Consider the following 72,089-nt stretch of genomic DNA (forward strand, 5'->3'; position numbering starts at 1 on the left):
GGAAAGAAAGAAAGAAAGAAAGAAAGAAAGAAAGAAAGAAAGAAAGAAAAAGAAGGAAGGAAGGAAGGAAGGAAGGAAGGAAGGAAGGAAGGAAGGAAGAAAGAAAGAAAGAAAGAAAGAAAGAAAGAAAGAAAGAAAGAAAGAAAGAAAAAAGAAAGAAAGAAAGAAAGAAAGAAAATAAAGAAGGAAGAGAAAGAGGGAGGAAGGAAAGAAAGAAGGCAGGCAGGCAAGCAGAAGGTAGGAGGAGAGGAAAGAAGGGAGGGAGGGAGAAAGAAAATAAAAGAAAGGAAAAGGAAAGCAAAAAGAAAATAAGAGAAAAGAAAACAAGGCAAGACAAGCCTTTCTTCTTCCTGCACAAGCTTATAGCCTTACTCCTTTCTGGAGGTGATTGACAGATGAAATTCCTTCATAGAACCCAATGAAAGCCCTCATCAGTTCCACCTAATCATCATAAAACACTCTCAAACCCTGGATTATCCAAACTTAAATAACATCTGTGGTGGACAATGAGCACTAGCAATCTAGTCAAAATCTAAAATGATTTTAAATAACTATTAGGAAATCACAGTATGAAAAGTACATGTGAAGTAAAATGAATGTGACATGTGTCCATATATATAGATACAGATACATAGGAAAAGAGCTAGAAGTATGTTTTGTTTTTTTTTTTAAGATTTTATTTATTTATTCATGAGAGACACGGAAAGAGAGGCAGAAACACTGGCAGAGGGAGAAGGAGCCCAGTGTGGGACTCGACCCTGGGAACCTATCAGGGATCAGGCGCTGAGCTAAAGGCAGATGCTCAACTGCTGAGCCACCCAGGTGTCCCTAGAAGTATGTTTCTAATGATTATTTTTAGGTCATAGAATTAAAAATTATATTTTCTTTATTTTTTATTTTCTCTAATGTTACTTTCATAATGGAAAAAAGAACTTGGACTTAAAAGAGGAATTAGTGAGTAAGAAACACAGAAGATAAAGCCATAATTATATTCTGATTTAGGATTTTTTTTATCAGTGTAGTTTTGCCTAAGAAAGCTTTTTTTTTTTTAATTTTTATTTATTTATGATAGTCACACAGAGAGAGAGAGAGAGAGAGGCAGAGACATAGGCAGAGGGAGAAGCAGGCTCCATGCACCGGGAGCCTGACGTGGGATTCGATCCCGGGTCTCCAGGATCGCACCCTGGGCCAAAGGCAGGCACCAAACCGCTGTGCCACCCAGGGATCCCTAAGAAAGCTTTTAAACTATGATCAATTTCTTTATCTTCCATGATATAAAATGAGGTGAAATATTAGTCAGCAAGACTGAAGAGTCCATTTCTTCTCCAAAAGGAAATATGACTGTCCCATCTAGATGGTTCTAGAATCAAGAATGTATACTATCTTGGAGTCTATTTAGGATTATGATGTTTTTACAGTCTAGAATTTCCCTTTTACTATATTTTCTAAATGGCCATTATAACGATTATAGAAATTTCTACTGGATAGATACCTGTTACCCATCTTAGTCATTGTTTGGACGATGTTATTTTTCTTAGCAAAGAATTATGAAAATAAGAAGGCAGTGTTATGTCTTCACTTTGAAGATTACTTGCTGAATGAAGAATTCATGCTTTTAACTACACAGCTGTCATAGCTATTTATGAAAATGCACTCTCTTTGTAGCTTCAATTGTTAACAAAATTAACAAGACAAATACATTTTGTGCTTCACCAATCTTTCTAAATTATCTGTTCAGATTAACAATGAGAATTGAATGAAAAGGTGAATGACGACAAGCTAAAAATAAAATTTTAAACCACAAAAAACCATGGGTTTCTGTAGCAAGGAGCTACACATTTATGTACACTTATAAATGCTTTTATACAAATATTTCTACAATAAACTTATTTTCTTCAAAATAGTTTGCCATCAATATGGTAAGTGACACCTGCTTTATTTTTCTTGGTCAAAATATGTGTTGATGCTTTGAGAATGGAATTAATTCATATAAGTATCTGTGCTTGCCTTGCTGATATATAGAGAAACATACTGCATTTTGCTTTTTAATAACACTTGCCTTAATGACACTTTATAGTAATATGAAGCAACTTAGTTATTTTTGAAAAATGAAGAAGAATTTCAAAGAATTTAAATTCAAAGTTATGATAAAGATTTATTTTTAGAACAATGGTCAGTAACATAAATGAGGCTGAAAGAGCCATGCAACATACATAAAGTTGCCAGATTTAGCAAATGAAAATACAGGACACCCAGTGAAATCTGAATTTCAGATAAAGAGTGAATACTGCTATGACCTAAATGGGCCATACTTATATTAAGAAAATATTCACTGTTTATCTGAAATTCAAATACCTTCATGAACTGAATTTTTTCTGACAACCCTGAGTGCACAAGGATTCTTCAGTCCCTATTGCCAATCTACAGAACTCCATATTCTTGGGCTATATTTCAGTTTTGGTTCTAGAAAATTATTATACTAGAAATTTAGAGCAACTCAACTGTGTTCATTAACATACATATGAAAGGAATCATCACTAAGATGTATCAGGCTCATTTTAATTTACTTTAAAAAATAAGTTGCTTTATGCATTAATCTCCTTTTCAAAATTTATTGTTGCTCCCCATCACAAAATAAAACTTCTAATCACTATAGCATAGATTTTATTCAGTAGGGTTTAACATCAAAAGGGATGAAATGTGTTGATAACAATGATTTATTTCTTTTAATGAAACAAGCAAAATCATGTATCTATTATTGCACCATGCATTAAAAAAATAAAGCTTCTCATATTCCAAGATGTAGGTTATGTCAAAAACAAAAATGTTTTCAAATAGTTATGTATTCATTTACCAATATATGAATAAAACATTTTACAGAGCCCATGAATTCTTTATATCTCACCCAGTGTTCTGTTGTTAAGCAGACATTGCTTCATCCTTGAGTATAAGGATTTAATTTGATAACTTGGATGTTTTATCTTCTGATATTTACAAACTTCACAAAAGTATAGTTCTTTTATTGTTTTTCTTTAGGTTATTTTAGAGATGTGTAAATCTGTAACTGTGATAATGAAAAGGGAAAGGCAATTCACTTTGTTTAACTCACTTATATTCAATTTCATGAGAAATAATATTTCACATGAGGTAAATTCAAGATATTCAAGTAAAAACATAGATGTTTAATGTTGTTATATTTTTACAAGCAGATGTGTTATATTGTCAGGAATATGGTGCTAGAATTGTTTGCCTGGGTTCAGATCCCTGAGTTCAGTCTAGATGCGTGAATTTGGGGAAGTTACATAAATTTTCTATGCTATACTTTCTTAATCTGTATATGGGAATAGTAATACTTCTATGAGGGAGAATGGAGATGAGATTTAAAAGAATTAATTCTTGGAAAATGCTTAAAACAGTAAATGCATCCTAGTTAAACAACTAGTTTTTATGTCATTACCATATTTTTATATTCTAGTTTATATATGTTTATATCCTAGTTAAACCACTAGTTTTTAAGTTATTACCATATTTTCAATTATTTTGCAGCTAATTGCAATGAATTATTGTAAACACATTAATTATTTTACTTATACATAGGTTTGGCATGATAACATCAAACGTGTGAAACAAAACTACCATACTTCTTGATTTTGAAACTCAGAAGTATTCAAATATCCAATCATCTGAACAAAATACTTTAGGGACTTGTCAGTGTAAGAGGTTAAAGTTAAAACTGTTATGGAGTGTTATCATTTGGTGGAACATAGTCAATTGTTGTTTAACAAGTGTCTACTACATTTCTTTGGGGTTTTTTTTGTTTTTTTTTTTTTTAATTTTTTTTTTTTCATTTCTTTGAACTTAAACATTAAGCAGAAATGATGTTAGCACTCTAGATTCAAGAAATGTAATTGTTCTGGACTAAATCCAAATTGGGATAGTAAAACAGTTCTTAGATGTTTTTGAGTAATGATCCCACAATAAAACTTCACATCATAACATAAAAAGATGTTACATAGTTAACTTTTTATGCTATCATAAAAGTCCCATATTTCTTAAACCACATCAAAATTATATCAGTACAGGTTTTAGATTACATGACATCTAATCACTCTGTTGGAACGATTTTAAAACTTTTGATGTTTTTTAAATGTACTGATTTTTTGAGGTGTGTGTGTGTCTTTCATAAACATAAGTGAGAATATGAGCAAAATTGAGGTATTTCTATATAGATATTAATAAACAGATACTCATATTAAGTATTTCCTCTACATAATCTTGGCTTATTGTTGTTGCTCCTGTCATTGTTATTTGATTTCCTATCATGAGATTGCATGGTGGGTAAATATGATGCCCAATGAAGCTTCTGAAGCATCCACCATGACAAGGACATTACTAGTATCTCATCTTCTCACAAATAACTGTATGGTCACTTCCTGGCATTAGAAGAAAATTAGTAAAAGGCGATTCATTATACTATTGACAGCTACTGCTCCTGCCCCAGACCAAACATCATCAGGAACTTCAGAAATGATCACAGGTAGTGTCAAGTAGGAATGACGCATGAACACCCTCCCCTAAGAGACTCAAGATAGTTCATTTCTCCTCATATCAGCCTTACTGAACCACAGTCAGAAGCTCAGGTCTCTAGGATAATCCTTCTCTATCCATAGTTTCTAAATCCCCTTGTTTGACCCAGTCCTTCTCCTTACCTTTCCTGAATATCACAAAAACTATTTTACTTTCTTATACTCCAGATCTATGATTGGCAAAGTTCTTTATGTCCCTAATACCCTTTAAAGTTCTTTTCTTTCTCTTCTTGGTAGTAATTAATCTTCTGAAGACATCACCTCCTTCTAGACCTCTCAAATGGAGGATGCTCTTTAAATTATAATTATTATTCTCTTTATGGTCCCGCAATGTGTAAAGGTCCACTGCCTCTTCCAATCCATATATCTTCCACTTTCAAAAGCTTCAGATTTCCTGAGTATATTTCATCAGATGCAGTATCACCCATCTAGTCTGTCAATGCTATTGCCTTCAGGTTTCCTGCTTATTTTTGCACGGTTATTGCCAATCACTGAGCCCTGCTTTCCTCTTCATTTCTACCCCCACAATTCTTGCAAATCTGTCATCCATGGACATGACTCATTAAGTAACTAGTTATCTCAGGTCCTTGATTTCGCTTCCCACTTTCCTTCAGCTACTCTCATAGACACACCCAGAGACCTGCTATCGTAAAAACTCCACCTCTTTCAAAACTTTGCTTTCTATAGCCTCAAAATCCAACTATCTCTTCCACCATTCTAGTTCATTTATCCTAGGAATCATATTTTACCATTTTTCACCAGATTATATACCCTAGGCTTCTAACATAAGGTCTTTTTTCTTCCATTAGTGATCATTATTCTTTTGCTTTTCATTTCCATTCCTTCTATGAATTTCAACAATCACTGAATTCAAATATTCACTCTCCTAAAGTTTCTGGAAATAATCATACGTTTAACTAACTGGTTTCATTTTAAATTCAAGAAAATAAACCTCAAGTGGGTAACTTTACCAAGCAATCCAACTGTGTCTCAATTAAATGTGTTTTGTTTTGAATTCAGATAACTCTTTTGTATCTTCAGGTTTCTCCTCAAACCATGTGAGTCTCTTCCATTCTTCATTAATAGGTGATAAACTTGCTTCAAAATTCGTTTGAAAATGGATCCCATCAGATAAGACTTCCATCATCATGTGATCATGTTATTTTTATTTACATGTGGCTCCATATTCTTCATCTAATTTTACTGTGTAAAATTGTTTGGTTAACAGCTGTCAAAGCCTATTTCTTTCATACTTGCTCTGGAACTCATTTTTTCTCTATTACTCATAAACTGTACTCTAGCAGTTACTGGAAGTGTGCAAATGTGTATATTTGATCACATATCTCTCTTGATTTTCTGTGTCATTTCTTTTCTTCTATTTACTGAAAAAAACATTTCACATGAAAAAGTGCTGAAACTGCCTTTCCTTCCAATGACATTTTAACTTACCTAATCCAGTTTCCACCATACTGTTTAGAATTCTTGTGAAGGTCAGATATGATTTTCAATGCCCAAACCAATGGAAGTTGCTTTGTTTGATTGATTGATTGATTGATTGATTGATTTAGCTTTGTCTTCCTTTTAAGCTACTGCTCAATAGTGTTTTATACAATTGATCTTGAAACAATTCCTGATATTCTTCACTGGATGCTACTTTTCCATATTCTATAATTCTAAAAATTCTTTTAAAAATAAATATTTAAAAAATAGCTTTTGAATAGATTGAATATACTAGGAAACATCCCTGGGTCCCTTTTTATGTATTTTCTTTTTCTTTTCTATCTGCATTCTTTCCCTAGATCATTTTACCTACATTTAACTTCAACCGACATACTTGTGACTCTCAAATATATATTTTACCTCCAATGTTTCTTAATGATCTAATTATATATGCAAAACTTACTGCATAATTGTTAGAGTTTGATGTCTAAGTCATCACAAAATAAATGTCAACAATTTTTGAATTTATGTACCAAATTTTATCCTCCATCATTTTTTTTGCCATTTTATGTATATGACCTAGCTAAGTTCTAGGATCCTTCTCTCTTCCTCTCCAATGATATCACCCTAATGCAAAGGACTTTGTCTTGTGGATAAGCATATCTAATGTCAGACGCAATAGATGGTACGTGATAGTTACTACATAAATATTCTCAACTAAAAGAAAGAAATTCTACAGGGTTTTTTTTAGAGCTGTTATTTCCTTAAAAATAAGAAAAATTAAAGAGTTGAGAGGTTTTAGTTTTTTGTTGATATTCATTAAGTTGCAAGAAATAAACTTGGATAAATCTTTAAGAACGCTTTTGATAACAGTAGGTCAAAAAGTACATACTGCAAGGTTTTGTATAACAACCCAGTTTTGATATAAAAAAATCCAGGTTTTCCTTTTCCTTTAGCAATTTTCAGTGTGTTCTTTTTATCATTGTTACAACTGTCATAATTCCCAATATCACATCCTTATGTAATAATTATCCAAACAAGAAGCAAAGAGTGATGCAATGTTCTTTCTCCTTGCACTATTATAATATGAAGAGCCCGCTGGTCTGTGATATTCAACAGATAACACAACACCTTCGCATAAGTACCTTTGACCCAGATCCTCCTACTTGCCTCCCTTCAGTTCCCTCCCTCCTTAACTGATATGCTAGACACCCCACATGTGTTATTTGATTAAATGACTCTTTCAACATACTGTGACAAATTTAATGAAACAATTTTTGGGGCGATATCTATGACTGTCAATTAGATTTCATATGCAATCAATTAGTTGAACTCCTACAGTTATGTAGCCTCTTTCTAACAAACAAATCCTTTTACTTCTATAATTCTGCTGCTTCTCCCATTACTTTACAAGCACCAAACTTTAGTTGGTGAAGCACTCTTCCCCAATGGTGTGAGCATTAATAAAGTATGATATATCTTTTTTTTTTAAGATTTATTTATATTTATTTAAGAATGAGAGAGTGAGTAGGGGGAGGTAAAGAGGGAGAGGGAGAAAGAATTTGTAAAAGACTCCCCCCTGAGCATGGAGCCCCATGCAGGGCTCCATCTCAAAACCCTAAGAACATGACCTGACTGGAAATCAAGACTTGGATGCTCAACCAACTGAGCCTACCCAGGCAGTCCTAACCTATGATCTCTTATGCTTGCTGCTGGTCATAGCATTAGTGAAGCCATCCCTCTTTGTGTAAGGAACAGTGGAGCTGGATTTGATTCCTTTAGGGTCAAAAAATACAGCTACTCTCAGTTTTTCCTTCCATAATCAAGAAGAAAAAAATTATTTCAAGGGTCCTCAGTAGCTTCTCCTTATTTTTCATCAGCTATATCAAATCATCACTCTTTGTCAATAATTAGCAAGGGGAATGAGATTGCTGGAACTGAGTTTGGTCATGATTAACCTTTTAGGGCTTACCAACTGGAAGGAAAAAGAATTCTGCTAAGTAATCAGCAATGTCTGATACAATTACCATCGAATAGGGATTCCGAAATTTAACAAATAAAAATACAGGATAACCAGTTAAATTTGAATGTCAAATCAGCAACAAACATTTTTTTTTTTTTAGTAATAGGTTTAAATGAAATTATTTAAGACAATTATGTTTACATATAATTGTACAAAAATTTATTCATTGTTGATCTGAAATTCAAATTTAACTAGATTTTCTGTATTTTTCCTAATAATCCTACATTTAGCCAAACTGTGAAAAAGCAATTTTTTTTTCTTATATCCCAAATGATTTTTAAAATCCCTTTCATTCTATAAAATATTTGTCTCCCAGATAAGCCAAAGACTTCATACTGACACTAGTCAGGACTTCCTCTTTTGCCCCCTTTACAAGCATTTCCTCTGCTCTTATTATTTTGTATACAGGTTTGTTTTTATTTTTTTCTATCAAAAGCAGTGTGATGTTGAGAAAATCATTTAGGAACTAATTTCAGAGCTAGAACTAATTTCAAACTTAGTTGAACTGTTATCTATGTAACCAGGGCTATGCCACTGTTAAAAAGTATTTAAGTTGATATGAGATTAAAGTCATCTAAGATACCTTTTAGAGGATACCATAGGAATATATTGTATCATTATTATACAATAAATACATACCAAGGAACCATTCATTCTGAAGCTTGAGAATCAAGAGTTCATTTTGCACAGTATTAATTTCTCCACTCACAAGATGTATGTAAGAGCTTCATGAAAAACAATATTGTTAATATTGTAACAGAAGGAGTTTCAGACTTCATGGTAGCTTCCAAGTGGCAATGCCATCAGCCATTTCATCAGCTCTTAAAACACACAAAGTTCAGAGAATTGTCTGCTCTGCTTATACAATATATTTTCTACCACCTGCTTTCCAAGAAATAATACAACCATTTAACCATTATAAGGAGAATCAATGTAACCAAATTCACATTGCTATAGAATTTCCAACAAAAACAAAAGGAGCAGTGACATCAAAATTTTCAGATGTTTCTAACTCCACTCTGCAATATTTTGTAACAAGGACGGCTTTGCAGGGCTGATTAACATTCCAGCTAATATTAGCAAACCTATCCTCTCAGGATATGATATTATCTAAGTTTATCCCCAACAAAAGTGTAATGAGCATGCTGTTAAATCAAGGAGCTCTCACAGATGGCCACCAAGGGCACTAGTATTTTTGCTAAGTTTATGTTATTATAGCCCTGCTGCAGGAAGGCATGATGAGCCTCTATGATTCACCTCATCAGGAGGCAGACTACCTCTAATTTTTACAATTTTTAAAGAAAAAAGAAAAGTTAAGAGAGAGGGGACACAGGGGAGATAGTTTCCTTTCTGAACCACAAAGAAATTTGATCTAAGAGTCAGATGATTTAGGTACAAAAATAACATTGTGGAAAAGCAATAAACATTTGACAAAAGGGAAATATAGTCATCTAGAAAATGTTAGTTTACATTTGTAGTTTTATGTACCTTGAGATTTTCTACTTTCTAGTTTTTTTTAATTTATGTGGTTAAAGGCCATATTAAACTTTTACATACTTTTATCTTACACACACAGCTAAGGGCAAAACTATATTAGCCATTAAAAGAAGATAATAGGCCAACCAGAGAAGATGTTATGGAAGGGAAACTACTTAGTATGATATTATGATGCTGGATTTATGTCACTGTAAGTTTGTCAAAACCTATGGAATATATACCACCAAGATTGAACTTTGGGAGCTAATGACGTGTCAGTGTAGGTTCATCGACTATAACAAATGTACCATTCTGGTGAAGGACATTGGTACTTGGGGAGGTTATACATGTATGAGGCAGGAGATATATGAGAATCTCTGTAGCTTCTACCTTATTTTTTGCTATGAACCTAAAACTGCTCAAAGTCTATTAGAAAATCTATTAGTGTAAGAAGTCTAAAAAACATCTAGTCTATAACTATAGTCTTAACTTTGGCATATTTGATAAATATGACCTTAATAACCCAAACTGTCATACTGATATTAAATGTGAAATTTTTTCTCAAAATTTTAAGTTGAATATATATGTATATTAACTCATAATATATTAAAAAATAAAGTGCATGCTTCAACTTTGAAACAGAAGATCTTTGAAAAAATAAGTTAGCAGTAGTGGGTAGGGGCAGCATACAATCTTTATAGAATATCATAAAATAAGTTCATTTTTAGAAGTTATACAAAATGTCACTTATAGTTTGCTTCTAAATATTATTTCCAAGGATAATGCTTGAAAATTGAATTTTAATTTGGGTAAATGTTCACAAGGCATGTTTTTCCATGGATATAAACACCATTTAAATTTAGTGCCAGTTTGCCATTACTTTCTATTCAGAACCAATAAAATGAGTTGGGGTCAGTCCCTTTCAAAAAGAATGAAAACTCAAAACATTAATTTACTTTCTTATTTATTCTTCAAATTCAAGATTAATAAAAAATGACCCTTTGCCTTCATTAAAGTTGGCTTATTTAAATAAGTATTGCAATTAAATTCTAACCAGCGAATATCAATTACTTGCAGATTAGGAATGAATTTATTTAAATCACTAGGGAAATTGATCTTATATGTCTTCTCAAACACGATAAGATTTTCAGCGTTTATTTCATTTGGATCAGATGAAGATCTGGCCAGCCACATTCCCTTTACTAATTTTCTTTCCTAGCCTTGAAAATTACGTTATATTTTTGGCCAGGTGTTTTAATATATTTTAATATATATGTACTGCTTTAGTAGTCTAAGCATAAATTAAAGCATAATCACATTTCTTGACACTTCTTTACAACAACTTCCTGATAATGCTTTATCCTTAGAGAGTACAATGATATTAGAGTTGGTTCATTTATGGTTTAATAGAATTTTTTGAAAATGGCTTTAAAATTATCTTTAATGAGTTGATATTTTCATGAGGCAGTTACAAATAGAATATTTTCTTTAATGTAAGTAAAAAAAATCAAAATCCGATTTCTTAAAGCTAATTATTTTCAGAAAATGCCTTAGTATGTGTCATGAAAGTTGTATTAAATAGTGAACAAAACACAATCCCTTTTTGCTGCTATAAATTGCTTACTTTATAAAAGATTAATATTCAGGGAGTTCTAGGCAAGTAAAAGAAACAGAAAATAAGAAAGAGTGGGATGGAAAATGAGAGTCAAAAAAACAGAAAAAAATAAACTAGTTCACTTGAGGAATGGTATTTCAATTGAGAAAATATTTTCTGTGATAATTTGGTATTTTTAAATTCTGTATATCAGTACATATTTATTATAATATTTTTAGTTGTCTCTGTAGATATGATTTGTTATATAATGTGTGTTTCCTACAAATAACTAAAAATCTAAAGTCAAAATACCTAAATAATAAAGGTGTTTATTATCTCACATAATAAGCTCTGCTGGCAAGTTCACATCCCAATCACATTACTAAGAATCCATGTTCTCTCCATCTTCCAGTCCTCTCAGCCTTAGTAGGCTTTTACTTTCCTCCTGGTCCCTCAATTGCTACAGCAGCTCTGAGGATCACAACCATGTGCACTATTCCTTTCAGGCAGAAACAAACAAAACAGTCCTTCCACCTTCTTGTTAAAAATCAAAATATATTTCCTATTTGCCCAGAATATTTTTCTCCAATGCCTCATTGATAGAAATTTTGTTGCATTAGCTACCTAATTTAATAATTGGAAAGGGAGATTAAAATTACCATCATTGCTTTAGATTAGTTAGGATTCACTCCAGTGGCTAGGGCTATAGATGACATTTTTGTGAGGCATGCAAAAAAACATGGGCACATAAAACAAATCAAGGGGCAATTATTGAGAGAGAAGAAAAAATTGCCATTAGATAATCAACATCAGAGTCTACTGCCGTGCAAGTGTAACTCATGCCATTTAAAAACACTAAGAAATAAGTTGAAAGTATAAATGAAAAAAAAATACAGGTGTTACATAATGTAATTATTTTCATCAGGGCATATCTTAATAATCAAATCTCATTTTTTAACTTTAATTTATGTTATATAATTGAAGCATGACGATTTAAGCTATGATCAAATAAGAATACTTTTCTTTCTCATCACAGCTTATCTAAAGTAGTCGATTATTTGAGATGTGTGGACCAAAATGACTTTGACTCTTTAGAATTCAAATCTTAATAAGCAAGAAAAAAGAGGGAAGGAAGGAAGGAAGGAAGGAAGGAAGGGAAAACTAGAATCCTTCTCTTTCTACAGCATAGCACTTATTTCTTCCTTAGTTTGTGTTCTATGCCACAATCTCTTTATTTATTTTTAATTTAATTTTATTCTATTCTATTCCTTCTGTTTCCATGTCCTCTTTTACTCTCTTTTCTTCCTCTCTTCTTCCTTTTCTAAGGTATTTTTTGCCTATGAATGTACAAGCCAGTCTTTTTATGTATAACACTGGAGCAGTACTTAGTTAATCAAAATGATAATAATTATAATGATGGCAACCTGATAGGAAGAGGAGAATTATTATAATAATTTATGTGCCAGAGATTATACATGCATTATCTCATTTAATCCTACAAGTGTTTGGATAAGTTGATATTTCTCATATTTACTGGAAAGGAAAATTATAGGTAAGGGGATGTGACATCCTGCCAAGAATTACAAGGTTAGTATTTCAGGGAGGTATCCCAAAGCTAATATTCTGGTCTACTATACTTTTGTGACTTCCATGGTAGGTGGTCAGTTGAGGATACACAATTCAAATTAACTATGAACTTTTTGGTAGGCAAAAAGTATAGGATTGGAAGAAAACTGGAATGGAAACATTTTGCCCACTTCTGTTCCCACATAGATACTCCTTCTTAGTTAAGTCTTTTGGGATCCACTGTATTAACTGACACACAAAAGAACTACTTCCATCAACATGGTAGTTGTTTTTCTTCCCAATTGCCAGATAGGGAATATTCCTCTTTAGTAATTTCCTACTGCAATAAAGTCTACTGACTTCTCAGTAATTTCCTACTGCAATAAAGTCTACTGACTTCTCATTGTTAAAGGCCACTGTCATGAAGCAAACATGTCTTCTATTTAAAGGAAGAAATCTAAGACTGATGAAATTCTGGAAGCAACTAAACATCAAACATAGTTCCCAGTATTATTCATATCAGTAAAAGTGAAGACCTTTTTAACTTGAAAGCAGGATTTACATATTTTAACAATTAGTTTACTCTGTGTGTCTTGAAAGCATATATGTTCCATTCATATTTGAGACACCTGGGGCTTACATAAAAATTAAAATGGACACTAAAAATTGTTAATGGAAGTAGTGACAACAATAAAGCAGTTTCCAGTAGTAAGTGTCAAAAAATGTGGACCAGTCTATCATTAAAGGCCAAGGTTTAAAGCATAGTTTTTGAGTGTGTTTTGAAAGTGAATTTGCTCATCTCAGACCATAGACCTTTCTCGGTTAAGACTTGGTATGGAAATTATTCTGGTGAAATAATAATCATTATGATAATTAATTGATTGCTTAATATGGGGAAGAGACCTAGTGAAGTATCATGTATCATTATTACACTTCTTTCTCACAATAATCCTGTAGGATGAGTAGGGATATTTCCCTTATTTTAGAGGATAAAACAGGAAAAAGTTTAGATAGAATGGTTTTTGGCAAGAATCACAGAGGTAAATTGTGTAGCAGGAGTCAGAGCCCAAGTCTGAAGTACCTAAGATCTCAGTATCTTCAGGTTTTTGTTTTACAAAAATAGGATTTCTCACATTCTCATCAGATTTAGCCAGAAATTCTTGGTTTTTATGAGAAAAGAAAAGTCAGATTATCAGCAGCTCTGGCTTCACCTCTGCTTATCTCCATGTCTGTTTTTCTCCAACAACTATAAGTGATTACCTAAAGCTTGCCAACGCCTAATATCCTTCTCAGCAAAGTGTTTATCCTGTATTTAGAAGTAATATTTCAAATACAAACACAAATGATTCAATTTACCAAGTGCCAGCTATTTGACATATGTGTAAGGTGTAATTTTATCTTTTAAATAGGTGAGTATCAGTACCCCTTTTTGATAGAAAAGTAAAAAACAAGACTCATTAGAATTAGGTTGCTCAAGATTACATGGCCTCATTCAACATTTAAAAATAGTTTTGAGGGTCTACCTAACTCCGGACTAGTTTGTGAGATTTCATTTACTGCACAAGGGGCTTTGTTTCCTTTCACTTTGAAAGGGTGTAGGCAATCAGGCTTATTCTACCTCTTTCCACTCAGCCATTTTCTTCCCCTACACTAATAGTCCTTGAAATTTCACACACAGGCATAACTGAAGTATGTGAGATGTTTTTCTTGATATAAAAATACGCCTAGTGGTAGGTGAAGAGTTTGTGCATCTAGAAAATGCAAGTTGGTTCAAGAAAGAAAAGTAATAGCGAATTTTTCTGAGTATTAGTTGAACAACCATCCTGTATCTTCCTTGGGGATACACAGTAGCAAAAGCACTGCTGTGTTTTGTTTTGCTTTTAAACAATTTCAAAGACATTGAAATTGAAAACAAATTTAAACTCACATAATAACAAGTGAGGTTGTTTCATATCATTGAGTTTTAATGTTATTAAAATAACTGTTTAGGTTGACAATGACCTTGGCAAAGTGCAAGAGTAATTTTGACATAAGGACACATTGATAATGTGTCATTCTATCAGTTAAGTCCGTAATTTCTCTTGATCACCAATGGGCAGTTCATTAAATTAAATGATGCTGCAGTAGAATGAAGCTGTTGAAAAGATGAAATGTTCTAAAATTGTATCTTGGTCTAATATTGTGAATACAAAGTTCATATTTTTGCATGTAAATAATCCAAGAACTCCAAGAGGGAGAATAAAAAAAAATACCTCCATTATTTGAATAATTTATATAAGACCAATCCATTCAGCAATTGAAATTTAAAATTGCATATAGATATTGAGTGGTATTGTCAAAGAAATATTTATTTTCTGTGTAATTAAATACCTGCATATCCAAATTAGCTTTTTTTGTTGTTGTTTTAATTTTTGAGACCAGATGCTTAGTACAAAATATTTCCTATTCTATTAAACAAAGTGTGAGTGTGATTCTTTTTTTTTTCTTCCTTGTCTTTTTATTTTCATTATATTGGACCACACAAAAATGTCTTAGAAAAACTTGTGTCTTTTGGTATTTGGAAGTGCTTTCTCTCTACGCCTCATGGATGTGCCGTAAATGACTCTCAGTGATGAAGGAAATACTCTCTGTGTGCCATTCAATTGGATAGCTGCTAGCCACATGTAGTATTTCAGCACCTGAAAGAAAACTAGTATAACTAAGGAAGACATAGTCACATGTGGCTAGTGGCTATTGTATTACAAAATGTGAGTATAGATGACGATAAATATCCCCTTGAGACATATACATACCCTTTATTTACTTCCTTTATGCCCTGAATTGTGTGTGTATGCATGTGTGTGTATATATAACTTTGTTTTCTCACTACTTTCTTTGTATCCTTTAGTATGTCCAACAATGATTCCAAGCTCCTAGTATTGACACTTATGTGCCATATTATGCCAGGGTTGATCTGTATGATTAATGGTATATGATAGAACCTATGGTATGTCAATTCTGAGATTGATTTGGACTGTGACTTCCATCTTGGGCTATTTGCCTCTCTATTTTTCTCTCAAATAGCTTGTAAAGAACTGAGACTGACCAACAACCACATTAGTGAGCTTAGAAATGTCTACTTCAACCCTAGTGTGATCCAGAGTTGGCCATGGACCAGGCTGACAGCTTGATGGCAACCTTCTGTGAGACACGAGGCTGGAATCACCAGCTAAGCAGCTTCCATATTTCTGGCTCTCAAAAACTATGAGACAATAAATGTTTATTGTTTTAAACTGTTATGTTTGGGCACATTTGTTATGAAGCATAGATAAATACAGCAAGCCACCTGTTAATCTATGTATGTTTGTATACTGTGCTTAATGAATTACTTTATTATTAATTCTAATATCTTTCACAAGTAATTGCTTTGTATTTCCTAGATAGGCAAATATTTGGTCTTTCAAAAGTGGCATCTACTCCGCACAATGCTTATTATTTTTATTTCATCTTCTTATTATATGTTCAAGTAAGTATCAATGAATACAGTGAAATAATAGGGATGACCCTAGCAATGTGATTATGCAAAATATAATATCCAGTGCAATAAGAAATAATCAAAAATGAATTTGAGATATTATCAAATGTATTTTGGTATTCATTGAAATAATAGTTATTTTTAATCCTTACATTTGGTACATTGAAAGACCTATGAGTTATCTTATATTTTTGGAAAAAAAAAAACTAGGTTTATTTTTGGCAACACAAATATCTGAATATTTTCTGTTTAAGCAAATGAAAGTCTTTTAATTTAGAAGTTATTATTGCATCATTAAATAATATCAATATTATTACTTCTAAAATTTCTTGAACAAGTATGCTTAGCAGGTGTTTTTTTTTTTTTTTTTTTTTTGTCTTTATGGTTGACACAAATGAATCCATTCTACCTGGAATTAAGGACTATATTTTCCATTCTTTCATGCACATACTTTTGTTATAGCATCAACAACAATGTTATATTTACAAAAAATTTTAACAAATGCTTGGACAAGGAGCAGGTTTTTGAAGGACTGGATTGTTATTTGAAGATATCATTTTTGTTTATTTATTTTTTTAAGATTTATTTATTTATTCATGAGAGACAGAGAGAGAGAGAGAGAGAGAGAGGCAGAGACACAGGCAGAGGAAGAAGCAGGCTCCCCACAGGAGCCAGATATGGGACTCAATCCCGGATCCCGGGATCATTACTTGAGCCAAAGGCCACTGCCCAACTGCTAAGCCACTCAGATATCCCAATATCTCATTTTTAGATCATTCAATTTTACTATATATTGGAGACTATCTTCCAGATTGAACATTTAGTTATCTTTTGAAGATCCTTTTATGATTCAGAATCATAAATCAACATTGGAAAACTTTCTTAAACATTGTTCCCTTGGGAAATAAGATAATCTATTCATTCATTCATTTATTAATTTATTTATATTTGAGTATAGTTGACACATAATTTTACATTAACTTTAGGCATACAACATAGAAGTCTGACAATTGCAATGCCAAATTATGGAATATCTGTCTAAACAGTTTCACAGGTAAATTTAATAAGACTGAGGTCAATAAAAGAAGTAAAAATGTCACCATTTTACTATCACAGAAAAGAAAAATCAAGTTCCAATCAACTAGTAAATGAATTTCTTTCTCCAAAGTACGCGGTATTGAATTAATAAAGGCAGTGTTTTTACAGAATGGGGTAAGAATTAAATCTGCCCACTATCTCGTACATTTTAGGGAAAAAAATTTCCATTTTCCCTGTTCCTTAATTTCCTTATTATATATTCTTTCTATACTTCCACCAGATACTCATTTGTTCTCAGCCTTTGGCAGTGACTGGAGTGCTTGTGTTCATAGGCCATGGATTGTATTTCTCCATTTCCACTTTGTTACATGACTCAGGTAGAAAAAACTATGTAGGCATTGGAGATTAGAAATGATAGTTCCCCAAATCCTATGTACTCCATAGTCAAAGTTCATCGTGTAGGTGGTGATTCCCACAGAAACAACAGATAATAAACATATCTGTGTCAATGAACTTGAAGTGAGCAGAATCAGCTGTTTGGAGTGGCTACTTCCTCAGAAGCATGATAGCCATGCAAAAAAAGTTCATATAACTGAGGATGCAAGAGTTTCCTCCAAATATTAGTAAATTGATACTATTTCTTGAGAAAGACTAAATTTTAATGTGATTTTTAATGCACTACTTTGATATTTTATGCTATTCAGGATAGACTCCCTTCACAAACAGAGACATTTTTAAACTTCCAAGTAGGGAGTGAACTCTAAATATAGTTACTATTTCCTGGTGAGTTCCAAACTAACATCTTTGATGTTATGGTCAGCTCAAAAATATCACATTCCATGACATTTTAGCCAATTTAGAAGGCAGTTAAGGGCAGCCCGGGTGGTTCAGCGGTTAGCGCCACCTTCAGCCCAGGGCGTGATCCTGGAGACCCGGAATCGAGTCCAGCTCGGGTTCCCTGCATGGAGCCTGCTTCTCCCTCTGCCTCTCTCTCTCATTCTCTCTCTCTCTCTCTCTCTCTGTGTCTCTCATGAATAAATAAATAATTTTTTTTTAAAAAGAAGCCAGTTAATATGTTTTTGCTTCTTTTCTAATTAACACAAAGGTACTTTATTTTTATTATTTGATGATTTCATATTTTACCTATTCACAATACAAATACAAGACTTAATCATCTAAAATTTCGACTCTTTCTATTAAACTGTTGAAGTGTGTTCTTTTTAATTTCCATGCAAGGCATAATTTAATGAGTTAGAATTAGTTCACAATTATTTCGGATCTAAGGAATAAATAAAAATTTCATTTAATCACCAATACAGGGACGCCTGGGTGGCCCAGTGGTTAAGCGCTTGCCTTCAGCCAAGGGCATGATCCTGGAGTCCTAAGTCCCAGGATCGAGTCCCACATCAGGCTCTCTGCATGGAGCCTGCTTCTTCCTCTGCCTGTGTCTCTCCTTCTCTCTCTCTGTGTGTCTCTCATGAATAAATAAATAAAATCCTTAAAAAAAAAAAAATCCTTAAAAAAAATAATAATAATAATAAATAAAATAATAATAATAATCACCAATACAGCAATTCTTATAAAAAATGTATAAAGAGAAAAAGGGGGAGGGAGAGAGAAAGAAAAAGAGAGAGAGAGGGAGAGACTCTGCATTCATATGTAGAATATAATAAACCTATGTGATAGAAACTTTATCTGCCAACTTAGCTGGGCCACTGGGCAGCTAGTTGCCCAGACATGTGCACAAACACTATTCCAAATGTTTATCTGTGAGGGATTTTATGGATGAGATTAAACTTTGAATCAGTATACTGAGGAAAGGCTGGCTCTCACCCAACTGAAGGCCTAAATGGAATAAAAAGCCTAAGAGAGGACTCCTCTGATCTGATGGCTTTGAACTGAGACATCTATCTCTTCTTAGGAGGTCTTAGGAGTAAATCTGAAACATTGGCTTATCTTGGGCCTTGAACCTGCCAGCTTTCAGACTATAATTCACACCACTGGCTTCTTGGTTCTCAGGTCTTCAGACCAGAGCTAGATACATCACCTATCCCAGCTCTACAATTTGCTGACTGCAGATCTCATGACTTCTTGGCTTCCATATTGTGTGGTCCAATTCCTATCATGAAATTCTAGGATATATAGGATAAGAAGAAATAGGAAATATAAGTTCTGTTTCTCTGGAGAACCCTGATTAATATAACTTATTTAAATGAAGTATCACTTTATACATAAAATATGATATGATATATTTTGTTTTAGCATTTTTGTCTTAGGGTGGTGCACCTTCGAGGCATAAATGATTTTCTTACATATGATATTTATGTAAATTTATATTCAAATTTGCTTGGAGGAATTTTAAGAACATGTCTAGGGTTTGTTAACAATGGGTCAACTTTTTTACACTACCATCCTTCCTATCCGCACTAAAGCCATAAAACTCCTGTTGAGAGAATGCTGAAGACATATTTTGTTCACAGTATGAATTACAGTATGAATTACTCCACAATACTTAAAATATAGGAAGTGTCAAAGTCCACGTTTTTTTTCAAATCAAAAGAAATCTTTCCCCCGGTTTCTAAAAATCGCTATGACAAGTAAATAATACAATATTAGTTATTTCTTTAGGATTCTTCACTTTGGATTGTCACAGGATCTAGATGTTTAAGCAATTCTCTATGCTGAGGGAAGAAATTTCTGTTCACAAAACCCTTGAGTCAGGTCAGCTATAGGGACTGATGTAGGTACAGTAATGATTCCCAGCACTACAAAGCTTATTAACCAGCTTTCATAGACAATATAGCCAATCAAGCATCCATGACTTACCACTTTCAGCGTGCTGGCTGCACCTGAGAGGTTGTATTTTAAATAACATATCACATCTTAATACTTATTTCTATAGAAGCCTGCTTATGTATCTCTCAAACTCTTTTAAAAAATTGGGATGAAACAATTGTTCTATTTTTCCATGTAAATTATATCTTTCACATGTAATATTCTAAAGGCCCTAATTTACTTCTACAACATTTTTATTTCTCAGCAAAACTCAGCATACAATTTTCATTAGAAATTGTTTTAGAATTTATCTAGTATCATGTTTTTTGATAAATTTTTGATAATTTTAGGAGATTTTAAGTCACTTCTTTTTCAAAAGTAACTGGAAACTTAATAATCTTAAACAAAAATACTGCCCATATATACTATCTCTTACGCATTATTCAGTAACTACCATAGAATTACAGTCACTCACATAGAAAACTTAAACCTAAGTAAAATGAGCATAAGTTAGATGCATATATGAAAATCTAGATTAATTAGAACATAGGAAAATAGTCTGTGTATTCAGATTTTAACATCTTACATAATGGAGTACATCAATTAAGCTATTTTTTCTGATAAAATGGAAATTGGTGTGTAGGTTTGACTTTACATTTCCTACCTTCCATCTATCGACTTGAGAAAACTATATAGACAAAATGCTTATCAGTTTTCTAGTTCTGAGAGGACTTAAAATTCCTGGAATTGAGAACACAGAATCTCTGAACAATGTATGCATATAAAACCTTGGAAGGAAATAGTAGTATGTTGGTGGAATTTTTATATGCCTTTATATTTCATATAACTTTCAGACAAAGACATGGTTAAGAGATCTCTGAAATTTAATTTCAACAATTGTACTGTGATCTAATTAAAAAGCTAGAAACCACAGTGCATGAAATGCAGTTATTGCTCAATAAATAACAGTAGAAAGAATAATTTATGGTTCTCAAGATTAAACATGATCTGAGCATATTTGAAATATAATAGGGCTATTCATCGTTGAATATATTAATTAGTGCAAATCTTTTAATTAATAAGCCTTAAAATGAGGCAATTTAAAATAATGGTTTTTGGTTGGAAGAAACAAATAGAGTTATAAGATTTTCAAAATATCATTAATAATTTGAAACTTAAAACAGTGAAGTGTTTTAAGTATATGACTTTGGCAGTGCAAATAGTGGGATTAAGGCCAAATGAACTGCCCATCAGAAAAGATTAATTTAGATAACATGTGGATCAGAAGATCTGAGTTGAAAGGTAATCAAATTGTATAATCAAAGTACTCTCTAGAGACATATAATCCAGCTTAGTTATATCTTGATCCTTAAAGTGCATGTCTTGTCAATTCAATATCCATCTTTAGATACTAAAAGAAAGGAAGAAAAAACTATACATCCTAGTCTTTTGTGAAAGTTCCCAAAGAAAACCTTCTTTCTGAATCACCTCATTGGTTCTACAGAGAAAATGTAATTTGTTGATTAAAGGATAGATCGGTAGAGAGATGTATGTAGAGATATAGAGACAAAGAGATGGAGAAACTGGTTATGAAATTAATCCATCCCTCACTGAATATACTCAACAGGGTTAGTACATATTAGATAATGAAAGTATATAACTTTAGATTATATAATCATACAAACATCATACATTTTCCTTTACAACCTATATAAATTTAGTAAGTTTCAAGGGCTTATCAAACAACTATAAACAACAAGGGAGACAATTGAAATGTTTTGGGATAGACTTTAATAAATTTAACCTCAATCTTATGTTTATTTTTTATCATTTTAGTATAAAAAGTATATACATATGATATATATATATATATATATCTTCCTATATGTGATACTTCTAAGTAATAATTTAAGGTAATATTCCTTTATCTATTTTTAGATGCATTAATTCATTAACATATAGATTCAATTATTCCTTTATATATCTTTTTATAGGTTTTTTTTTTTTTTTTTTTTTTTTATGGTAGTCATAGAGAGAGGCAGAGACATAGGCAGAGGGAGAAGCAGGCTCCATGCACCGGGAGCCCGATGTGGGATTCGATCCCGGGTCTCCAGGATCGCCCTGGGCCAAAGGCAGGCGCTAAACCGCTGCGCCACCCAGGGATCCCTTTTTATAGGTTTTTTAAACACGTTACATACTAGTTGTAGGAACAATGATTAATTCAAAAAAGTATAGTCGTTATCCTCTGGTAGGATCAGTTTTTATATTTTTGAGGAGGAAACACATACTTTTGATCCTGATTTAAAATCAAATAACATTAAGTACCACAAAGAACACAAATGGGCATTAACAATATTTATTTTAAAATATTTTTATGATATTAAAACTTAGGCAAGCTCTTTATTGCTTATCACAATTATTGTCAAATCTAAGGGTGTGATTCGTTTGTCTGATAGGATAGGGGAGGACATTGATCTGGTTGGGAAAGGAAAGGAGAAAGAATATAGAGCATAACAGGATATCTTGAACCAGGTGATATATGGCATCTTGCCATAGTGTGAACTGGAGAAATCACCTCTGCTAAAGAAATAAGAAAGCATCAGGTGCTTGGGTGGCTCAGTGAGTTAAACGTCTGCCTTCAGCTCAAGTCATGATCCTGGGGTCCTGGGATGGAGTCTTATGTGGGGCTCCCTGTTCAGCGGGGAGTCTGCTTCTCCCTCTTCCTCTACCCCTACCCCCTGCTTGCTCTCTCTCTCTCTCTCTCTTTCTCTCTCGCTGTCTCCCAAATAAATTCTAAAAAAAGAAGTAATAAAGGATCATTTCCTAGTTATAATTGCTCCTTCTAATACTTAGGAAAGATTCCAATCTCCATTGCTGGGCATTGTCTAGAACAGTGAAATAATTAAAATAAATATTTTCAAAACTTACTAAAATCTGTTTAAAATCATTACTGCATGTTATATTATATATAATAATTATTTTTATTTAATATCATTCAAGTTCATTTTATTTTTATTTTATTTTTTTTAATTTTTTTTTTATTTATTTATGATAGTCACAGAGAGAGAGAGAGAGAGGCAGAGACACAGGCAGAGGGAGAAGCAGGCTCCATGCACCGGGAGCCTGATGTGGGACTCGATCCCGGGTCTCCAGGATCGCGCCCTGGGCCAAAGGCAGGCGCCAAACCGCTGCGCCACCCAGGGATCCCCTCATTTTATTTTTTAAGAGAGATAGGAAGTGGGGAGAGGCAGAAAGGAAGAGAGAGACAGAATCTTAAGGCTCCATGCTCAGCGTGGAGCCCGAAGCAGTGCTCCATGTTCCAACCCAGAGATTAAACCTGAGCCAAGGTCAAGTGTCAGACACTAAACGAACTGAGCCATCCAGGTGCCTCCAAATTCATTTTATTCTTTAGTGAAAATTTTATATTTTCTGCAATTGTTAGACATATATTTGTACAGTAACGACAGAGATTATGAGATTAATTCTGGATGTCTCATAAACTGCTGAGATTACTGAAGTCTTCAGGTCATTAGTTATCTCAAAAAGTGGCTTTAAAAATGTGTAAAGAAATTTAACCATTAAATGGGTAGTTTATGTGGGTGAGGTTTAGGATGTTAAATGTTTATGATTATTTGAGAGAATAAAAAGCAATTTTAGGAAAGCCATCTGCTGATTATAATAATTTTAAAAAGCATTGTTTATTTTTACTTGTTTCCCTAATTTAGACCTTGTTTTTAAAAAGAATTCAATTTAGGGGCTCCTGGGTCGCTCAGTTGGTTGAGTCTGCCTTTGGCTCAGGTGATGATCCCAGGGTCCTGGGATTAAGCCCCACATCTGGCTCCCTGAAAAGTGAGAGGTTGCTTCTCTGTCTCCTTCTTTATCTTCCCCTGCTAATTTTCTCTTTTTCTCTCAATAAATACATAAAATGTTTAAAAATTCAACTTATTCCTGATTTTATACAGACAAAACTGCTAAACTGCTAAACAGTCCTGCTTTCTACTCCTTACCTCTCCCTCCAAAATATTAAATCACCACAGGCCAACCATAAAAAGCACATGTGCAAAATGATTCAAGAAATTAAAAGAACAATTACTGCTGTTCAAATGGATTTAAAGAGAATAAATCTGGACATGCAGAGTTTAATCCTTGGATGAACTAAACCTTTGGGGTCCAGCTAAAATGTTTGTGATACAAAGGCAGTTTTTTTTGATGACGTTGTAGTAATTCAAATTTATTTAGGTTAGATTGCTGTCTTCCTAAGGCAAGATACTGTTTTTACCAGCTCTTCTCAAAAATAGACTGCATGTGTACATCCTTGATTAGTGACACATATTAAGTTTTCATTTTATTCTTTGTTTTTAAATTGCTCCTTGCCAGAGGCAGGCATTTACGAAAGCTTTCATTAAATGACATTATTCCATCCAAATTTTATGTGGAGGCAAAAATAAACTACTTTTTGTAACAGAACAGACTTGAAGATAATTTGTTTGGAAAATTTTACTTTCTTGAAACATGAAAGAGTATATATTTCATTTAAATTTAAATGAACTTGTAATTATTTTTTCACATAGTTTTAGGGGTAAACTCTAGATGGCAAAATTAATTTGGTGCCTATTTTTGCCCATATCATGGAATTTTCACAATGGTAAATAAATACTCACTATACTGGTTTTCTTGATGTTTCTAGTTATGTTTATTGAATTTACATAACCTTTTAAAACATTTCTGTCAGTTCATAAAAACACTTTTTAAAGTACAGAACACATATAAAAATATTTCTTAAAATAGCAATAAAATAATTTTTCATAGGATATGTTCAGCTTCAAGGAACCAAATGTTCTTGGGTCCCAACTCTCATCTATTTTAATGAGAGTAATGAGGATAAAACTAGATCGAAAACTGAAATGATAGTTTAAAAAAAGACATGTTTTTCTTTTCTTATCCCTTTTTTCATTCCCTTATCCTCATAGATATCTGTACCATATAGAATATTTGAAATTTCCAGCAAATGTAGGTATTTATAGAACAAGATCGATAATACTATTGTACATTCCATAAAAAGCAACATTTTAGTATTGTGCTGCCTCTTTTACAAATGAGAATATTTAAATTTTCCAGATGAAATATATCAGGACCCATAGCTGCTCACCAGTAAAGGTCATGCACGTTTCAGGGATATTGTTGCTATACTTAGAAGATGTGTTTGTAATCCAGCATGACCATAAAAATATCAGAATATAAGTAAAGTACCTGTTTTTTTCTATTTATTAAAATAAATCAGTATTAAAATACATTTCTCAGTTCTATTCCCATACAACAATATTTCAAAGCAATTTTGGCAGTTGATGTCTTATTTATCTACTCCCTTACTCTGTATTTTCCCTCAGTAGAAAATATGCTCCTTGAGGCCAGATATCTTAGCTGTATTGTTTCTACAGATCCTATATGACTAGAACGGTCCCCACAAGAGGATGGAATCAATCACTGTCAGATAAAACAGTACAAATGAATGATTAAATTAAAATTCGATTTTAATTGAATTTGTCAAAATTCAAAATTGTCAAAATTTTGTCAAAATTTACAGTCTTTTCTAGTCAAATGCTATCGTACTATCATTGTGTACTATTTTCAGTTTGTATTAATTCCAATTATCTGCAAAATTGGAGCAAAAATAAAATTGCCTTTAACTATGAATATTAGTTTCAATTTTGTGTTCACATCCATACAATTCCCTGCTTCTACATCAAATTCTATTTATTCTAAGCAAATTATTATACCATTTTGTGTGTTGTATATTTTCCAAGCATAAGGTAAAATAATGTTATGTATTTGTCCATCACTTGTGATTCTCAAGACATAACTCAAATCTAGGGTTTTCTTTTCAAGCTGTAAATATTGACATAGAATGCTATAATTTTGAAAAAAAAATCTTTTAAAATGAATTTTGAGTAGTCTTTTTGGATCCTTGAAGAACTAAATAAGTTAACATATTCATAATTCTGAGTGTTTAAAAATGTGACAAATTCCTTGTAGAATGATCTTAAAAATTAAAGTTCTATATATGTGTGAATTTGAAGCATTATATTTGAAAATCATGAGTGAATTAATCATAAATATTAAGCACAAAGTCAATAGGAATATGAATTAATAAGTATCAATTAACAAAAGCTACAAATAAAAGGCAAGTACCAGAAAAATATGAACCAAACTTCCCAGCTGAGCTACCTTATATTAAGTGATCCCAAGCCTACTTGAAATTCATGAGTGAGAACATATGACTGGTGTTTTAAACAATGGAGAGTTCAGAAATTAGTGCTAGGAGTGGAGTCCTCTTTTCATTTCCTTTGAAACTAATGCAAAAATAAGCAAACAAAACAAAACAAAAACCACACACACACACACAAAAAAAAAAACACAAATAACAAACAAACAAAAAAAAATGAGTGAAAATAAAATTAAGAAGCCAAAGAAAATTCTCTGCTGGTAGGGAGAAGGACTGAATATTTACCAACTGTAATTTAATCTATCATATTTTGCTATTCTGGGAGGAAATCTGGTTATTTTCAGATAATTTTTGGATTTTCTGTGTCCATGAGAAATTAGGGCAAACTTGGTTTTTCTAAGTGGTATCAAAGAAGAACAGAAATGTTGGGGAAGAATAGTAGAGAATAGCTATAAATTATGGTATAGTATGAAATATAGTGGAGAAGGGCTATTTCAATATTTAGATGTCTAGATTTCTAGTAATTCTCTGAATATAGCATCTAAGGATGCTTACTTAGCTATATACATATATATATATATATATACATATATTCAAATGAATGAATATATATTCATATGCCACTGGATGGATGAAAAACATGCAGTGTATGTTATAATGGCCAGATATACTATACATAAGGTCACAGGGATAATTTGAAGAGTATCAACTTTCCTCCCTTGTTCATTAATGGCTTTAATTACTTTAATCGGGAAAAAAATATATTGGTTTCTGTTTTAGTTTGCCAGGGTTGCCATAATAAAACACCACAGATTGAATCTCTCAAACAAGAGATTTATTTATCACATCTATGAAGGCTAGAATTCCAAAATCAAGATGTAAGCAGGTTTGGTTTCTCCTGAGGCCTCTCTCCTTGCCTTGAAGATGGCCATCTTCTCACTGGGTCCTCGCATGGTCATCCCATGGTCTCTTGTCGGTGTCCTACTTTACTCTTTTTATAAGCACACCTATAGGTTGGATTTCACTTTGTCTGAATTACTCCTTTAAGGGTCTAGCTCTAAATATAGTCACATTTTGAAGAACTGGGGTTCGGACTTCAGTGCATGATTTAGGGGTGGAGCAAAATTCAGCCTAGAAGTTCTCTTTTAAAAATTCTGTGAAATAGTAAATAATTATGAGAAAGGTAATCTGCTGACTTACATGGAATATCAGTGGTTTTAGAAAATTGTACTACATCTGGGGGCAAAAAGCACCTCAGACTCAGAGTGTGTGAGAGTGTGGAAAGTAACACAAAAAAGCCCTAACCAACACATTCATTGCCATACACCTGGCCTTTTTAAATTAAAATGAAACAAAAGAGAAAATAAAAAACAAAAAAAGGTTGAAGATAGATATTAAATTGTCAGAGACACTGTGTGAACCAGAGCTATATTTATTAGAGACTTAAAACTAAGCTTCTCAAACTTTGCTGTACCAAGAATCATGGAAAAATCTTATTAAAGGCTCAGGTTTCTGCACTCTAATCTCAGAGCGTCTCATTGCTATGCTAGATGGGCCCCAAAAATCTGTACTTTAAGAAGCATCCGAGAAAATTCTAATAGATTTAATCACGGAGCACATTTTAAGAAACAGTAGCATAAGTGAAACGCTAACTTTGGCTTATTCATTTATAGTGTTAATGCTCAACTCTCAAAAAAGGGATATGGTCTCGCTACTTTAATGCTATTTGTCTGAAGGAGTGTCCTTTATTAGTTTTCTGGCATGTTATTAATCACTCTCTGTCCTTGAAATTTCCATCTGTAAAATGGGGACATTAATAACACCTGCATTATAGATTGTTAAACAACTTAAAATATATATATATTTTTTTTTAAATATATTTCTTAAGATAATGCTTCACAAAAAAGAAGATAATGCTTCACACATAATTACTCAATTAATCTTAGCTATTATTATATGGAGAAAGGTAGGATAAGGTGTCACAGTAAAGCAAACTTAGGATATAGAATGTCTTTATTACCAGAAAGAAACAGACACAGTGTTAAATAGTTTTGAATTAGTAGACTAGAATTCTGAATGAAGATATTGAGGAAAGGTAAAAAAAAATAAATAAAAAAAAAAAACAGAACTTGAGTGAGGCAGAGGAAAGCAAGGGTGGAGCTTGTAAGTGGAACTTCAGAAATAAAGGAGAGTAGCCTTCACTGAGAATTTTCCACGTACCAAAATCCTTAGCATAAAATTCTTGAAAAAAAAAGTGGAACTGTATAAATACATTTTATAGTCCCCATTTTACCTACCAGAGTGCTAAATCTCAGAACGATGAATACGTAAATGTAAAAAAAAAAACAAAAATAAAAACAAAAATCCTGATAAATAGGAAGTAAAAGAAATCAAAACTTTGTCTGATTGATGCAAGAACCAACACCATTACAATAAATTTCTAGGAAAAAACCATGCCACCAAAGATCCTCTTTTTCTTATAGAATCAACAAAACCCAACTAATGCATCAACAGTGAATTTTAAGTGACTTTTGAGTAATTTCTGCTCAAAAATCTTGCTGCCAAACCCTGAGCTACCCATTGCTTCAACCTTCTCCAACAATCAAGATACATAAAGAGAGAAAATAAAAATGAACACAATTTCTGTGTAATATGGTTGTATAAAATGAATTTTATTTTTAAAAAATTGGTGCACAATGCATATTCACTTTCAAAATATCTTTTGCCCAAGCAGGGAACACTGGGATTCAGTCATTGCTAGCTTTCAAAATAGTTGTTTATTTGAGTGCTACAGTCTGAGTGATGCTTGTAAATTTCACACAGCAAATGGTCCCATGATATAAAAATGAACCTAGCAATGGAATTATTAAAAGTTAAACGATTCCTATATATCATTTCTTGAACTTTGAATGGGTTGCTCCACTTCACTTAGCAACTGCCGAATCCCTTGTACAATGAACTGTAGAGGTAAAATTAGGGTATCCAGGAGGTAGAGAGTGCATGTAATTCATCGCTTTTGCGATTCAAAATTGTATTAATAAGAAATCCCACAGCTGGATATTTTGAAGTGGCAATATAGTAGCCTTGCTCACAGGTCTTTGTGTAGACAGGGTTCAGAGAGCAGTTTTTGCACCAGGTATTACGTGTTGCTGTTAAATGGTCAGTTGGGTCTCTTATGGTCTGAAATTTGAATGGGCTGGACTAATTCCAATGTCTGGGGTGATAAAGTTCATTTGAATAGGGGACCTGCAAATGGAGGCAGCCCCAGTGTCCCGGCCTACATCACAAATCTACACCTGTCAGACTGCAGTTATGGGAAATGCTTCGCTGTCAAGGAAATCTAATATACACCAATCACAATCCTACATCTCAGCTTTAGCTAGTTTGCCTTACCCTAGAAAATAGGACCTCCTGGGCTTATAAAAGCCTCACCAATTATGCCTTATTTCCGCCTTGCCTCTTGTTGTCTGTAACATTCTATAAAACTCACTCTTGCCCCAAATCCCTTGGGAACAGTGCTCCACTGCTTGTGAGACACTCTACTCCCCTAACCCACGGACTGTTTTCCTTTGAGTAAAGGACATCAAATAGGTTACTCAATTGTTTTTGTTTTTTCCTTTTTATTTGACAGGAGCCTTGGCTGGGAAGGCCGAAACAACTCAGGATGGGTTCATTATCGTTTATTCTCAACACTGCATTTTTGTATGTTAGCGTGGTCTACTGAACAACATGGAAACATCGGGGTGGTCAGAATCTTTATATGTAGACTGGCTTCCCTAGAGCATGAATTTCAAAAGAAAGGAAGCAGAAGCTACCAGGCCAATCAAGCGTCGAGCCTGGAAATGGCCATCACTTGTGCCATATTCTATTGGTAAACAGTCACAGACCTCACTCCCTGGCCTTGATTCAAGAGAGTAATTATCCTCACTACTTGATAAAGAAGCAGCGATTCATACTGCAGAAGAATATGAGGAACAGGAGATATCGTTGTGATCATCTTTGGCTGGATCAAATCAGTGAAGGAGAACAACCATTAGCATTTTGGATTAAGAAATTTATTAATGGAATCAGATGTTATATGATTGTGGATCCAGGGTAATAATGATACGAACATAAGAGTTGAAGAAATAGGAAAAACTGTGTAGAATTATCAAGGAAATGTTGAAGCTAGTTACAGCTGCCTGCTAGGGTCTCAGCATGAAAGGGGCTGGTATAACAGTCTGTGGAGGGTTTTGGTTCTTCGTTCTTTGTGGCTACCATTTGCGCTCTGAGTTTTGCAACAGAGCATTTGGGAGTGGCCTTGAGGTTGTTATTGTTTAGCATGGTAGCCATCATAGGAAGCAGGGTTGGGTGAGGGCAGAGAAGAGCAGAGACAAATTGGAAAATATCTGTACCACTTGTTCTCTCCTAAGACAACATGTCTATCTCAAGCTAATGTCTATGTCTTCCCTGTGCCTCCCAAATACTCATCATCCATTGCAACATGGGAGCGCATAGGTAAGAGCTTTCTGGGATAGATATTTCCTGATATGATTAAGTTGGCCATAGAGCAACACAGTAACAGATCATGGTTTACAAACATGTCTGTCAGGATCAATTATGTAAATCTTGACTTAGTCAGAAAAAAATTATTGAATGAGGTTCTTTTTTTTTTTTTTTTGCTTTTATTTTGAGATAGAGAACCATGTACTAGTGAAGTATCACAATAACTATGTAGATGCATTAGGTATAATTGAGTATATGGTCCACCACTCTGATACATTTTTATCAAGTGGCATCTTAACTTAGAAAAAAATTATTGAATGAGGTTCTTTTTTTTTTTTTTTGCTTTTATTTTGAGATAGAGAATCATGTACTAGTGAAGTATCACAATAACTATGTAGGTGCATTAGGTATAATCGAGTATATGGTCCACCACTCTGATACATTTTTATCAAGTTGCTTTGTATTATGCTTTAGTATTAGTCACCTAACTACCTCTTTCTTCACTTGTTCAACACACATTTATTGAGCACTACTGCATGCCAGATATTGTGTACCTCTGATGGCTCTATTTGCAAAGTTGAAATATTTTCCTTTCTTATTTTATGTGAATTGCACATTGTCAAAAGCCATTTTTAATCAAGAATTCATATATTTGCATTGGATAATAATTTAGGGAAGAACTGTGAAAGGTTATTCAGGCAAAACTACTCCTAAATCACTGGTTCTCTCCATATTTCCCTGGTGTAGCTGGCACAATCAACACCAGTGCAATGAACCAGCCTGAATGATGACATGTCAACTCTCATTAATAGCCGAATTGATATACAAAAGTTCTGGGGAGTGTCTACATTAGTAATGGAAGTGGATTCAAATATGTTAGAAAATTGTTTCCCATTTCAATCTGATTTTTTTAAGTATGCGATTTAACATCTTGTAAATGCATTAGTGCTGTGAATACCACTGAGAAAAAAAAAACACATTTGTAAAGATTTCCTTGCCTTACTTTGTCTTGATGTGTAAGTTGAAAATTATTTTCACTTTTAGGAATATAAATGGTTTGACATTTCTGCTTGTTTTTTTTTTTTTTTTTTTCTTTTCACCTTTAATTTCCCACCAGCAAACCCCTTCCACAAGCAAGACAGAGAGGCCTACACCAATACTTTCAGCAAACTGGAGTACTGCTTGGGAACCATATTAGGCACTTTTTCCTTCTCCATATTATTGATTATCGTAACATCTTCAATCAGACAACAATCTATTTCAACTTCACACAAAGGAACTAAATTTAATTAGAGAGTAGAACTGAAAGCATGAGAGAGAAAAAGAGGGGGATGATAAAGAGAAGGTTTATTTTTTTTCATTATTATCTGTCAATTAGATATTAAACCATTGGATCTCATATCTGACCTCAAGAAGCTATCTTTTCCATATACTTTCTTTAAAAACAATAGAGACTATGTGATATTCTAAATTTATCTAAATTTTGGTTACTGAGACAATAGACCAATCAATGCTGAAAATAATACATATCCTTTGCTTTTTAATCTCAAAATGCATTTTTAAAAGTTGTAACATGACTGTAACATTAAAGAAATTTTAGTCTTTAGGTCAGCAATTCTGAATTAAGAGAACACAGTCTTAAGAGATTGTATCTTCAGGACAAGTTAGTCCAAGAACTGCCTTAGCAGACATTTAAATATCAACTTTCTTTTTCATGAACTATTTTCCTTATTTCCTCTTTACAAATAACCAATGTACCTAAGCTCTTCTTTTCTGTGATTTTTAATTAACATCTCATGTTTTTCTTCTAAAATATAACCAATGTACCTAAGCTCTTCTTTTCTGTGATTTTTAATTAACATCTCATGTTTTTCTTCTAAAATTCAAAATTTGATTCCAAGAAATGACAGGTATTATTTTTACTGTATATTAAATTAGCATTACTTCTTAATTTTTTCATATTACTAGCTGATATAATTGAAACCTTCATTTCATAGTACATTTATCATAGAATAAAAAATATGACAAATTCTTTTGCCTCTTTTCTTAATGTCCAATGTCACAAAATGGCTATTCTCTTAGTTTAGTCCTTGAATTTTATAATGTAGATGATTTTCACAACAACCTCTTAACTGGTCTTATCACCAGTCTCAGTTCAACTTTGCTGAACCCTTTAAATATATGATCTCTTCCTACATATCCATATGTGTGTGCACACACAAACACACACACATTCCAGATCACTTGACAAGCATGTAGCAGAACTTGGACTTGAATCCAAGTCTTTCTAATTTCTTAGTTTATATTTTTTAAGCAGAACTCTTACTTTTGTCTTCACACAAAACCTTGACCTCTGTGAGGACAAGAACTGTATCTTAATCCCCTTCAAATACTCCAGGCTTATCCTAGAGCCCAGAGCAGAGTTATAACTCAATAACTATTTAATAAATGAATCTATTTAAGTAGAAAAATCACATTGGGCTTTTCTTGCCGGATTGAGACTATTAACATGCCAGATTACCTACCCAGGGTGTAACAGGCAAATGCATTTAGTATGTACATGATTGCTTTATGTAGTAGCCCCAGGTGATCTATTCTAGGGTCAAAGAGTAAAACTGTATGTAGAACATTTGAGCAATTATGAGAAATAGTTTGATGGTTAGAACTGCCAGTGATGTCGGCAAATTCCATTTGGGCAAAATGTGAACCAACCCTGGACCTAGCCATTAGGGAACAAACAAGAATGGGAAGGATTATTAGACTATACACTAGTTCAGGCCATTTTATACCCAAATAGTTTTTTTATCTTCTTTTATAACTAAATTCAGAAAATAACTCTACTTTCTACCGCAGTTCCACAAAGAGATTACAACAGAGAACACATTCATTAGATGGCACATCATCAATTTCTTTCTCTTTCAAGGATTAGTTTATTTCTTTAACTAATTTTATTCAAATAAAAGTGTTTAAAAGGTTTAGGGTGCTGATGACAAAATAGCAAACCTCTGGGGACAACTATGCATATTCTTGTCTCAGCTGCCAATGTTAAGACGTCCTAAAACATGGTCCAATAACATAACAAATCAAAAGTGACACAGTTAATTCAAGGAAAGGGGCCAGCGTACACTATGTAATCCTTTTTTTGCTGACTTGCACAAGAGCAAACATCAGTATGTAATGATGCATTATGACACAAAATAGCAGGGGTTAGGGGCAAGCACAGACCGAAATCTTTTCTGCAGCATTTATGAAAGATTCAGAGCCACTTACTGTTCTTTTTTGCTGGTCTAAGCATGAATCAGTTTAACAGCTCAATTTACAATGTTATTGCTCATGGAGGGGATAAAAAATATATCAGATGCTCTAAGAAATCTTTGTAAGTGAGAAATTAGTAATTTTCAATTGTGCACAGTGAGAACATTTGTTTTATTTTTTCAAAAGCGATTTGGTATTCTTTGAGAAAATGAATATATTTTTTTTATTTTACAAAAGGGCTAGAGCATTGGTAGGTGAATGTATTCAGACGTAAAAAATGAAGTAATTTCACATGGTTCTGAATTAGCTTCTGCAGAGTTAGAGTAATTTTAGGTTTATTTCCCTTTGTGAAACTGTAAACTCCTTTTTATTCTTCTAGTGCAATATGTTTTAGATAGATTTGGGCATTTTAGAACAATGAGATTGATAAGTCAGGTGGTAATAATTAAATATCAAATAACTGAAGCAAATATTATTTAAATGGGTAACACTGAAATCAACTGAAGTCGATTTTCAGCCTGGTAAAAACAGTAAGACTTCTAGAAGAATCAGGTTACTTTAATTGAGAAGTACACAAGCACACAGGGCCCAATTCACACTCCAGTTTAAATTCCCAAGTTAGACAGGTTAAATTTGGCTCATTATTTTAAGGAGTGTTATACCTTAATTAAATAGAGCAGATATTTTTAAACTTGTACATGAACATAAAGAGATTGGTAAAATAACTCTTCACTTGTAGGATTACTCATAATACAATGAAGGGAAAAAAAGCACCACAGTAAGTGCTAGGGGACCTGGGTTTTAATTCTGGTTTTTATACTAATTAGCTCTGTTACTAGATTGAGACTCACTGTGAAGGATTTATTTCTCCTCAGTGAGGCTCTGCTTCCAAAGTCTAATGCAGATTTAAGGTTTCAGATCCAACGATATCTCAGGTCTCTTTCAACTCGAACATTCTGGAATTTTGTGATACTACTTTTGGATGCAGTTATTATTCCAAAAATTGCAGAGAACATTCATATTGGTCATTGCTTCAAAAAAGGTGGAAGAAAAAACAGGAGAGAAGTTTTGCATTCTGAGTTCGCAAACGTATTCGTATTTAAAGCCTCAAGCAGAATGATATGAAAAACATGCTACTTCTTGGGTGAATTTTTACAAATTCAGGTCAAGATATTTTATCTTGGAAATGGAAGACACAGCAGGAAAACATTTACCCCTTATAAAGACTGGAACCTGCACGGTGGCACAGAATTGTCTGTTGAAGAAGTCCTCTCTCTTCTGAAGGATAGTTTTGGGTCCTAAAGTGGCCATGTCCAACTGGGTGGTGATGGGGAAGTGACTTAATTTGAGTGGACTTCATTTTCCTTGTTGTTGTTTTTTTTTTTTTTTTCATTTTCCTTGTTTTAAAAAATGGAGGTACTTAGATCTTTTATTTATTTATTTTTATTTATTTATTCATGAGACACACAGAGAGAGGCAGAGACAGAGGCAGAGGGAGAAGCAGGCTCCCTGAGGGGAGCCTCATTCGGAACTCGATCCCAGGACTTGGATTCATGACCTAGGCAAAGACAGACACTCAACCACTGAGCCACCCAGGTACCCCAGAGGTAAGTAAATCTAACCTACATAGTCATTTCAAGAATTATATGAAATAGAAACTAAGTGGGTTTTAAATAAAGAAACCAAAAAAGAAAAAAAAAAACCCTAAATGCCATGCACTACAAGATGTTTGTTAAAGGTTAATTGATTTTCTCTTGCAGGTCATCTTTACCTAAGTCACTTCATTGTTTTTGTTTTTATTTTTTATTTATTTATTTTTTGAGCTATGTTTTTAGAGCTGTTTGATGGGAATGTTTCAATGTCCTAGAAAGTAGAAACTACTTTTTCCCACTTCAATTCACCAAACCATTTCTTTCAAAGTAGATTCAGACAAGCCTGCATTTAAAAACTCAAAGGTGAGTGCACTGTGAACAGTACAGTATTTGGGAGGGAAAAAAAAAATAGTATCTTCTTCAAAGAATTCTCAACACAATGTTTTGGTGCCTGCAGTGAAATTTAACTGAACACTGTTAGTAGACCTGTAAATGCTAATCACACTGAGAATTTTTCTGCATTGGAACAATAATACATAATTCTGGAAGCTAGAGGCAGTTAATTCCATTGCTCTTGTCAGATGGAATTACTGGAAAAGCAGCAGCACTAGGCCAAGTGGAAAATAATGGTTACAGTTAAATACATTGTATGTTTTTATATAATTTTTAATGAAGTGCTAGTGTTTATATCTTGATGGATTAAAAAATGCCTCTGCCAAGATTTCCAATTTCTCTATCTCTTCTTCCATTTCTATTTTGAGTTTCTATTCTTCATCTAATAAAAGAAATCAAATGCACTGCAAAGATACATTAAAGAATCAAAATATTTAATAACTATATATATATATATATAAAACACATACAACTTTGTGTGTTTGGCAGTAAAATTTATTTTTTGCATTATATTGTTCATGTTTTCATATTTGGATACATTTTTTTACACATTTTGCGTTTTACTTGTGACTTGGCTTCCATCTGACAAAAGGATTAGCTTGTAATGTTTATGGCTAAGCATCGTACTGAAAGGAACATAACTCAGCATATTCATATGAGTGAAGTGAGCAAAGGTGGTGATGAAGCAAAGTGAAGCTCTGGTCAGCATTATGATCATACTAATTTGTGTCATGCTGGTATCTTCCACTCATTGGAGAGGACATGTGTCAATGTTATTTAAAAAGAAACTGTTAAGAACAAAATAATAAATTAAAGATATGCCTTGCACACCCTCTTAAAATGGTGGTTGTGTTGTGACCAGCTCTATTAACCCAGCATCAATCTGAAAACACTGTCTCTGACCTCAAGGAAGTCATTCGGTAGACATAGACGACTTAACTAGAGAACATTTGAGGAAGCACAAAATAATAGAAAATAAATTATTCTCAAGTGCTCAAGGGATGACAGATCATAATATATGACAAATTGTAATGAGAAACCTAGGGACCAAATACAACCTCTTAACAGTGAATCAATACAGGAACCAAAGTCAGGCAGGAAAATGCAGCCTGCCATGATCCACACTTTACTCAGACCACCACATTCAAAGTTATATATCATTTAAGAACTCAAGAATGGAGGATATAAAGTAGCTTCAGGCAGATGGCATTGTGCAGCATTTCCTATTAGGCACTTCTTTAGAGAATGAAATGATGTCACTTAAAAATCTGATTCTCTAATTATTCTGCATAGCCCTATTGTTTAATGTTTTAAAGAGAGGCATTACATCAGTGTAACTATGCTCAATATTCTAAATTTCATCTGTATTGGCATTTAAAGATCCATCCTCCCTCCAAATAAGGGGTTTTGTTGCTGTTAGTTTTTTTTTTTTTTTTTTTTACGTTCTTTGTTTTATTTGGTTCTTTTTTTAAAAAATGCTGATGAGGAATTCCTGATGGATGGAGATGGATGAGAAGTGAAGGGGTTTGTATTCAGGAGGGAATGAGAAAAAAAAATGTGAATGATTTTTGGAGATATGCCTCTGGAAAAAGTGATACAAACACATTTTGCTGTGTCTACAAGCAAAAAGTGGGAAGAGCTCACCATATATGAGTCTTTAGCTTAATGCAAAAAGAACCAGTTAATGGAAAAAGAACCATTGCCTGGCAAACTACCAGACTGGAAGCTGAAGACGAAGTTGTTTCATCACGGATCTGCTATGTGGAAAGGATCTGTGCAACAGGAGCGTCTGTAATAAGTGGCTGTGACAATGGAGGATGCACATTTAAGTTTCTCTAGATGTTCAAGTCTATGCTAAGTGTTTTTTGGACATCATCTCATATTATTCTCTCACGGCATCTCCAAGGTTTAGGTACTATTAAGATCAGCCCATTTTTAGACATGAGGAAATGGAGACACTGAGTGACAGCCAGTGGATCTCAGTCTTGGAGATACATTAAAAACACATGAAGATGATTTAAAAATATTGAATTTGGACTCTCTGGGAGGTGGGGGCAGGAGGCCCTGTTGTTTTTTAAAGCCCCTTTTATGGCTCTAATATAAAACCAATGTTGATAAGCACCAAATTATGTAATTTCCCCAAGTTAACACACTGAGGGCAGAGTCAGGATTGGCACCTGGTAAGGTAGATGCTTCATGATACATCCAGCTGTTCTGTATTTGGGGAAGCAACAGCAGGCTGGAATTAATAGTGCAGTTCATCCCTGTTCTAGAATTATGGCAGTATCTTAGGGCAGGTCCTCAGCATCCTGATCTAGGACACTTCTTCCTCAAAAAGCCTCCTATGGCTTCTCATTGCTCTTGCTGTGAAGAAAAAATTCTTTTCACTTGGTCTATAAAGATGAAAGCCCTCAGAACCTGGCCTCATCCTAGCCCTTAGAGATGCTCCTCAGGCAGTGGTTTTCCCATCCCTCTGTCTCAGCATTTTCTCAGAGGCAACGGGCTCTGCTTAGATTATACTTTCTTTCCTTCTGCCCCAAATTAATCCCTACCCCACCTTCTAATTTTATTTCAAGGGTCACTTCTCAGGGAAAACATGATCTTCATGACTAGGTCCAAGCCTTCACCTTCCCCATTCTCTCCATTCACCTTATGGATTCTCTTAAGCTTCAAGTTCCTTTATCCCCGTTTACAGCTTCACTTGGCAACTACACACATGAGACTGATGGATGGAAGTTTCTCGCAGCCATCTCTGTCCCTGGCCCTAAAGCAGTTACTTAGTGGGCACATTTCTATTTCATTTTTCTTATGCCATCTTAAACTCCAGCTGTCTTACAGCAAAGTTTATCTTCTTGCTCTATAATGTAGTTCTCCTTAAGTTTTTATTCACTTTAAAAATGTCAGTATTCTCTTCATTGCCAGGGCTTGGGTTGTTAGAATACTCATGGGTCCTCTTTCATTCAGTACTTATGCTTACTTGGTCAACCTGGATAGTTTAACACTAAAAATATCTTCTTAGTTTCTTGTCTTCTTTCATTCCCACTGCCATCCCCAAGTTCAAGGCCTCATCCCTTCTAATTTAAACTACTACAACACTGCTCCACTATGTTGGGCAACACACATTGGAATCACTAGACTCATGGGTAGAGCTCATTGCAGTGATATCTGTGCCTTATCCCAGTTCAAAAGAATCTGAGCCCCTGGGGCTAAAGCTTTAGGGTTTGAAATTTTAAGAAGTTCCAGAAGTTCCCACATGATTCCTCTGTACACAGATTCCTCTGTTTGAGAATCATTAAACCAAAATAACTGTAAGCATTTTCTAATCCCAATCCTTTCCTGCTTCAGTTGAACATAGATGTTCCTTCTATATTAAAATTCCAAGGAATTATCCCAATAGCAACATACTCAAAGTAAAACAAATAAATTCTGAAACTTCATTGTAGGGTTATAGAATTAAGGATCCATTTAAGGTTTAGAAAGGATATTTTACTTCCTCTGTGTTGTTCCAGCTTATTTTTGTACATATATTCCACTCTTTCCGAGACACAAATTGCAAGACATATTTCTGGAGATTTTTCTCTTTATCAGGTTAGCACTTTTACACCTTTTTACAAATCAGCTTGCTTTTTTTCCCCACCTAAAATATGCTCACTCCAACATATGCCTCAAATTACAAACTTCTCTACTCACCTCAAATGAAATCTTTTAATTACTCCTTGGTGATCTCTTGAGTGGTGACAGCCAAGACTTTTACCAGGTATCTAAAATATTAATGACAACTTTTCCTTGTTTTTCCAACCTAGTTTTATCACATTTTCCAAAATATCATAGAGACTCCCAAAGTGACTCTCATCTCTCCTTTTACCTCATGTGTCCTATGGTTCCCAGTTCTAAAGAGATGTATCTTAATATATTTGAGTACTTGGTACAACTGCTGCTGCTAACTAATCCATCTAGCACCTTTCATGTTGGGAAAATTCAAATGCCACGGTCTTGGAGAACTCAATGAAAATGTTGTATCCATGGAACCCAAATGCCTCCCATGAGTTAACAATAATGTCCTAATCTGGAGAGCTTTCTTATTGAAGGATAGGAAAACTTCCTTCTTTTCTCTTTCAAATGACACTTTCTGCCCCCCCCCTTTTGATCATTCATGCTTTCATTTGGTTAAGATTTCAATGATTACTGAGTAATACCTCATCCCAATTTATAAGTGACCAAGGAATGAAAAGTCAGATTAATATAGATTAAACAATCATTATTGATTAAACCTGAACTCAAAGATGGAGTTTAGGTGCATGGCCAAATGGCCATGTAGCATTCACTTGAATTAGAATGACTAACTCAACCGAATAACCTCAGGTCTTCCCAACAGAATAAACTCCTTATTTGGTGGCAGAAATGCAGACAAGAATGGAGTTGCTGGACAAAATATATTTCTTTCTCAGCCCTGATGTTCTCTCCTATTTGGGTGAATTCCCCACAAAATACTCCAAATTGATCTGTACCCCTCATTCACTTCTTTCATCTGATTAGAAAATTTGGAAAGAAACTACTTCTCAAGATGCTACCTCCTCATTCCCACACTCTCTTTTTCATTTTTTCTTATAATCTGTGTGTCTAGTCTCCCAGAAAGAATATGCATCCTATTTGCTTCCTCACACACAGGTATAAGTGGAAATTTCCTTTGGAAAGCACTCTGTGGACCAGTTTGTCCAGTGTTCTGCTAGGTAAGTCTTTAAATCTGAGCCACATTCTCCAGGATTTTATCAGGAATAAAGGCAATCTTACTAAAAAATGTTTGTGAAAATAGGCCATTTCTCTAGTAAAGAAGAAGAAGAAGAAGAAGAAGAAGAAGAAGAAGAAGAAGAAGAAGAAGAAGAAGAAGAAGAAGAAGAAGGAGGGGAAGGAGAAGGAGAAGGAGAAGGAGAAGGAGAAGAAGAAGAAGAAGAAGAAGAAAAAGAAGAAGAAAAAGAAGAAGAAAAAGAAGAAGAAGAAAAAGAAGAAGAAAGAAGAAGAAGAAAAAGAAGAAGAAGAAGGAGGAGGAAACTATTTCACTCAGAATAAAGGCCAAAGCACACAAAGCAAGAAGGTCCCTGCCAGCTGTCTATTCTAATTCCCTTCTTACCCCAATTCTCTTCCGGGCAGTCAGCAGTCATCCAGGCCTTCTTCTTTGTCTGCAAACATGTAAGACGTTTATTTGACCTGTTCCTCCATCTAGGATTCTCTTCGTCTCAATAACTCCCTCAAGCCCTTAACTTTGCTGAAGCCTCATCTTCTCAGGAAGGCCTATCCAGAAACCCTACTACCCTATTTAACACGGCAACCCTGCCCTACCTCTGCACCCCCAAGTTTATTTCGTGTTGTACTCTACTTTTTTTTCACATTATCATCTTCAAATACATTTTGCACTTCACTTATTTATTTTATTATTCATTAAATCTTTCTGCCAACTGAAAGTTACACTTTCAGGGTGGCAGTTTTGTATCTTTTGTTCCATGACATATCCTAAGCACAAAGAATAGTCCCTGGGAAGTAGTAAGTACACTGGTACTTACTTTTCTAAAAATGAGATCCAATTGTTTAAACAATGCCTAGTACAACAAGTCATTCCAAATGTAACAGTTGTGTGTATGTGAATTGCCAATATATTTGCTATAATTAAATCTATATATTTTGATGTCACAGAATGAATAAGTTAAGCTTATAAACTCCCCCTGATGACTATTATGTGTTTGACAGAAATTTGTTGTACTATTATCATTATTGTTGGAAAGTATACCTATGGGTGAAAGGTTTTTGCAAATGAAAAATCAAAACTGAAAGTTGTATATTTGGTGGATTGGTCTGTGGTATCAATCAACTTTCTTGTAGTCTATTTACCTGTGCCAATTGGAGGTGCTTACTGAAATTCGAGGTGCTGAATGTAAGAGAGAATACTATTCTCCTGCTAATGTCAATACTGATGATATTAGGTTCTTTACTACAGTGTTCAAGTGTTCACTCACTCTCTTCATGGATGACAGCTGTTATCGTGTCAGTGGTTTTCCGATTTTGGGTTCACACCTATAGTGGTGCATTTTTTAATTCAACAATCCTTCCTAATTCCTACCATTCCTGGTTAGTGCATATATAGAAGCTCCTATGTTGCTCCAGCTTCTAGGTGGTATTGTTCAGCAGTTGCTCCTTAAGGACAAGCCTAGGCTCTGCTTGTCTAGCTATTTCCAGGATTTTTCAATTACCTAATTACTTGTAACAAAAAAACGTTATATTTAAAATATCTGGAGAAATTTCTGCTTCCTTCCTCCAATCTGGGATTTATTATCACATACCGTAAGAATTCTCAAATCATACCTCCTATTGTATTATGCATATATTGTGCTTTTGGCCCAAATGCAAGTTTCTCCTACATTAAAACTAAATCATTTCATTTGCATCCCTATAAAAGTCTTGATCATTCTTATTTTTTTAAGTCTTGATCATTCTGAAAAATAGTGGGTGCATAGTAAGCATTTACTTATTTCAATGAATGCATTCCAATACTCATACTATAATTGTATTTAAACAATAAATATTTATTAGCTACCTTCTGTGTTCTAGATACTATTCCATGTATAGAAGTAATGAAGTGGACATGATTTCTCTTCTTCAAAAAATATATGCTACCTAAGATTATTTTACACTCTATTTCAAAAAATGCTGTTACAGATACCTTCACTTTTCTATAAGACCTTTATAACAAAGCAACCCCACCTGTAGCATGTCCTTCTTACCACCGTGTGGGACTAAATGGCCAATAAAATGTAAAGTGCAGCATAGGCAATCATGTAACCTAAAAAATTTTCATGATAACTTATTGCAAATTTCACTTGACAGTTCACCACAACAATGAAAAACTGGCCCCTTGTTGTTTCACACAGTTCTTGAAAACCAAACAAAGGCATCGATAAAATGATCTGGATAAAAAGTTTGCAGTTCTGCTCAGACAGTAACTTTACCTTCCAGATGTGAGTCAGCCTAGGACACTACTTTGTCCTGCTCCTTGTGGGGCTCTAATTCTCAGGCAGGTAGTCAGGCAGTTCTGTATTCTGTTCTACTTCCACAGGTGTGTCTGGGAATGGGATCAGTATCTCTTCTCCACTTTCACTTTTCACAGCTTGCTGAGCCTTCATAACCTGGATCGATTCTAAAGCTGATGCAGAGCTTCTGCTTCCAAAGCTCAATGCATCCATACCACACCTCTTTGAACAGCCATTTGAAAAGTAGAGTTAATGGCACCTTTATTTTTTTCTTCAAGTTTTTATTTAAATTCTAGTTAGTTAACATTTGTGTAATATTGGTTTCAGTACTAGAATTTAGTGATCCATCACTTATATATAACACCTGGTGCTCAATACAGCAAATGCACTTCTTAATACTCAGGACCCATTTAGTCCATCCTCTGTCCACTTCCCCTCTAGCAACCTTGTTTGTTCTCCATAGTTAAAAGTCTCATAATTTGCTTCCCTCTCTTTTTGTTTTCCTTCCCCTATGTTCATCTGTTTTGTTTCTTATATTCCACATGAATGAAATCATACAGTATAGTCTTTCTCTGACCAACTTATCTCACTTAGCATAATACCCTCTAGTTCCATCCACATTGTTGCAAATGGCAAGATTTCATTCTTTCTAATGGTGAAATAATATTCCAATGTGTGTGTATGTGTATATATATATATACCACAACTTCTTTATCCATTTATCAGTTAATGGACATTTGGGCTCTCTCCATAGTTTGGCTTTTATTGATAATGCCAATTGGAGCGCATGTGACACTTGAAAAGAGCATAGAAGAAACCAGAGAGACCCTTACCACAGAGATAAAAGACCTAAAAGCACAGAAATAAACACCTTTACTTTTTAACAAACCCTCTTCACAGAGATTTCTCTGAGATGTAGCATCAATACCATCTAAATCCAAAACCACTGTTTTGGAATGTTTGTAAGTAGTCCCCAGAAAAACAAAACAAACAAACAAACAAAAAACTGAGCTTTCCTTCCATGTGATTTCATTTCACTGAAACTATCACCATTTGCCATATTGAAAGACTGAAGAATTTCAGAAGGTAGCAGTTTTGTTTCTCCTGGATTTGTAGTCTTCTCTACATTTTGCAAACTTAACATCATCATAAGTTCTCCTTTCATCTTTTCTGTTAGCACAGCATTCTTCCAAGTACAGAATGAGCAAAGCTGAGTGGATGGAGGAGTGGTTGGGATGGTCCATAAATAAAATAAGGCCAGATAGACATTCCTGATCCTGGACAATGGCTCTTCTATTTAATGGATCTGCTGCTAGATCCCATAGCTAACTACTGAGAGAGCAACAGGCTCTTCATTTGCAGTGGTAGAGGAAGAATTCAGCTTCTATGCCATACATAAGCAAAATCTTCTTAAATTCATGCCAGAGCTTTAGGAGTTTGTCTGCTGCACCATCAGGACCACACAGAGGAATGAGGTAGAGGGACCCAGTAGGCCCAGAGCTGGTCCCACCATTCAGAATTGCAGCCTCAGCAATGACAAATGACCAGGCTAACTCTAGGAGCCAGAGAGTGAGGACACTGGTGGGAAAAGACTCTACAGACTCTCCCCCCATGACCCTGCAACATCTGTTAGTTCTTGACGTTTTTCTTATGAGGGCATATATATACAGATCAGTGAATTTTTAATTAGTAAGATATAGCCCAAAAAATGTCTTTATTTGTTCCTGTTGACACACGGTTGCCTTAATTTTACTCTGTACAATACATTTTTTAGCATTTTGGGTTTTTTTTAGTATCTAGACTCGTATCTTTCTCTAAGTCATTTTCATGACATTCTTTTTTAAATGGTGATGATATGGTAAGTGCCAATATATTTTTAAAAATATTTTATTTATTTATTCATGAGAGACATAGAGAGAGAGTCAGAGACATAGGCGGAGGGAGAAGCAGGGTCCCTGCAGGGAGCCCAGTGTGGGACTGGATCCCAGGACCCCAGGATCATAACCTGAGCCAAAGGCAGATGCTCAACTACTGAGCCACCCAGGTGCCCCTCCAATGTCTTATTGTCTAACACTTTACTTATCAATCCTAAAATATCATGTAAGATCATATGTTAATACATAAATATATAACTGGTTACCCTCTGTGTTTTAAGTATTCATGGATTCATAACTAAGCATTGATGTGTTTTAATACTAGAATCAAATTCAAAAAGTGGTAATTAATTAGTTTCATATATTAAATGTTCCATTATGCATTATATCCCATTTTATTAGATAGAATAATTGTTATATATATTAAATAATTCCATTGAAAATAGGAGAATTTAATATAAAATTGTAGTCAAAAATAGTTTATCTCATCCCCAGCGTTCTACCATTGTATTTCTTGTTTACATATGTATGTAAAGAGAGAGAGAGAGGTTGAGAGAGAGAGAGAGAGAGAGATATCAAGGGAGAAAGTATTTTAATACCTTTCTTGTGAATCTTCATTATGACACTAAAACATTCTTCCCTACTGGTTGCAGACAATTGAATATATCCTGTATGGCTTAATGATTTAATATTTTTGAGGGATCAAGGGAATAAGCAGGACACTTCTAATGCCATTAAATCTACGATTATTCTTACAGACTTTGTCTTCATGGTCATGACATCTTGACACCATGATCTTCAGGCTTTGGTATCATAAAAATACCAAACTGTTAACTCCTGAGTCTTGAACCAGATTCTCTCCTTCATCTATCATTGAGAGCATCAAGAAAATCATTGGTTTTTCTGACCTGTGTTGTCAATCGTTAATTTTCATACCTATTTACTGCAGAAGATCTTTTCAAGAAAATTCAAATATGACGAGCTTGGCCATTCTAACTTCAAAACTCACTTCAAGGTTTGTTGTTGGTTTTATTTATATATGTGTGTATATATATACATAGATAGATGATAGATGATAGAAAGATAGATAGATGATAGATAGATGATAGATGATAGATAGATAGATAGATAGATAGATAGATAGATAGATAGATAATAGCTCCCATATACCTTAAGGTAAATATCGTCTTTCAAATTTTTTCCTTTGTTGACACCACCAAAGTTTCACTAAGATTAAATAAATTTTTACTTTTCTTGCACAATTTCAAATATTTCTGCTGTTTTCTGGAGCAGTGGGAAGAAGCTACAATTGCTTTAAACATATCTGAGTGTTAGCAAGACCACCAATAACCTTAGAGATTAAGAAACAATAGTCCTTTTAAATTGACACCAACCGTTTCTACTGTTACTATTAATGTCACCACCACTACACCTTTAATTTATTGCTACCTTTTTATACACTCTGCCTCAGTCCTTTGGGGAATTATCAATGTCAGAATATGTCTTGCCTTTTTTTTTTTTTTCATTCCAGTTCCAATTCTTTATGAACAAGGGTAAATTTCTACAATTTCCACTTCCCCCTCCTAGTTTTTTCTTCCTCACCTTGTCTGTCTCCTTTTTATAATCCTCTGACTCCTCTTCTGTAGCTTAAAAGACCCTGTGTTTGCTCTGATAAATTTAGAAAGACTCATGCCCTTAAGGAACTCATCATCTACCAGGGAAAACCCAGTGATAAACAAGCAAATGTAATATATGTTGCCCACTGATGTCACCCAAAGGGGAAGTTGTCACCTATCTAAGAAACTTGATTGTTTCCAGGGGCAAGAATGTGACAACTTGTTTTCTCTGGGCTCTCTGCCTTGATGTCATGCCTGACATTTTCAGCATTCTGAAAATGGAAGAAGTATACGAATATTGTCCAGATTACAGAGAATGGAAAATCCTAAGAGGGCCATATCTGAGAAAATTGAATCTGAGTCAAGGGCTGAGCAAACCACAACAGAGAATTACCTAATAATTGTTCAAACTAAAAGCTAATAGTAGTAGAGCTCTAATCATACATTAAGCAAAGGTCTAACTATTCTAAGCTTTATATGTGTATTAATTAAATTATTAATGAAAATTATTTCCATATGAGGGAAGGGGGCCCTAAGAAGATAAACTTGCCCAAAGTTATATACATAGTAAGTGGCAGAGATGTGACATGAACCCAGAATGTGTGGCTACAGAGACAGTGCTCCTAAATCCCACAGTATATAATTTCTTCACACAATCTAGAAAAAATTTCTAGGATTCTATAAAAACTAATTGTGTCCGTACACATATACCTAACATACATATGTTCACACACATAGAATATATGTATGCATGTAGTGTGGCATTCATATAGAATTCAACAGTTTATAAAATATTCTTGCATGTACAGTCTCAATCACAGCTACCACTCTTGATGTTAAATAATGTCACTATACATAAAAAAACTCTAAAACTTCTGAGTGTGAAGAAAGTTGTTCAAATTCACATGGTTTATAAGATTTGCCTCTAAGTCTTCCAGTTGCATAGCTGGACACTCCCTATCACTATATTAATATTCCTTGAAAACCTGATATAAAACCCAAATCAGAAGATGTAGCTGAGACTGATTTATTTTATGGATGGTTTTTTAAGTATTTGATTGAAGAAACTTGTCAGTTTTTCTCAGTTTCATCTATGCAGTGGAAATAGCTTATAGTAACTTATCTTAATTGAAACCAATTAGATTTTCAAAGATATTGTGGTTGAAATTATAACCACACTGTGATCCACAAATTGAAAAACCAAGTTCACTTGTATCTATCATGGCATAGAATTAGAAGGCTTCTAATACATAAAGACTTAATTGATCTAGTTTCTTCTCAAAGAATTCATATTGAAGAGAATTTGAGTTTTCCTTTTTATAAAACATTTCTGTTTAAAAGATACTTTAGTAAGCAGTATTTCTGAACTATTTATGACTCTTCTTTTGTGGCAATAAAAACAGAAATCAAACTGCAAATTTGTAGGTTCATTGAAAGGAAAACATAGGGTTTCAGCTTTAGGAATGACAGGTTCCAAGAGTTCAAATTTGTCTGCAGGAACTGCATTTTCTCAAATCTTAGGTTTACTTTTACTTATATCGCTTTTAGCCTCAAGTAGGCAGAGGCCTCCTCTATTCCAAGTTGGCAAGATGATCTCCGAATCTCTGTCCTCTTCATTTCAAAGCTACAAACAGAAACAAGGGTTCTCTTTCTCCATATTGCAGAATCTCCATATATTGAATCTTGCTGGATCACCTTCTGATCCTTGAATCATGAGGAAAATAGGGTTTGGTGGCTTTGGAAAGGAAAACGGGAGTATTTCCAATAGAGAAACATAATGTATGTATGCTGAGAAGACAAAACATATGTCCAGTATTGTGGTTAGCAAAAAGTGACCAAGGTCTTCTATTACACTGAGTCAAGATATAATGAATGATGGAAATGGTTATAAGTGAATGCATCTGCTTGAAAAAAGAAATTCAATCCAAGTTAGAAAGGCTTAATTTCTTAGTGTTATTTGATAATACAGTTAATTCATGACAGGATTTTTTATTTTATTTTATTTTTTTTTACATATTTTAAATGATTGATTGATTGATTTTAGAGAGAGAAAGCAGAGAAGGAGCAGAAGGAGAGGGAGAAAGAGACGATCTCAAGTAGACTCCCTGTTAAGCATGGAGCAGAAGCGGGGCTTGATCTCAGGACTCTTGAGATCATGACCTAAGCCAAAATCAAGAGCCTGGCACTAAACCAACTGAGCCACCCAGGCATCCCTCATGACAGGATTTTTTTTTTTAATCATTCTCTTTTTTTAAGATTTTATTTATTTATGAGAGAGAGAGAGAGAGAGAGAGAGGCAGAGACACAGGCAGAGGGATAATCAGGCTCTCTGCAAGGAGCCCAATATGGGACTCGATCCCGAGACTCCAGGACCAAGCCCTGGGCCAAAGGCAGGCGCCAAACTGCTGAGCTACCCAGGGATCCCAAAGACAGGATTTCTTAATTAGCATTATGTATATACTCACTTTTTACATTCAGGGTATACATGTATATAGTAATATAATAGCAACATATCTGAGTTGATATGAAACAAATGTGTCTTTTAGAAGAATTCATGAATACAGTGGTCCTCCCTTATTTGTGGTTTTGCTTTTCACAGTTGTAGTTAACCACTGTCAACCATGCTCTCTTCAAAAGCAGATGATCCACCTACTGAGATATGGTCAGGTCAAAAGTAGCCTAACACTACATCCCAAGAGCCACGTCATTCACTTCATTTCATCTCATCATGTTGGGATTTTATCCTCTCACATCATCACAAGAAGAAGGGTGAGCACAGTACACGATCTTCTAAGAGGAAACCAGATTCCCCTAACACTTATTACAGTATACTTTCATAATAGTTCAATTTTATTATTTGTTTATCTTTTACTGTGATAATTTATAAATTACACTTTATTGTAGGTATGAATGTATAGGAAAAACAGTATATGTAGGATTTGGTACTACCTGTGGTTTCAGGTATCCACTGGGAGTCTTGGAACATATCCCACATGGATAAGGAGGAAATATTGTACTAGTAGAAGTTTCTCCAGAACTGAAGTAGAATATTTCACACAAGTTATAATTTAGCATAATTTTGTGTTTTACTAAGAAGTCATAAAACATGTATTAGTGATTATTCCTTGCACTTTATATAATATTTAATATGTGAAATTCACTTATATTGTGTTACCTTATTTTTAAAAATAAATACTTAAGCAATTACAAAATGTCATAACCCAATGATTTACTTCTAATGAGTTAATAACTTACTTTTCACATGGTTCTAAAAATATACCAAAATAAAAACTGTGTTCTATCATTTCTAATTGGCAATATAAAATTCTAGCATTCTTAATAAATTTAAGGTATTCTTGTAGAGAGAGCATCACAGCTATTTAATATATCATATAGTAATATACTATTGTAAGGGTAACTGCATTCTATTATACAACTTGGAATTTCAAAAAACAGTCGTTTTCAGCACTTTATTTCCATAGTAAGTTGAATTTAACTGATGGCAAGTATAGAATCTACTTGGCGTACAGGGTTCTGCATGAGCCTAAATTTCAAGGTCAGTCTTCAAATATTTACTTACTTTATTTTAGAGAGAGAGAGTGAGCGTGCATGTGAGTGAGGTGAGGCAGAGGTAGTGAATCCCCAATCTGACTTCCCGCTGAGCATTGAGCCCCATGTCTCACACCCCATGAAATCGTAACCTGAATATATTCACTTGGAGACTGAGCTTCTTACTCTAAATTAATCATACAACAAGTTGTACTTAGAGCAGCATATAAAATTTTGATTTGTTACATCATTTCATAGCTAATATATCTGAATGCATATTTGCAGCAAACAACACAATTCTATTTTCCTTGCCATATTTGTACTACTCGAAATGATAAAAAAATAATGGATAATACATATATGGCACTTTATATGTGCCAAGCACTTTTGAGACACTGTACTTACAGTAACTCATTTATTCCTTACAAGAATCCTTTGAGATAGCTATTATTATATTATGATATTATCTTTATTTTATTGGATACTAAAAGTAAGGTACAGTTGACCCATGGTCAGATTATACAGTTGATTATTTCTTTAAATGATATTTTTGTCTACTTTTGGTGAAATATGTCATTGGTATAATGTTGCAGTTTTGCAACATCTAACAAAAAATACATTTTTACCAAATCGTTATAAATGTAAACACTCCTCAATGGTTTCTTGTGTCTCATAACTTATTTGGAACTTTTGTATATAATACTGCCACTGATTAGAATCATTTTGCCATTTTGATTACCAAACAAAACATTATCTTATGCTTGAAAATATTTGTATTATAGCTATGGAAATGACTTTCAGATACATTTTGAACAAAAAGAGTTATGCTAAACAAGCAAGAATAGGAAAATTAGCCAGCATTCATTCTAAAGAAATTACACAAATTTCTATTAAGTATTTTCAGCTAGATTGCAAAGGCTTCTTAGGAGAAAATTAATCTTATTCAGAGCATACATTAAAAAATGTAAGCAAAAGACTTCAAATACATGGAGAGTTATTGATGTGCTGTATGCTTCATAAAGTTTATTCCTCATATCTGTTCTGCTATTAATATAAAATAATTATATATTAAAAATACAAGAGAGTTTTTAGATCATTTAAAATCCATTAAAAGCTGAGATATTCTTGTAATTAATTTTCTGCTGAGATGAGAATTCAGAACCTTGAAATAACTTGCAGATGGGCATTGTCGTAGTGAAGAGAACCTTTGTCATCTTCCAAGAATCATTTTACTCCCTAGTAAAAATTCAAGGTACATTTATGTCTCACAATCAGGGTTGGTGGGCTGGTTCTTGGAAGGAAGATCAGGTGCCTTTCAATGCAATTTAATTTTAAATGATATTTATTGAAATTAAATTGTCTTTCCTATTAGCTTTTTCTTTTTAAATGGAAATGCCCCTTAGAAAGAAGATATTTGTCAACTCAATTTTTTATACCTTGATTCTTTTCCTGATTCCTGAAATAGTGACATAGAGAAAGGCAATTTATTCCATGGTAATAATAATTTGGAAACCAATTTTATCATGGCACATCATGATGAACATTGTCACTCGAATACGTATTTTCATTAGGACAATTTATTAGTTATTTACTGTTGTGAAACAAATTACCCCCAAAATTACAGGTATAAAACAATACACATGTATGACCTCCTAGCTTCTGTGAACCATGACTCTGAGAGCAGTTTAGCTGGAGTCATCAAAAGGTTAGATTGATTCCACCTTACAGCCTAGTCATCTGACCATTGTCAGGATTTAGCTCCTCCTGTTTTCACGCTGAGATGTCAGCCTATCACAGGCTGTTGTATGGAAACTTCCCTCAGTTCCCTGCCACACAGACCTCTCTATAGAGCAATATGCAATATGCAAATCACAGTATGCAAGACAAGGGAGATTGCCATCAGAAAGAGAAGGCTAGCAAGCAGGAGTCACAGAGCTTTATAACATGATTATGGGAGTGATATCACGCCACACTTAGCATATTCTTTTCAATAGAAGCAGGTCACTAGGCCCAGTACACTCTAACAAGGCTAATAATACCAGGAAGATGACTTTTTTAACTTATAAAATACATGATTTATTTATTTAAAAACATGGCAAAATTTCACTTTTTATAGTATACCACAGAATATTAATTTAATTTCCTGCGATCAACTGCAGTGCTTCCTTTGCCATTTAAGTGTCCAAAATGGAAAAGAAAACATGGCATTCTTATGGTATGATCCTCTCTCTAAAGAGAGAACATTCTTGACAGAACATTCTGCATTCAAGAGGTCAGGTTTGAATCAAGTCACCCCCCAAGCTCCTCCAACCACACCACCAAGTCACTGCTTCTACAGTTTTCCATGTCCATAAATCCAAAGGACATTGTTCAGCCTTTATTATTTGACCCGGTATCATCCTTTTACATGGTTGATCCTCCTTCTCTTGAAACAGGGCTTTATCTACACAGCATGTTCAACACCATGTCGCCTATACAGTCATAATATGGTGGTCACAAGGGATTCACTGAGACAGATGCATCTCTTTTTTCTTCTGTGTTACTTAGCGACCCTAAGTACTGTGGTTACAGAGTATTCTCTTTGCAGCACGGACACATTCCTGAGGGGCAGCCTCTTATCCTTAAAGCCAAATCACTGATGAAAGCTCTTCCAAGAAGGAAGAGGCTGCGGGGACCAAGAGATGCATCTGCTCCAAAACTGCCTTCCTGGATCCATTCTGCCATTTTCTCTTTACCCCAAGGGAGCCAAATGACTTTAAGAGAAGAACATCTGAGGAACAATTTATTTAATGAAGAGTGATAAAAATTAATTATTAAGAGCCATATATAAAGGTGCCTTCCATAGTCTTACATATTTTCTGTCCCGATGTATGGTTTGTGAGAATTCCTTCAGACATGATAAATGTATTGTCTTTGATAAAAAAATAACACATATTGCCAGAAATGACTTTATTACCAAATGTTGACTTTAGTATTACTGCCAAGCACACTAGTTATAAAATTACACATATTCTACTAACTGCTATTTTGGGACCACGCTATTTGAAACAGGTGATTACTAAAGGTGTTGCGATTTTTCTAGCATATTGCTTATTCAATATTTGATGAGTGTTACTAGCAACTATTTGGAACAGAAACAGTGAAGACAGGTATGAGATATTTGGCCAAACTTTTGTGATTACATGTGAAATATTTTGACAGGAGCTATGTATAGGGAGAAAGCTTCAGAGACAAAAAACAAGATTTTCTAGTGGGAAGCTAATGTGGCACATCAAGCTGACTTATTTCTTTAAACAACTAGATAATGTGAACATATTTCAAGTTCTGGTGAGCATCTTGATCTCTATTAACACCAAAGACATCACTTTGGGTACCAAAGTAGTAATTTCAAAATAATATAGAAGTGGATTTTGAGTTACTTTACAGAAATAAAGTTTTATACACACATAGCATTATTAGTACTTTGTGATAACATATAAACATTAACCCTTGTATCACAGTTTGGTTTTTACTATATTTTTTAATATGTCTTTTTTCTTCTGCTATGCCAAGGCCCAGGATTTGGAGATTCTGACATTTGTTCTTTAATTCACTGGTCTTTAATTTCCTGGTCTCTAAATGTGAGTGTTGGACTCAATGCTGTAAAATATCTCATGTAGATGCATCCATTCTATGATTTGATGGGCATCAGTTCCTCCAGAGAAAGATTTGTACTGAGAAAGATTCTTTTGCTTATTTTCTAATGGCATTTCGTGTATAGTAGGAGCTTCATAAATATTTGAGAACAGTGATCAAATTAATGTATGTTAACATTGTTCTATATTAACACTGTTTAATATTTATTGAATCCCATTGTGTATTAGATAGGATCCTGGAAGAGAAAAAAAGACATTAGGTAAAAACTAAGTTAATCTGAAAAAAACTAGATACTTTAGTTAATAATAATACATCAATCTTTGTTCATTATGTGACAAATGTATCCTATTTTGTAAAATATTAATAATAGAGAAGACCGAGGGGGTATATGGAAGCACTCTGTAATAACTTCTGAATTTTTCTATAAATCAAAATCTGTTCTAAAAATTAAAGTTTATTGAAAAACTAACAAATTTTTAATTTTATTCATATAAGTATGAAAGTCATTTCCATAACCTTTATTTTCCAAATAATCCTTAAAATTTCATCAATTAATTTGTCCTGAGAACTTGTTACGAAATATTTTAAACAGCAGAAAATTAGCTACTTTTTTCGTTCTATAATTAGCACACCTGGGAGGTATAAGTTTATCTTTTAAACTTCAGACTCTTTATTTTTCCTCAGATCAAAAACAAAGTTGAAAAGCAAACCCTATTCTTATATATCTTTCCACATCAGCACATTTTTTTTACTTAAACTTACAAATATGTCAAGATTCTAAAATATCAAATGATATAAAAGGCAAATCAGCAATCAAGATGAATTCTTACACTCAGTAGAAACAAACGTGTCACTTTATACAACTGCCTTAAGAATTCCAGGTCAAAATATGGTGTCTTTAATTATTAAGTGCTGTCAAATATGATAAAGTAAAAATTATGTCAAAAATTATGAAAATATACTTCATATACTAGCAAGCTTAACCTCTCCAGAGAATGCTGGGTTGCCAAATGACCTCAACTTTTCTAAAGAGAAAGAGGCACTGGTTTACACTAGTGTTTTTCTAATTCTTAGTCATACCATACATTGGATTATCTACTCCAAATGATTTCATCCTATTTAGAGTTAATAGTATTTAGAGTTAATACTGTGATTTTTCTGAGGCACTTGGGTGGCTCAGTGGTTGAACATCTGCCTTTGGCTCAGGTTGTGATCCCAGGACTCTGGGATCGAGTCCCGCATCAGGCTCCTCTTGGGGAGCCTGCTTCTCCCTCTGTCTATGTCTCTGCCTGTCTTTCTGTGTCTCTCATAAATAAATAAATAAGATCTTTTTAAAAATTATGATTTTTCTTTAATAGTTATGCCTTAAAATTTATCTACAGATGTATATATGTGTGTGTGTATATATATTAACATATTTTTCATTTACAGTGTTCTTAATTCTTTTCTATAAGTTTATAAATTAAATTCATACCACCTTGGGTCATTTCCCTTCAGCTTGAGAAAAGAGTTCCCATGTTTTTTTATAGTATATTTCTAAGTAATATGTTAATATTCTTTGCTACTGTTCTTATCTCTATTTTTTTGTATTGTGCAAAGGAGAGATAAGAGACACAGTGAAATAGCAAAGATCAATGGTAGATGTGTCCCAGGTAGGGAGCAGTTACAGCATACAAGATTGTGGCAGGTCAGATGTTGAGAAGGAATATCTCCTGCTGAAGGAATTGGGTCACGTCAAGTATTTAGGCAAACGGCAATAACATAAGACAGTGTTACCAGAAACTGAATACAAAGTAGGGGCCAGGTTGTTTGATCATGGCTATGGTCTAGTTGGTAGAATGAAAGGATTAGATGAAAATATAAATTTAATAATTTTGAAAAAATACTATTTTGAACAATAGTTTTGAATCCACAGACAATGGCCAGAGTTCAGCATTTGGAGGTTAAGTTGCCCTAAGTGAGAAAACTGAAGGAGTGTAAAGGCAGTTAATGATATGATTTATTTCTTGAAATAAACCATTTTATGGAAAAGATAAACTTAGATAGATATAAAATCAATTTCAAGTACTTAAATATAAATCCTGATATTTTGCCTGGAAGCGGAAAGAAATTAAATGATCCTACTTAGTTAAAAATTAAATCTGTTTATCAGTGTAAGTTAGAATCCTTTTATCAATGAAGAAAAATTAGACCGTGTAATGTATATGCCTAAATATAAGATGACAAAACACCAGTAATCAAAGACATGATTAAATAGAATAAATAGTTAAAGCACCTTGTTAAGTAAAATGGAAACAAAAAGTAAATAAATCTGTAATGCAGTGTGAATCTTGTTTGTGGATTATTAAACAATCTAATTTTACAAAAATTAGAGTCATTAAACACCGAATACAATGAAAATAATTCAATAAACTTGTTTCTAAACCTCAGATGAAATTAATCAATTTCAAATGTCGTAGGAGGATGTAGTAAGTAGACTTAATGTCTAGAGTCCCAATAAAAGGCATGCATTTATGTGAAATGATTACTATGTAAATAGATGTTTTGTTAAATTGAGCAATTTTAAATTATGCTACATATTTAATCATATTTATATATAAAGAGAAGCATAGGGCAGGTAAGACACTTTTTCGGAGAACTGAATACATTAAAAGTATTTTAAAGTACATACAAATATTGACTATATCTATACAATAAATGTATTTCTAATAAATGTATTTCTCTACATATATACATTGTTCTACGTTCTTCAGTGTAAACTATGCTCTATATGTTACTGCACCAACTTCCCTAAGATATGATTTTTAAGTCTGAAATAATCATTTGGATATCTGCTGTGAGGCTTTGACTTTCATGTAATGCTTATAAATTGTGTTGGTGTTTTATAACCAACCAGAATAATTATTTATTCTTTTGTGCTCTAGTTTACAATACTTTAAAAGCCCTGTGCACATAATAGGTCAATAAATATATGTTGCATGAATGAATGGATGAATGAATGGCTTTCTGAGATACGAAAGATGCACTATGTATAATACACTTGCCCCGAATCATTACTAATTAAATACCCATGCATTTTTTTTAAATTTTTGTTTATTTATGACAGTCACAGAGAGAGAGAGAGAGAGAGAGGCAGAGACACAGGCAGAGGGAGAAGCAGGCTCCATGCACCGGGAGCCCGATGTGGGATTCGATCCCGGGTCTCCAGGATCGCGCCCTGGGCCAAAGGCAGGCACCAATCCGCTGCGCCACCCAGGGATCCCCCCATGCATTTCTTAAGACCTGTTTTAACTGGTAATTCTTCTGTGAAAACTTTTCTCCCCTTCCATACACTGCTTCACTTTTGTAAACTCCATAACACTTTGTAGCTTTCTTATATCACTCATGTATTTCTGCTTCATATTTTTCAGTCCAATGTAACCTGGCCACTCACTTTTAGAGAGCCTGTCTTACTCAGGTAATGCATGTAGGAGCATTTAAAAAGGTAACACCCCAAAAGTTTCTACATATCAACTGTCAGCCCTGCTCTCAATTCCTGCACCTCCTTTTTAGCAATATCTTTTCTTACCCCCCTACTTTCATTCCTGTTGCAATACAAAGTACCATCTTTGTATTGATCATTCTAGAATCCCTTCTTCTTGCTTGGCTATGGCAACCTCAATTTACTTGATGGTGCAAATTTCAAGATCTGTTCTTTAGTCCCAGTCTCTCGGCAATGGGTCAGATGCACTTCTCAGCACCCACTCTCATTCTGACTCCCGGAACACGTTGGATATAATAAATGGATACTCTCTCCATCTTTTCTTGTTTGTGTTCTTGTCTCAGATTGTAAACTGTTTCTACTCTCCGTTATTCCAATTTCTATATATTAATTTTCTCCTTGGCAAAATAGTGAACAATTGACAAAACTGATAAGAGGACCTAGCCATTTTGAGTAGTAGTATCTGGCACACATTAAGTGCTCTGTGGAAATCTGCTGTGATTAATATTTTAAAGCCACATACACACTCACTTCTACTTTATAGAAAGTTTCCATTCAGGCAAATACCAAAGAAATACATTTAGTTTTCAGAAAATGTCTATCATAACTGGGTATGTGCTTGATAACTCTGTCAAACTATATCCATCTCATAGTAGTATTTTAAAAATGATATATTTATATTCTCTATTTGCAGTTTGCTTTTTCCTTTTCTATCTTCAAGTAAGACTTCTTCCACATAGTTTTACTGAAACAAGTTGCAGGTGGGCGTCTTCATGCTTAAGCTAATGTCTTGTGTTCATTTTTTAATAGGCTATTTTTCAGAGGAGATTTAGGTTCACAGCAATATAGATCAAAAGGTACAGGGATTTCCCATATTGTCTCTGATCCCATGCATGCATAGCCTTCTTCATTATCAACATCACCCCCACCCCCAGCGGTTCATTGTTAAAACTAATGAGCCTACTTTGCCACTTCCATAAGTGCAGAGTTTATATTTCTGTTCACTCTTGATGTTGTTCAGTCCAGGGAATTGGATAGATGTATAATGACACGTATCAGCCATTGTAGTATCATACAGAGTAGTTTCACTGCCCTAAAAGCCTTCATTTTTGTAAATATCTCAGTAACATTTGAAAGGATTATCATCTCTAACTCTCCCTCCAGAAACATTCTTTTCTTTGTCTTCTAGGACACTGTATACTTGATTTTTTTTTTTTTTATCTGATCTCACTATTCCTTCTCAGTCTTCTTTGCTGGCATTCCCACCCCAGTAGTCACCAAAATTCTGCCCCCATATTATTTTCATTGTATTTATCATTTATAAGTATCTTCAAATTACCATGTCCCAAAAGTACTATTTATTTCTATTAAAAAAATCTTCCACCAAAATACGGACGATTAATGTCTTCTCCAGCTCACCTAATTCTCAAGTGTAACCACTGATCTATCCAGTGGTATGGCTAAAAACTGGAGTCATCTTTGATTCCTCTAGATCTTCTCTAGCTTCAAAAATATCTCCAATCTGACTGGTTCTCTCTGCTAATATTCAACATGTTGTGATGCCAACCTAAGATTCAAATTCTCTCCCTTTAAATTAACTCTAGTATTGTGTATATATTGCAGCAACTCTGACTTTTTGTTTTTTGAATACTCCAAGCATTTCTTTTTTTCTTCTCTAATAATCACACTTGATAGGTTGTTTCTTCTATAAGTGCTCTATTTCCAAAATTAAATGCTTTATACTCAGATCTTATACTCAGGTTTCCAATCAAGTGTCTTCTCAGAGAACATACTTTTGGAAAACTGAATGAATATAGCTCTACAGCCACTGACGATATTACATCGTCTCCTCCTCATAACAATTCTCAAAGCCAGAATATTATATTACTTTCTTTTCCCCACAAATATGTTATTTATCTGGTCTATCTGGCATATAAGATCACTGAAATGTAAGATCATCAATTTTCTTCACCTTCTACTTCACTGTGCCAGAAATAGTGTCTGACACATGACAGGTGTTTAATAAATATTGGCTGATTGACAAAAAAAGAGTGAGCAATGGATTTGAGTGAATTATTGGTGGAAAAGTTTGAGATTGAGCAACTTTCTTCTTGAAGCCAGTCATTTCTAAAACAAGTATTTAAAAAAAAAAAAAAAAAAAAAACATTGAGCAATAGCATTTTATTACCTTAGAGGATAGTGAGGAAAACAGGTGTTTAAATGAAGTTGGACTTCCTAAGTATTTGTATGCAGTCCCTGGCAAAATAAGAACTGAATAAATGTTTAGATTTGCTTTCTGACTCAGATGCTGTTTACTTCCCCATCTATTCACCTGTAAACTGGAATGCTTCTCTTTCACCTCCTACTAGACTTCATATTATTAAACAGTTCATTTTTCCCATCTTCAAATTTTCTCTCTTCTTTGATCCTCCTGTCCACAAACATTTTCAAAAGTCTCTCATGCTAAAAACAGAATAATAATCTGCCTTCTCCCTGAGTTTACCCTACATTCTTCTTTCTGTTCTTTCTAAGCTCTTAAGGAAACAATACTATTTCCATTTTCCTCATTCATGATCAGTCCTCAATAAAGTGGAATCCTTCTAATTTTACCTGCCTACTTAAAATCCCAGTAACTTCATTCACAAATCTAATTTTTTCTCTGTGCCATCCTACTTCTAACTCCATAGTATTTATTTAACACCATTAATTGTTATCTTGCCTTATATATCCTATTCCTCCAACTGAGGTTTTAAAATTCTATCTTCTTTTGATTTCCTTCTATATCCATTTTCCTACTACCTGTGTCTGTCTCTAAAATCAGCAAATTATAAAGTTAATCATTGCTTTCTCTGAACAGTGTGGGAACCCCCAGATATATTTATTCTCTGTTCTCTTCCTTTTTCAGTTCATATGACATATACTTTCGTAGATGAAACTAACATTCTTGCACTTAAACTCTCAGTCTTAAATCTTTGTTTCCTAGCTCACTGAAATACTGCATATGCAAAATATAAAATCCCAAGAGGATATCCCTTCACTGATGGATAAGGATCAGACTAAACAGTCAAAATGCCATATTCAATTTTTCTGTAGTTTCCTTTATTTTGATATCTATTACTTTTCTTCTGAAATATTTTAAAATGACTTTAATATTTACTTTCTCAGGAAAAATATCTATATTCAATAAAATTTTATTGTAATATCTAATTGCAAATCATATATGATTTAATCATTAATCATACCCATGACTGAGAAGGCTGTAAGGAATTTGCAGATACTGAAGACTTTATTTCAACCCCAATTAGTTTCCAGAATCATGGTTTGCCATAAGCCACTAGGGAGTGAATTTCCTGAAGTGGAACATGCCTAATTATTTCTGCTATATCCTCGGTATCCATTAAATTTTGCAACAACGACATCTATGAATTCTACACAATTTAAGCATTTTAGATAATATCAAGATAAAAACAGTAGAGTCATCTAATTATCAAGACCAGGAAAAATGAGACATGACTTAATGTTACGCTAAAATCTCAAGTTGATATAATGTTGGAGTTTTTAAAAGTGTTTTCATGATAATATATTTCAGGTCTGAATCATTATGAAATCAAGATCTCAAAGTATTCTCTTGTATTCTGAATCACGATCAGGAACTTACCTGGCTTTACATTGCTGCCTTTAACATATATAATATGTGGAAGTTTTTTCTATCTGTAGCATAGGTCACTGTTTATTAGAGTAATACACAAAACTTATAATGGATCAATTTATAATACATGAACATAGAGGGGGAAAAGGAACCCCATATAACTATTGCTACACATTTTCACCTTTTCTACTGTTCTATAATGGTCCTGATCTTTTCCTGCAGAGATGAATTACATTTAGTTTTGATTATAGTAAAAATTTCACTGAGCTCATGTTAAAAATCAGTCACACACCAGGGAAAAGAAGAGTTTTTTGGAAGTAGAGTTCACTTCTTCACATGACTGACATGGTAATGAGACTTTTCAGTGGTAACATTTTGGGCTATTTTGTTTTACAAGTTCAATAAGCTTTGATCTCCTCGCTCTTCTTTAAGACCTTTATTACACAAATAATGTTGAGACAAAAAAAAAAAAGACAGTTGCTTATTCAAAAGTAAATGGAAAAGTTTTCATTGTAATTTGAGCATTAAAGATAGGCTTCAAAATATTCATGTGCAGGAATCACTCTATCAATAATTGACAGACAACTACCTCAAGGCAGAGACATACTTCCTTCAAAAATGTGATTATTTATTCATTTATTACTTTTTATTATTAACTGGGGATGCTCATTGATTTTGCTTCTAGGTAAATATACAGAAAGAAACAGCTTTAATCACTCCTCTACCTGATTGATCCTTTCACGTCATTCAGATAAAAGACTGAATAAATAGGATGGCTTTATGCTTTGATTCATAGGTCAAGGCTCACCTTGTGTCTCTGGAAAGCAATTTCATAGTTATGAAGTCATCAGGAGAAACAGCTTGGCCTCCCTCTATTACACATTTAAAGTTTTGGGGGTTTTATTTTTTAGCAGTAAAAAATATCCTTGATACTATTAGACAAACTTTGAGATGATCAGGTATTTATTAGATATTTTGGGGGGGTAGTAAATCAGAAGAAAGTATTACTACTAAATAAAATAATAACAATAATAATAATAATACAGCAAAACTATTACCACTCTTGAAGATTTACTGTATGCTAAATTTGCTTTAAAAATTTTTTAAGCTTAAAAAAAAAAAAAAAAATTTTTTTAAGCTTAAATTGTTTAATCTTCACAGACGCCTTGTGAAACACTATTGTCATCTTACAAATGAGGAAAATGAAGAGCAAAAAGGCCATTGAACTTTCCCAAATTTATTTCACCAATAAGTGAAAAGGCTGGGATATGTAGTCAGATAGGCTGCTTCCAGATTTTACAATAATCAATAGCAACTTCTAGTTTTAAATCTCCGTGAGGTGTGCCAGGGCACTCTGCATATGCCCGTATGGAACCTAGACCCAGCACCTAAAACTCAGTTTAGTTATGTTCTGTGCTTGTTTGTTGGGTTCAAGCATTGATTTTGGTGTCTCCTTTTAGATCCAGTAGAGAAATAGTCTGACATTTTTAACTCAAAGGTCATTTGCATTAAATTTTATTTTTCCTTAACTTTTTTAAAGAATATTACACCATTTTATTAAGGATTATTCAAGCAACTATTGTCTCATTTATATCCACATTGTAATATAAGCTTCATAAATTATTTTAAGAAAAATGCTGATACTTATATTTAGTTACAACTCACAAGAGCACAGAGGGGTTAAAAATGGAAAGAATATTTTAATTTTCAAGTATATAAAGGATATATTTGAAAACTTTAGTTTTATGGGACATAAAATTCAAATCGGATTTTCACTTTCAAATCTGGACAGGTTAGGTGTATTTCCAATTTAGAAACAGAAAATTTAATATTATTTATAGGTAACTTATTGATTATACTTTATATTATAATGTATATGTTAATGTTTTAGGATATGAGGACGGAGTAAACTATTAAGCACTATATATAAAATTTATAAACCTTAAATTTACACAAAAACATCATTACTTAAACATATTTACTTCCTAAATTCTGAAGATGAATTTTGAGTAATGGTTTTTTAATTTAAACTTGGCTGAATATTATATAATTTTTTTGTCCTAATAAATATGTCATTTCTTTATGTTTACTAATTTCTCTGGTTAAAACTTCCAATACCACATTGATTAAGAGTGACTAGACTGGGTACCCTCGTCTTATTCCTGATCTTAGAGAAAAAGCTTACAATATTTTACTGTTGAGTATGATGTTAGCTTTGGATTTGTCAAATATGGCCTTTAATATGTTGAAGTACGTTCCTTCTGTACCCAATATGTTGAAAATTTTTATCATGAGAAGATGTTATATTTTGTCAGTTATTTTTTCTGTGCCTACTGAGATGACTATATGATTTTTCTTGTGCATTCTATTCATGTAGTATGTCACATTTATTGATTTGTTCATGCTGAAACATCCTTATTTCCCAGGGGTAAATCCCACATGATCATGGTGTATGATCCTTTTAATATGTGGCAAAAGGTATTTAAATCAGAAATGAAGAAGTAAAATTGTGTGACTATTATATGATCTTACATATTATATGATAGTGGTGTTGTAAGATTCCCCTGTAGTTTTTTCTGTCATGGATCTGGACTGAGCTGCACCACCACATCGCATCCCAAGTGTGGGGTCATGAGGCACAGCCTCTCCTGACCATACAAGGTCTGGCATCTGGCATCTCACCTGGGCCCGTCTCCTAAATGCACGAGGTCCTTCCCAACATTTTGGGGAAGACTTTGTATATTTTTTTTCCACTTGGCTTTTCTTTGCCAGTTTCTGGCTTTTATTCTCAATATATTTTGCTAAACTTGTTTCATAAAATAAAAAAATAATAATAAAATAATTATAAATAAATTTAACCAAGGAAATCAAAGAACTCTACCACAAAAACTATAAGACTCTAACAAAAGAAACTAAAGAAGATATAAAAATTAGGAAGATAGCTTGTGTTTATGGATTGGAAAAAATGATATTGTTAAAATGTTCATATTACCCAAAGAAATCCACACAGTTCAATGCAATCCAAATCAAAAAAACACCAGCGTTTTTCACAGAACTAGAACAAACAGTCCTAAAATTTGTATGGAATCAAAAAAGATCCCAAATAGACAAAGTAATGTTGAAAATGAGAAGCATAGTGAGAGGCATCACAATTCCAGTCTTCAAGCTGTATTACAAAGCTGTAATCATCAAGTCAGTATGATAATGGCACAAAAACAGACACATAGATCAGTAGAACAGAAGAGAGAACACAGAAATGAACCCTCAACTATATGGTCAACTAATTTTCATCAAAGCAGGAAAGAATATCTGATCGAAAAAAGATAGTCTCTTCAACAAATGGTGTAGGGAAAACTGAATAGCCACATGCAGAAGACTGAAACTGGACCATTTTCTTACACCATCCACAAAAGTAAATTCAAAATGGATGAAAGACCTAAATTTGGGACAGGAATCCATCAAAATCCTAAAGGAGAAGAGAGCAGCAACCTCTGTGACCTCGGCTACAGAAACTTCTTACTAGACACAACTCTGGAAGCAAGGGAAACAAAGGCAAAAATGAACTACTGGGACTTCATCAAGATAAAGGTTTCTGCACAATGAAGGAAATAATCAACAAATCTAAAAGGCAACCTTTGGCATGAGAGAAGATACTTGCAAATGACATATTGGATAAAGGGCTAGTATCCAGAATGTATTAAGAACTCATCAAACTCAACACTCACAAAATAAATACTCCAGCTAAGAAATGGGCAGAAGACATGAACAGATATTTCTCCAAAGAAGACATACAAATGGCTAACAGACACATGAAAATACGCTTAACATCATTCAACCTCAAGGAAATACAGATCAAAACCACAATGAGTATCACCTCACCCCGGTCAGAATGGCTAAAATTAGCAACTCGTGGGATCCCTGGGTGTCTCAGCGGTTTAGCGGCACCTTTAGACCAGGGCGTGATCCTGGAGTCCCGGGATCGAGTCCTATATCAGGCTCCCTGCATGGAGCCTGCTTCTCCCTCTGCCTGTGTCTCTGCCTCTCTCTCTCTCTCTCTCTCTCTCTCTCTGTGTCTCATGAATAAATAAATAAAATCTTTAAAAAAATAAAATAAAATTAGCAACTCAGAAAACAACAGATGTTGGTGAGGATGAGGAGGAGAGAAGGGAATCCTCTTGCACTGTTGAGGGAAAGCAAATTAGATGCAGTCACTCTATGGGTGGGGGGTTCCTCAAAAAGTTAAAAATAGAGCTACCCTGAACCCAGCAATTGCACTACTAGGTATTTATTGAAAGGATACAAAACTGCTAATTTGAAGGGACACATGCACCCCAATGTTTATAGCAGCATTATCAATAATAGCCAAATCATGGGAAGAGTCCAGATTTCCATCAACTGATGAATGTGTAAAGAAGATGTAGTATATATATTCAATATAATATAACTCAGCCATCAGAAAGAATGAAATCTTGCCATTTGTGACAATGTGGATGGAACTAGAGTATAATATGCTAAACAAAATAAGTCAGTCAGAGAAAGACAAATATCACATGATTTCACTCATATGTGAATGTAGGAAACAAAACAGAGGAACATTAGGAAAGGGAAGGAAAAATAAGATAAAACAGAGGGAGGCAAACCATAAGAGACTCTATAGTTAAGGGAACAAACTAAGGGTTGCTAGGCGGAGGTAGGGGAGGGATGGGCCAAATGGGTAATGGTTATTAAGGAAGGCACTTGTTGGGAGGAGCACTGGGAGTTATATGTAAGTGATGAATCACTAAATTCTACTCCTGAAACCAATATTACCGTATGTCTTAAATACTTGAATTGAAATAAAATAAATAAATAATAAATAATACGAAATTAAATGCAATCTCTACTGAAATTCTAATGGCATTTTTCACAGAAATAGAAAAAACAATCTTAAATTTTTATGAAGACATAAAGGACCTCAAGTAGCCAAAGCAATGCTGAGGAAATAACAACAGCAACAACACAAACCTGAAAGCATCACACTTCCTGATTTCAAACTATATTACAAAGCAATATAATGAGCACAGTATGGTACTAGCATAAAAATAGACATAGAGGCAAATGGAATAGAAAAAAGGGTCCAGAAAGAAAAATCATATATATATATATATATATATATATATATATATCAATTTATATTTGAAAAGGGAACCAAGAATATTCAATGGGGAAATAATACTCTTTTCAATGAATGATATTAGGAAAACTAGTAACCACATGCAGGAAAAGGAAATTGTCTTCATTCTTATATCACTCTTGAAAATTAACTTCAAATGGATAAAAGACTTTAAAAATGGATAAAAGACTCAAACATAAGACCTGATGCCATAAAACTCATAGAAGACAGGGAGGAAGCTCTTTACATTGGGGTTGGCAATAATATTTTGAATATGGCACCAAAAGCACAAGCAACAAAAGCAAAATCAACAGGTGAAGCTACTTTAATTAAAATACTTCTTCAGGGCAGCCCAGGTGGCTCAGTGGTTTAGCGCCTCCTTCGGCCCAGAGTGTGATCCTGTATTATATTTGTGTAAGCTAATATATCAACTACATAGCTTTTATTAGAATATAATTGGGCTCTCTGCACGGAGCCTGCTTCTCCCTCTGCTTGTGTCTCTGCCTGTGTCTCTCTGTCTCTAATGAATAAATAAATAAAATCTAAATAAATAAATTAATAAATAAATAAATAAAATACTTCTTCACAGCAAAAGAAACAACAAAATTAAGAAGCAACCTACAAAATGGAAGAAATTTTTTGCAAACCATATATCAGGTAAGGGGTTAATAACCACAGTATATAAACCACCCTTACAATTCAATGACAAAAGACACAATCAATTAAAAATGGGCAGAGGGACTGAACATTTTTCCAAAAAAAGACATCCAAATGACCAACAGATACATAAAAAGTGCTCAGCATCACTAATCATCAGGGAAAGGCAAATGAAAAACATAATGAGGTTATTACCTCACACAGATTAGCTATCATCAAAGAGATAAGTGATGATGAGTTTTGGAGAAAAGGGAATCTTTGTACACTATTGGTAGGAATGTAAATTGATTCAGTCACTGTTAAAATACTATGAATATTCCTCAAAAAATTAAATATAAAAGTAACATATGATCCAGTAACCCTGCTTCTGGGTATATATTCATAAGAAATGAAGACAGTATATAGTCAACATATGGAAACAACCTAAATTTCCATTAACAGATGAATGAATAGTGAAGATGTTCTATTCTTATCACAAGAACTATACGACCAAAAAAAAAAAAAAAAAAAAAGAACTATATGACAAATATTTGATGTGACAGTGATATTAGCTAACACTATGGTGATTATCATATTGCAGTATATTATTGTATCAACATGCACCTAAAAGTTAGACTATGTTATATGTCAATTATATTCTAATAAAAGCTATGTAGTTGATATATTAGCTTACACAAATATAATACAGTTGTGTGTGTGCAAACATTTGAATATCATTATTTCATCACTATCAATCAATTTAAATTTGACCTTTGTTATTGAATTTTAAATTTTTTTTTCAATATAGAGGCTACAGATTTAGGTAATCCCATGATTAGTTTAGCAGCCACTAACAGACTTTATGTTAACAAGTAACTTCTAAATTTCTAGATTAGTTACAAGGATAAAATTTATAGTGATTCCAATTCTTTCTGATTTAACAGTACACAAGAAATATTAATAACTCTTAAATTTGTAGCTCCCACCTTGGTATGCTACTATACATTTTAACTGCATGTCTTCTCTATGTCTCCTCCTTTTCTTATGCCCCACTTTATTTCAATAAATACCTGACATTAGGTGTCCTAAATTTGTCATGAGATAGTTGCATTAAAGTTATCCTAATTGATGTTTTTATCTCTTATTCTCACTTTGTAATTCACATTACAGGATATATTCGTTTGCAAACATATATACATGTATATATTAGCTTGTATTAGAAAAATATTCAGGCTTTGATAATTAAGTGAATACATAAATAACAACCTCTATGTTTTTTTTTTTTTAAACATACTTGCTTGCACAGTCGTGGGCATAATGAGCACACTATAAAAGCACACTATCAACAATATGCTACCAAAATATAATGTCTAGCTATTTGGATGATGTGATTTTTTTTCTAAGTAGTTTTTTGTATATATTTATTTGTTTCTTTGTTAAAAAAAAAAAAACAGGGGCCTTTACATGCCAGACATTTTGCTATTTTGTCAAAAATGGAATCTATATTAATCACTTATGACACTCAGCTTCAGTTTTTATAAGCTACCCACTGTGCAACCACAAAAATGAACACTGAGAATCAGTGTTGACATGAAAGGATCACAGAGAGAAGATGATAAAATATACTGGATACACAAAAGTATAGAGTACTATATCCTTGTAAAAGCACTATATCCTTGTAAATTAAAACCAACACTGAAACAAGAGTAATTCTAGAATGAATATTGTATCCAAAACCTAGTTTTTGGTTTATATCTGTCTGTGACATTAAGCTCAACTCAACAAATCTATTTCAATCTTATCCAGAAACTTAGCTCAGTTTCTGTTCTTGTTGTTCATTACCTTGCACTTCAATGCAGTAGAGTCCTACTGACCTCTGATCTCGGAGGAATCAGATTATTCAACATTTTTTTTTATTAAGACAAATTTTCTAGAGCAATTTTAGATTCACAGAAGTATTGAAGGACACGTGTAATATTTTCTTTATAATAATATATAAGTATATTATTTATATATAACATATTATTTTTATATTTTATATTTATACCCTGCCTCTACTCATGTGTAGCCTTCCTCGTGGTCAATATCCTTCAGCAGAGTGGTACATTTGTACAAATGATGAACCCACACTGACACCTCATAATCATCCAAAGTGCACAGTTTGTATCACCATTCATTCTTGGTGTTGCACATTCTATGGGTTTGAAAAAGCATACAATGCAATGGATCTATCATTATGCTATTATACAGAATATTTACTTTCCCTTACAAATCTTATGTGCTCTACCTATTTATTCCTCTGCCACCCCTAATCCCTGACAACCATTCATCTTTTTACCACCTTTTAGTTTTGCCTTTTCCAGAGTGTCATATAGTTGAAATCTTATTGTATACAGACTTCTCAGATTATCTTCTTTCACAGAGGAATATTTCAGGTAAGTTTCCTCCTTGACTCTCCATTCCATGGCTTAATAACCCTGCCTTTTTCTCAGGGAATAATATGTCACTTCCTGGTATACCACAGTTTACTTATCTATTCTTTCACTTCCAAGTTGTGCAATGATGAATACAGCTGCTATGAATGTGAGTGTGCAGGGTTTTGCATGGACGAAATTTTCAACTTCTTTGGCAAATAACAAGGACCACAATTGCTGGGTTGTATGGAAAAATATATTTAGTTTTGTAAGAAAATGCCAAATTGCTCCCGATGCATGGAGCCTGCTTCTCCCTCTGCCTGTGTCTCTGCCTCTCTCTCTCTCTGTGACTATCGTAAGTAAATAAATAAAAAAAAAAAAATTAAAAAAAAAATGCCAAATTGGCTTCCAAAGTGGCTTTACCATTTCTCATTCCCACTACCAATGATTTGGTTTCTGTTGCTCCACATCCTTGCCAGCATTTGGGGGTGTAAGTGTTCCATATTTTGGCCATTCTAGTAAGTGTGTAGTATATCTCAGTGTTGTTTTAATTTACATTTTCCTGTTGACATATATGTGAAGCATCTTTTCATATGCTGATTTGCCACCTATGTATCTTCTTTGCTGAGGTGTCTGTTAAAGTCTTTGGCCCATATTTTCATCAAGTTGTTTTCTTGTTGAGTTTTAAGAATTCTTTGTATACTTTGGATAGCCATCTTTTATTAGATGTGTCTTTCACAAATATTTCATCCCAGTCTGTGGCAGGACTTCTTATTCTCTTGATGTTGTCTTTCACAGAGCAGAAGGGATTTTGTTGTTGTTGTTGTTCTTTTTTTTTAAAGTGAAATCCAGTTTTACTAAAGTATTTAATCGATTAAACTATTTCTCTCATGGATTGTGCCATTAGTACCGTATCAAAAAGTCCTTGCTATACCCAAAGTCATCTATAATTTCTCCTGTTATCTTCTGATTTTATGGTTTTGCATTTTACATTTTGGACTATGATCCATTTTGGGTTGATTTTTGTGAAAGGTATAAGAGATGTGACTAAATTATTTTTTATTTTTATTTTTATTTTTTTGCCTTTGGATGTCTAGTTGTTCCAGCATAGTTTGTTGAAGAGACTAACTTTGCTTCATTGCATTGCCTATGCTCCTTTATTGAAGATCAGTTGGCAATATTTATGGGGTTCTGTCTCTGGTCTCTCTATTCCTTTCTATTCAGATATTACATTGAAATATTTATCTATTCTTTTGCTAATATCACACTATCTTCATTTCTGTAGCTTGATGGTAAATCTCGAAATTGGGTAGTGTCAGTACTCTGATTTGTTCTTCTTCAATATTGTGTTGGCTATTTTGGGTCTTTTGCCTCTCCATATAAACTTTAGAATCAGTTTGTAAATATAAATAAGATAACCTGCTAGGATATTGACTGGAATTGGGTTAAATCTATAAACAGAGTTAGGAATAACTGACATCTTGACAATATAGAGTCTTCCTATTCATGAACAACACAGAATGTCTCTAAGTTTATTTAGTTCTTTGATTTTGTTGATTAACAGTTTGTAGTTTTTCTCACATATATCTTGCATATGTTTTGCCAGATGTATGCATAAGTACTTAATTTTTGTGCACTAATGTAAATAGTATTTTGCTTTTAATTTTAAATTCCATTTGTTCATTACTAGAACATAGAAAAGTGATGGACTTTTGTATATGAACCTTGTTATAATTGCTTATTAGTTTCAGGTATACTTTTATCTTTTCTTTTGGATTTTATACATAGGCAATCATGTCATCTATAGGCAAAAACAATGTTTTATTCCTTTCTTCCCAATTAGTATGTCTTTTGTTTCCTTCATTTGTTTTACTGCACTAGCTAGAACTTCCAGTACTATACTGAAAAGAAGGGATGAGAAGGGACATCTTGTGTTGCACATGATCTTTGTAGGAAAGCTTTGACTTTGTCACTATTAATTATGATGTTAGCTGTTGATGTTTTATAAAGTTATTTGTAAAATACATTTTTAAGAATATTCTTTATCAAGATAAGGAAGTTTGTCATCTATTCCTAATGCACTGAGAGTTTTTTTTTTTTTAAATCACAAATAATTATTGGATTTTATCAAGTGCTTTTTCTACTTCTGTTGATATGATCATGTGATTTTTCTTTGGGGCCTACTGATATAACGGATTACATTAATTGATAGTCAAATGTTGAACCAGCCCTGTATATCTGAGATAAATCCCATTTGCCCATGGTATATAACTTTTTTTTATGCCAGCATCAGAACTCGCCTGAGTCCTGTGCTGTTTGGGGAAGTTACTAATAATGTTCAATTTCTTCAATAGATGTAGTCCTATTCAGATCATCTATTCCTTCTTTTTATTTTTTTTTTTAATTTATGATAGTCACAAAGAGAGAGAGAGAGAGGCAGAGACACAGGCAGAGGGAGAAGCAGGCTCCGTGCACCGGGAGCCCGACGTGGGACTCGATCCCGGGTCTCCAGGATCGCGCCCTGGGCCAAAGGCAGGCGCCAAACCGCTGCGCCACCCAAGGATCCCCATCTATTCCTTCTTGCATGAGTTTTTTTGTTTTTTTGTTTTTTGTTTTTTTTAGATTGTGTCTTTTAAACAATGTATCCATTTCATCATTTCATGATATCTAGGTTATCAAATTTGTGGCCATGGAGTTATATATAGTATTGACTTATTATCTTGTTAATGTCCATAGAATCTGTAATGGTGTTTCCTCTTTCATTTCTGTTATTAGTAATATGTGTCTTCATCCTGTTTTTTTTTGTTGGTTAACTTGACTAGAGACATTGATTTCATTGATCTTTTCAAAGAACCAGCTTTTGCTTTTTTTGATGCTCTCTATTGATACCCTATTCTCAATTTCATTGATTTCTGCCCTAATTCTTATTATTTATTTTCTTCTGCTTCTTTGGATCCAATTTGGTCTACTATTGCTGGTTTTCTAAGATGGAAACTTTGATGATTGATTTTAGTAGATCTTTCCTATTTTCTAATATGGGTTTTCAATGCTGTACTTTTCCCTCTAAGTGCTACTTCTACTGCATCCACACATTTTGATAAGT

At 33.7% G+C, this 72,089-nt stretch overlaps 1 long non-coding RNA gene and 1 pseudogene across 1 annotated transcript; one reads left to right on the forward strand and one right to left on the reverse strand.

Moving 5' to 3' along the window:
* Positions 1–1,446: 1,446 nt before the first annotated feature.
* LOC140610553 (uncharacterized) lies at positions 1,447–15,957 on the forward strand. Its single transcript, XR_012012160.1, has 2 exons — positions 1,447–1,919; positions 15,749–15,957. It is a non-coding gene; the product is annotated as an uncharacterized lncRNA (long non-coding RNA).
* Positions 15,958–42,837: 26,880 nt separating this feature from the next.
* LOC140609687 (armadillo repeat-containing protein 1-like) lies at positions 42,838–52,742 on the reverse strand (annotated as a pseudogene).
* Between the last annotated feature and the right edge of the window lie 19,347 nt (positions 52,743–72,089).

The sequence above is a fragment of the Canis lupus genome, chromosome 2, assembly GCF_048164855.1.
Source record: "Canis lupus baileyi chromosome 2, mCanLup2.hap1, whole genome shotgun sequence".
In the NCBI taxonomy this organism is placed as follows: Eukaryota; Metazoa; Chordata; class Mammalia; order Carnivora; family Canidae; genus Canis; species Canis lupus.